Source organism: Cydia splendana, chromosome 14 (assembly GCF_910591565.1).
Source record: "Cydia splendana chromosome 14, ilCydSple1.2, whole genome shotgun sequence".
Classification (NCBI taxonomy): Eukaryota; Metazoa; Arthropoda; class Insecta; order Lepidoptera; family Tortricidae; genus Cydia; species Cydia splendana.
In genome coordinates, this window is record NC_085973.1 from 10,786,734 (window position 1) to 10,846,235 (window position 59,502).

General features: G+C 38.9%; 1 protein-coding gene across 1 annotated transcript; it reads left to right on the forward strand.

The window, feature by feature from the left end:
• The first annotated feature begins 17,428 nt into the window (after positions 1 to 17,428).
• LOC134796894 (H2.0-like homeobox protein) lies at positions 17,429 to 58,902 on the forward strand. Its single transcript, XM_063769097.1, has 3 exons — positions 17,429 to 17,908; positions 57,528 to 57,739; positions 58,402 to 58,902. The coding sequence occupies exons 1-3, from the start codon at positions 17,677 to 17,679 to the stop codon at positions 58,531 to 58,533; spliced, it is 576 nt and encodes a 191-aa protein (XP_063625167.1). The 5' UTR covers positions 17,429 to 17,676; the 3' UTR covers positions 58,534 to 58,902.
• The last annotated feature ends 600 nt before the right edge of the window (positions 58,903 to 59,502 follow it).

The following is a 59,502-nucleotide window of genomic DNA, read 5'->3' on the forward strand; positions in this document are numbered from 1 at the left end:
AAGGGGGCGACGTCACGTGACTGCTTCTCCATACAAGCGTAGTCCCCGTTTTCCTCTTTGGAAAAATTTAGAAAATATTTTTACACAATAGGGAATATTACGCAAAACTCTGCGTAGAGGGCGTCATTAGCACAATCACAGAACCTAACGCGAAACACGAAAATCGAAAGTTCGGTTTCTTCCTCTCTATCACTCTTGCCTATTCGATCGATAGAGAGACAGATAACGTTTACCTACTGTGTGTGGTAAAGCTATTTAAATTAGCACCAATACTTCAGGTACTTAATCCACCCGTTTTATGCCACCATATTATTATGGTACGTCTGTTTCACGTACTAATATGCCTGCCATCGGCGTAAATCGTGTTTAGGTCAGAGGTTTACCTTCGTGACTAAATTGAATTCCACTGGAATACCTCGTAAAACGCACTTCGTTCAAATCGAATGTCATATAAGGGGTATAAGGAGTATAAGGACCCATTTCAGTTAAGTATCCATGTCGTATATTTAATAGACGACTAAATATAGACATTAGTGTTTGTACTAAATCGAATCCGGTAGTGTAAGGCGATTCGATTTTATTTATAGGTACCTTACATATGTACATTGTGATCCTAGTTTTGGTATTACCTATTTTGTACATATTTAGCATAAGTGTAGGGGAGTGTGGCTGCTGAGTTGTATGTAGTAAGAGAATAGACACTGGCACAGAATAAAGAAAAACCGGCCAAGTGCGAGTCGGACTCGCGCACGAAGGGTTCCGTACCATTACGCAAAAAACGGCAAAAAATCACGTTTGTGTATGGGAGCCCAGCCCACTTAAATATTTATTATATTCTGTTTTTAGTATTTGTTGTTATAGCGACAACAGAAATACATCCTCTGAAAAATTCAGCTGTCTAGCTATCAGGTTCATGAGATATAGCCTGGTGACAGACAGACAGACGGATGGACAGACAGACGAACAGCGGAGTCTTAGTAACGGGATCCCGTTTTTACCCTTCTTCTAAATTCTACCGGCTAACATGAGGAAACAACTCAGAATTAAGCTTAGAATAAATTACACTTCTTACACTTGTTACACTTCTTAAACGGCTACCGGAGTTCCAAATTACATTGGAAATTCACCAGTTACGATGTGCTACGCATACTAATTTTAATTTTTAGGTAGGTACCTATGGAGAAAGAATACCGCCGAGATACCATTCGTCACGGAATATATATAAATGCATGGTACCTATTGCGTGCTAAGTCCGGTTCAAGGAGCTATCGTAACTCGCTACTAACGAGATCCATTGCCTTTGCATAACTGCAGTGCATTTACATCCTAGTAACACAGTGTCGTCAAATAAGCGGACCGGGGGCCTAGCCAAGATGACAATCGTACTTCGACAAGGGTCAAACGAAAAAAAATATGTATGGGGATATTGGGGATGACAGATGCTATGAAAAGTCGTCGTGACCGATTTCCAAACATTATTTATAAGTTTCGATTTGCGTTTTCTATCGATGATGTCACCTTAGCTAAGCCCCCAGTCCAGGGGATTGAAAAAATGTATCGGGGCGGATGCTAACGAGAAGTCACGTGACTATTTACATTCTTTAAGTTTCGATTCGCGTTTTCTATCAAAGAGGTAGGTAAGTATTGCAACCATATTGGAGATTACTTAAACCATTGCTGGGTTGACTTAAATTGAGAGCCGATATCCTCATGACTGTGAAAAGATCTTGTCAGAATCCACTAAGAACCTAGTACAGTTGAGATTCAAAAACCGGCCAAGTGCGAGTCGAACTCGGGCACGAAGGGTTCCGTACCATTACGCAAAAGGCAAAAATCATGTTTGTTGTATGGGAGCCCCACTTAAATATTTATTTTATTATCTGTTTTTAGTATTTGTTGTTACAGCGGCAATAGGAATACATCATCTGTGAAAATTTCAACTACCTAGCTATCACGGTTCATGAGATACAGCCTGGTGACAGACAGACAGACGGATAGACAGACGGACTGCGAAGTCTTAGTAATAGGGTCCCGTTTTTTTCCCTTTGGGTACGAAACCCTAAGAACCATTCAACCAAACACATAAATAATAATGCTACCGTATTATTGTAACCCCTCTGTCACTTATTAGTGAAACAAAGCTCATAGATATTTATGTATAATAAAATAGTTTTATTTTTATAAATATGTAAAATATATGTTTATGTTAAGTAATTAATAAAGTTAGGTAGCTTAGCTAATCTCACAATGGTAGGTAATTCAAGCTGATACGAAATTTTACAGTCAGTTTAGGAGACCATTTTAATATTAAAATCACTGTATTTTAGTTTAAGTAACTAAGAATAAAGATCTAGAAACGTAAGTAGGTATTTCATATAGGTTCTTACTTATCTAACAGTTTCTCAACGGTACAATAAGCAATTGTCATGAATCAAAATGTGTATGTAAACGATTCTAAATTTTACACACCCGACCTTTATTCGAAAACGCAATCGGTTTGTCAAGAGCTAGTTAGACCTAGTCAAATCCATGTAACAAGACCACGACTACAATAACTTACTGTTATGAACATAGCTCTAAGGAATTATAATACCAAATGACTATGCATACAACTACAGATATAAATATACATAGATTACATAGGTGTGCAATTGCATACGCGATACAAAACTAGCACGGACACATGTCCACTTAGGCATTACATTAAGCAACCAACAATAAATATATCAGGCAACAAAATACATCGCGCGCACTGTTGACAAATCCCGCAATAAAATATAAGCATTTACAATAAAATTAATTATTATTTACACGGTGCGGTGGGCTCGCGCGCGTGGGTTAGAATTGTGTGGATATGACTAAGTATTTTTTTTTAATTAGCCCGTTATAGTATCCCACTGCTGGACAAAGACCTCTCCCCTTGATTTCCACAACTCAATAATTTACGTATAAAAAATTGTACACCTGTTGTAATATAAATATTATAATGGCGGATAGCGGCATAAACAAGTCGGTTCTTAAAATTATAGATTTGAATTTTTCAGGCTCAAATAGGCATGTCCCATTGTGTTGCTTACATACATGTTTTTTTTTGTAATGTGAACTTTCCTTTTTTTTATACAACAAAATTAAATAAATAATAGGTTCTGAACGTGTCACACATGTACAAATTTTAACGCTTAATTATAAGTGATTAAGTCCCGTTTAAGTAAATAATAATGTGTAAAAAGCGTGAAAGATTAAATCAGTGTTCATCAATATAAAGTCGGATCAACCAATTTTAAAGGCATGTCCTCGTTATGCGTGTCTTGTGTCAGCCATGCTGGAGGTCCGGGGACCCCGCGGCGCCTGCTTTATCGCACGCTGCGCGGCCGGACACCTCCCCCCGCGTAGGGACACCATCATTATACCACCAGCATTTATACTAATTACAACTGCTCAAATCAGGTAGTTAAACGTTTTAAGGCTTTTTACAAGGTAGTCTATTTTTATATTATCTGATGTATTGCACGCGGTGCGGATTGTCACCTCCCCTCGCGTAGGGACACCATCATTATACCACCAGCATTTATACTAATTACAACTGCTCAAATCAAGTAGTTAAACGTTTTAAGGCTTTTTACAAGGTAGTCTATTTTTTATAATATCTGTTGTATTGCACGCGGTTCGGATTGTCACCTCGCGTAGGGATACCATCATTACAATATTTACAATCACCAACATTTATTCTAATTACAACTACTCAAATCGTAGTTAAACGTTTGAAGTTTTTGGTTAGACTAGTTGATTTTTATTTTATCGAATATAATGTAGGTCTGTACCTACTTACATCACGCGCCTCGCACAGCACATTGCCTCTCCCGCGAAGCGCGGTGGCGACACAATGATTGTTCCACTAATATTTTATAGTATGTAATTACAACAGCTAAAACGAGGTAGTTGAAAGTTTTAAGGCTTTTTGAATGCAAAACTAGTCTATTTTATGCAAATGCACGCCGTGCGCCTCGAATGCCTCGCTCCTTCCGTTAATTAATATTCCACTAATATTTACATTATAATTGCAAATTGCAAGTGCTGAAATGTGATAGTTAAATGTTTAGTAGTTGAGTTCGATTGCTGTTTTATTATAAAATTACGATTCCGTAACTCGTCGGACGCTAACTAATAAACGGGACAAAATAGGTAGAAGGGTTTGCTCGGGTATTACGAACGCTAAATTTAAATTACACACTTGGTTCTGAAGAAAAACTAGACATCATAATTCCTCCTCTTCTAGTTTTTCGAACTACAAATGTACCCGCATTGGTATTTTTTATTTACTTTAGTTTTTTATAAGGGTTTAAAAAAGTATTGTTTTAATTAAGTAAATTATTTTAATACATATTAAACAGGCTCTCAAACTTCAAGATCGAATCCTGGCTGCACTTGCATCGTGGTGGACACACAAGTTTACGGCGCAATAACTCGCGGCGGCACCAGGCGTCTCTCCGGACTTTTATTGTGATTTACGCGAACATAACCTTTGTGCCTTTTTAATTTTGCACGATCGGTTAGCGGTGATCGATGTCCGATTGATGCTGGGATTCTGTTGCTTCTGTTTGAGTCAGTTTTGGTAGTTGAGAACAAGTTGTTGAGAATGCGAGTCATCTGAGTCATGTTAGTTGCGGAAGTTTTGCGAAAAGTGAAGATAAGGTGCCACTAAGTACGTATTAAAATATTAATGTAAAGTAGATACCTACCGCATTTTTGGCTTCTATTCACGATGTTACATTGATCTTTCAAAAAATAATCAAAGGGACCGCTTTGCATTATGAACGATTACTAAGATAACGACCAGTAACATTTTAAAAGACGTAAAACGATCTAAAAACATCTCAAGCATTTATTGGAATTATTTTTATAACCGCGCTTGCATTTTTTCTATAAAATTTATTTAATTATCTCCGCCTCAGATCGAGCTAATTCTCATTATTAATGGTCGATTAAGATTGAATTTCATATAGACTAATGTTTTAAAATACGATTATGCAAATATTATTAGTTCTTAATAAACAGTTTAAATATTTGATGGGCTCCACACGCCGAGCGGCCGCCGGAGTGCTCAACTAATTACAATAAATACAACAACACATTTGAATCGATCACATCGAAAAGTTATTCGTATTATTTATCGAAACTAATAACCGTGATGTACGGTTATCGGTGTGTATTTTTTTATTTAAATGTATAATATAAACAGATATACGCGTTTGTTGGATATCCGTGGCGAGTCTCACACGATCGAGTATTATTTATGACGTTTATTGGAGCGCCTGCGCCGTATAAAGCATTTCCCGAGGCGACACAGCGCCGGGCCGGGGCCTATTCTACAATCTGATCGTTCTCATTCATTTCTACTTAAATTACAGATGTCGTGGATCTTAAATAGTCGTCCGAGTTAAACAAAACCTAGAATTGACATCGATACGTACCTAATACTGTTGATACCATATTAATGCTATTTATTTATGAGTGTAACCTAAGGTGTTGACAGATCGGTATTTTTTTTAATAACAACAGCATATATTTCATAGTCGTTTATACGGCAGGCAGTCGTTTAAAATAAAGGTATATATATTGAACTTGTTCTTAAATTCCCGAGAAACATTATGAATAAGTATTTCGATGAAAAGCCAATATAAGTACCTATGTAACCACAAGCCACAAAGTGATCAATATGGTTTCCAGAATAGAATCCCATGCTAAAGTAGTTATATTCCACTTACATAAAACTATATGCAAAATGATGATTCCGTGATCTGATTGAATATTCAAGAGACTTAGCTATATATTATGTAGGAACACAACTTTAAGATCAAAATGTGCAACACTGTTGCTGTAAGCACAGAAAAAGGGCGTAGGTATATTCGCTGCACCGATTTCTTATGAATAAAGGAAAGGGCTTTTCATTAAGGAAGGTAGTTATTTCAGAAAACTTGTAAAAGGCTCGACTGATCGCGTTCAAAATAATTTTCTTGGTAGATATTTTAATGAGGCTCATTTTCTTGAATTCCTTTTTTAATATTTGTTGGACGCACTAGAAAAAAGGTTTTAGGTAGGTAGTGGTACCTAATTAAAAAATATACCTAAAGGTAGGTACGTGGTTTCCGAGAAAAAATACTATAAGTCTACTGACGCTATTTTATAGATATATATCTCAAAATGTCTATACGGGTACAGACTGGCGGACATACCGTTTTCGCCTAATGGTTGTCGGATATTTTTTATGATCTTAGAAATAACAGGTCTTAAAGAAGACATTGGTTCTTAATTCTTACTGACAGAATAGTCTAGGAAACAAACACTTTATTAAAATGTAAGTCAAGTGCATCTTTTAAAATAATCCAACTAAAAGGTACCTACATAAGTGGAATACACCGGCTTGTTCGGCAGACTTATGTGGATAATTCACGTCAACAGTACACTTTATTAAGAGTTAGTTATGCGCTTCGTGATGATATCGACTACAATTAAATATTAATACGTGTTCTAAAGGTCGTAGGCGCACGATTTATCTCATTTTAATGGGTGTTTAGTAACAATTGTGTAAGCTAAAGGTGAGATGTGATTAATTTCCATTTGTGCTTTGGGGCATCGAAAGTTCAACGACTAAAATTCTTAACTGTTCGCTACACGGTTTTTAATCTGACTCTATTGCTAATAATTGTTCGTTTTTTTAGCATTTGAAAAAAGGTAAACAATCTTGATGTGTCTTTTAATTGAAAAATACGTTTTAACAATAAGTCACGGCAAATATAATATATATATATATATATATAATTATGAATCTAATAAGGTAAACGTACTAGTGCTCGACATGCTAATTCCCAATAGATGACACCATGCTGTCACCTCTATTTACAAGCTAAGCTTCAAGATGACATGTACTGTGACCGCGTCGAGCACCAGTACGTTTACCTTACGATTATTTATATTCTTCTGCTTTCATAAGTAGTTACCTAATAGTTACTGATTTTTAAAAAGCGTTTTTCAATTAAAAGACGTGACAAGATCGCTTACCTTCTGTATAATGCAAAAAAAACGAACTATAGTATGAAAAAAAAAATGTCTATTAAGTCTCTATTTGTAATTTTATTTTCTCCCGAAACCTACCTAGAGATTACATGAAAATGAATGCAGCAGGTAAATGCTTGAATAAATGGGAAATGTACCTAACTAGAACCTTCTACCTAAGTAGAAATAACAAAAATGGATAACAAGAACATAGTATCCTCCCATAATTCTACTACTAAAGTCAACGCGGTGGGTGTACCACAGGGCAGTATATTGGGACCCCTACTTTTCATATTATACATTAACGACCTCCCAGAAGTTACAAAATACAGCTGTACACTCTTTGCAGATGACCTATCCATTGTTATACCTTGTCATAATGCTGTTACATAAATGCTACAATTCTTGATGTTATAACATGGCTGCCCAAGAATAACTTAAGTATTAATATTAATAAAACTACTTACTTTTGTGCAGTTTATAAACAAAAACGGCCGTAAGCCAACATTAAGTGTAACGTACCAAGATCAAAATATAAAATAATCACTACATACTCCGTTCTTGGGAATCATTGTGGATCACAAATGCTCCTGGAATGAGCATATAGATAAATTGTGTAACAAAATAAATTCGTTTTCGTACGCTTTATGGCGACTAACAAAAATTTGTACCAAATTTGTTGCAGTTCAGGCGTATCATGGATATGTGAGCTCTCTACTTAGGTATGGTATTTTGCTCTGGCGAAACTCATATCATGTAACTCGAGTACTATTAGCACAAAAACAATGTGTCAGATGGATATGTAACGTGGGTATCTTAACGTCATGCAGACCGCTATACAAAAATTAAAACTATTGACTGTACCATGCCTATACATTTATGAAATTTGCTGATTTGTTAAATCTCAGCCCCAGCTTTTTAAAACGTGTAAAGACACGTATAGCTATCGTACAAGGTATCCTGATCGATTAGTAATGCCAGCAAGGAAAACAACACTGTATACTAGAAGCACCTATTGTATGTGTGTTTCTACACTCGCGTGCAAAAGTATTGCATCACTTTGCATTTTTTCGTCCGCACCCAATATATTTGTAAACTGGTTCATTTTGCTGAATTATTTTAATGTAATCATGTTCCTTGAAGTTTTAGCTTTACGAAAAGTAAAAAAACATGGAAATCGGCCCACTATTTTTCAAATTATCGGCATTTTCCTGATTTGTGAGCGGTTTCACGTTATCACGCGCACGAGTTGCGCTACCCTTGACCCCTATAAAACGGGGGTTAGAGAAGGGGTTGTTATCAGTCACTTATCAGAAGTCGATCTTTACATATCTCCGCGTATTTTCCCGTGAAGAAGACCTGGAAAAATGGAAACCACTGAAGCTGAAGTCCGCCAAATCGTCCAGCCCCTGCAAGCGGGGCGTAGCCAATGTTCAGTAGCTGCCAAGCTGAATTTAAGCCAATCCACAGTTTGCAGAGTTTACCAGAGGTTCCAGGGGACTGGATCCTTTACTTCAAGACCAAGAAGCGGCCGCAGAAAGGGTACATCAGAGAGGGACGACCGCTTCTTTGTCACAACATCTCTCCGAGATCGACACCAGACAAGCATTGCCATCCAGCAACGTCTGCGTGAGGTACGAGAAGTGGCTGCCAGTGAATAGACAATAAGAAGAAGACTTAAGAAAGCGAACTTGACACCCAGGAGGCCCGCAGCGGCGCCCAGATTGCTGGTGCGACACCGTACAGCCTAAAAAGAGTTTGCTGAAAATCACAAGAACTGGACCATTGAGCAATGTTCTCTTCTTGAAAGAGTGCAAATGTGGTTGAATGGGTGTGACCAAAGAGGAAAAGTCTACAGAAGGCCAGAAAAACAGTTTGTTCAATGTTACTTCTCTGAAAGGGTCGCCTGATGGCAATGGATCCGTAATGTGCTGGGGCGGCATTTCCTACGAGTCCTACGACGGGCGGACAGAGCTGGTTTTCGTGCCTGGCGGGGGCCGTGACAGTGGATTGATCGCTACCAAGTACATCACTGATATCCTGGAGGAACATGTTGTTCCTTATGCCGGTAATTTTGACGAGGGGTTCATCCTAATGCAGGATAATGCCCCGTGTCACACCGCTAGGGCCACCGCAGCCTACCTTCTCGAAGTGGGCATCGACACCATGGACTAGCCAGCGATGAGCCCGGACCTTAACCCCATTGAACACGTGTGGGACTACCTAAAAAGGAGGGTTCGGAAGCGGAATCCTGCCCTGGTCAATGTTGAGGAGCTGAAGGGAGCCTTGCTGGAGGAGTGGGACGCTATTCCTCATTATCACATTACAAAATTAATTAGGTCTATGAAAAACCACTTGGTTTGTAAAAGGAGGGCTGTGGGTGGCAATACCAAGTATTAATTTAATAATAATAATTGATATTGTATTAAAAAAATGACTTTTATTCTTAACTTTCCTGATTTAATTTTGGATCATTATGCGACTACTTTCAGTTTTCTGATTTTTTTTAGTCTTCAGATTCGAAATTTAATTGAATTTACCATTTTTCTAACGCGTTACATTATAAGCTTTCAGTTGATACCAAAATTTTCAGAATCGGGTATAGAATTGCAAAGATATTGGGTGCGGACGAAAAAATGCAAAGTGATGCAATACTTTTGCACGCGAGTGTATATACAATGCCTTACATGACGACATTAAGAATGTGCCAATAAGTGTTTTCAAGCGGAAACTCAGAAACTGGCTAGTGGAAAATAGTTTTTACTCCGTAAATGAATATTTTGATTATTTTAATAGGTGACGTTCTTAATTATTATTATTTTTATTTTTTTAACTTATCATTCTTATTAACTACTTTTATATTAACAGACATTCCAATTTGCAAAAATGCGACTTTGTAGTGTGTGTATATTTGACTTTGTAGCTATAAGAAATGTATTGACATATGTAGGTATTATGATTTGCATGGTAGTTTATAAATTTCGGAATATTTGTTTCCACCATATTTTGCATGCCAGATGTTGGTAAATTGTGTGAACTTGTAAATATCTTATAATTACTTCTATTATGTAACACTTTTTATGCAAAATAAAGACATTGATTGATTGATTGATTGATTAAAAAACTATTAAGTAAGTACCTACGTTAAATGGAAGATAATTGCGTTTAAAATTTATTATGATATATTAGCACGTACTTACATGCCTATAAGCAGTGTTGGCCGAAAGTTAATGCGAATTGAAAATGTTGGCCATTAACCATTATAAATTGAACCTTAAACCGTAACGGACGATTACAGATTACGGTTCAATTTATAATGGTTAATGGCCAGCATTTTCAATTTGGATTAACTTTCGGCCAACACTGCCTATAAGTTACCACAAAGTAAAATATATTACCTATTCAGAATTCGCTATCTTCCAACCCAGCCCTCCATCATGCCTCTTTAAAATCCACTTAAATCACTAAACGGCCTGTATCATATCGGAATCACAAGCATTACGCATTCAGAGAAAGCGCGTATCAAAAAAGTAGGTGTGTGAGTTTGAACGAAAAAAGTCAATTGATTGCCTCCTCGCGTACGTAAATATGTCCGCGCGATCTCATAAACTGTAAGCGGATATTTTAACAGCGTCGATATTTAATATTTATTATTTTATTCAATATTTATTGTGACACCGACACCCAATATTATGATCTTGTGATTTGTATTTTAGTCATGCTTTAGTGTTTAATATCACTTCTCGTGTAAGCTCATTGCTCACGATCTAAGGTGTTTATGCACTTTAATTATTACTAATTGAATTAATGGCGCGTGCTGCTATGTTTTGTTTTAATCGAATGGTGTATCTCCTGGCAACATGAGAATGTGTTGAATTTATGTTTTCAATTACAACTTCGGGCAAACTTTTCAATCGCCAAATTCATATCATTAGAGGAACTTTAATTACTTATTATTCTACCTTTAACATTTTTCTCATAACGTAACTTCCTGGTTTTTTTTCTGGCAGATACCTACCTAGTTTAAAAGACATTCTTAGAAACCCGATTCAACTAGATAGCTAGCCGATTCAGCTTGTTTTAGTCTCGCGATAGATTTAGTTTTGTTGTTCTTCTTGAGATAATGTACCTACTCAGACTCATGGTTTTTTTATTTTTTACACCAATTGAAAGTAAGATGGCGCTGTTCCTAACTTCCTAATAGAAAAAAAACCTGAATCGCACTATTAAGATTTTTCTCGGGATAATTACCATAGGCTCGTACAGCTTTATTGTTTGGGAATGAAACGCGTTAATGAAATTACCTTCAATATTTTACAGATGATCCGCCGGATAGGAACAGGAAACTAAACATTAAAGGGATATTATTCATATTATACATAGGTGCCTACTTTTAAAATATGTAGCACGTTTTGATATAGATACCTACTTATGAGTCAAATGCAATTTAGAATTACTTAATACTTTTGTTTTAGTTTTCGTTTCGTCTGCGCTTCTCTACTTGGGGACTTGACCTACTTATTTGTATGGGACATTAAAAAAAAGAATGCCCCTGCTCCTTCCTAACCTGACTTAAAAATTTATGAACGTCCTCCTATAAACAAATTTGGGACGTTTGTAGTACAAACTTTGTACATGTAGCGTTATTAAACGTTCCAGTCTGTCCAGTCACCAGCAAAATAAAAATACCTACATTTTATTTTATTTCAAGTTTTAGATAAAAATAGCTTAGTTAGGTACCTACCTACCAGGTACCAAGTGAGTGAACCGTTTTTAATATATTTATTACAAATAGGTATTTAACTAAATAGCTATTTAAACACTGTGTTTAGATTCCTAATGTTATGTTATGAGGTAAAATGTAAATGATAGAGTCGAATCATGCTAAGTTTTCATGTTTTTTTGTGCATTAGAAAAAGACGCGATCTTGACGTGTCTTTTAATTGAAAGACGCTTTTTAAAAATGAGTAACTATTACTTATGAAATGGGTTGGAAGGTCAGATGGCAGTCGCTTTCGTAAAAACTAGTGCCTACGCCAATTCTTGGGATTAGTTGTCAAGCGGACCCCAGGCTCCCATGAACTGTGGTAAAATGCCGGGACAACGCGAGGAAGATGATGAACTATTACTTTTGATAGCAAAATAATGTAAATAATCGTATATGATTCATAATTGTTACATATTTGCCGTGACTTATTTTTCAAAAGTGTTTTTCAATAAAAAGACACGACAAGATTGTATACCTTTTATCTAATGCTAAAAAAACGGACTTTAGTGCTACGTCAAGCACAGAGCTTTTAGGGATATTTATTTATTTATTTTTATTTATTTAGAAATTTAATTCAGGCAACAAGGCCCATATTACAAATACCTTACAGACTAACATACATATGTATTTTATAAACTTAAAACTAAACACTATTTAGTCGACAAAACGGCGTGGCTCCGTTGCATCGGCTGCTCTTGTGTCGGATTCGGAAGTTTGCCCCGGAACCTCCGAAACACCAATATGTAACTACCTATGCGTTTTTACTGCCAAGTTTTAGTGTCGCCGAAAACTATGGTGTCGCCTTAACAGACTCAGAACGGGGCATGGGCGCTGTAATTATTTCCTGAACAAGTGGGGATGGAAAGATTCAGGCTTGTGTGAATGCGGCGAGGACATCCAAACAATAGAACACATCATCGAACGCTGCCCTCTGCACTCATACACTGGAGCTAGAGAAGACCTGCTGCAACTCACACCCGATGCAACAGCGTGGCTCAACTGTTTAAATGTTGAGTTATAAACTTTTAGAATTGTATTCCTCGGACCCGTTTTATTATTTCGCGATAAAACTGTAAAATTGTATCTATGCCTATTTTGTAAAAACATGCCATACGATTAAATAAATACTGCCAAGTTTGTGCAAAGTTAGCGTTCAGAGTCTAGTGAGCTTCGGGCATTGTCCGACCGGATTCTCTGTTTGTTGACGCACTTATTTCAATCCCACGATAGCCTAATTGTGGCGCGTAACTCGGTGGACGACCCGAGACATTTACGACAGCACAAACAATGACAGACTTAATAAATCTTCCAATACTTGATTCCTTTTAACAACTGACTAAATTAGACTCTAAAACTTTAAGCATAAGAGCGTTAAAAGCGAAATAATCAAACCCAACTATACTAACATTTGATTTCCGGAAAGCTATCGAATCAAAGCTATTCTTACGCGAATGAGGAAGCCAAGGATTTCAGGATTGTGATAAACTGTTGTAATTTATAGATCTTTAAGTTTTAAATGTCCATCACAGTTAAGTGGAGATTTGTTGGTAGCTCTTGTCACGTGTGTATTTGGTGATTAGATTGATTGTTGTTTATTGGTATCTAGAGTCTGTTCGGAAAGAGAAGAGTCGTAGAATGTATTGGTTCCTATATATTCCACGACTCTTCTCTTTCTGCACAGAAAGTACCTGAGGTTGACTGAGGTATATAGCATGATGTTGATAATACGAACGTTTCCGAGAAAGTACTATGGAAAACAATTATGCACTAAATTCTGTAACAAAAACAGCAAAAAGTAAACAATATTTTTAACAAATTAAACACAAATATCTGGACAAGTACGGCTATGTATGATATTATCGTGAGGATACACATAATAGGTACCTACCATAGGTAGGTACCAACATACATATATTGAATTCTCTGAAGTAAACCTTACTCTTTAAATGAGCATACCGAGACAGCTGCTTTCAACGCTTAAACAGTCAGAACAGCGGGTAGCTGCAATATAAGACCTGCTACGACCAATCATTTATTCTAATTTAATAGCCATTGCTGCAAGGCTACTAATTGCATAGTGATTCTAATTCTCTATTAGGTGTGTCTGGCATTTATAGCGCTAAGAGTCGTAAGGTTTAATAGAATTTGCGACGTTAATAAACTCTACGCTGGCAATGAAAAGCGTTGATGAGAAAAGCTTTTACCTATACTATATAAAGGATGATTCATGTTACGTGCATGTTAGGACGGTAGGAATTCGTCTCGGCGCCTGCGTGTGTCAAGTCTGGATGTTACTGTACAGTAGGTTCAGCCAGCAGAGTTTCTGCTGCTTTCTGCTTTCAAAAGCTAATATTCTGAAAATTTCCTCTAATGCACAATTTTATTTTTGATCTAACCAATTACTTTTTTATCGAACGAGCGAGCGAAGCGAAGTGAAGTTCTTACATTCAACTTAGAACACACGGCTGGCTAGAGGCACGTCCCGGCATTTCGATGTTTTTAAGCTGAACTATCAGATGATAGTTTGATACACAATAACTAAAATAAATTCGTTCTAATTTAAATGAAATTGGGTGAACGTATAGTTGAGGGCATTATATTTTAGTCATTAAATTTTGAGCAGGCACGAACAAGAGATTATTGAGATAGAAGTTAAATCTTTAAAAAAAAAAAAGCAAAAACTTGATACCTACCTATACGTGATCCCGGGCTCGCAAACTCGCACAGCCATCTCGCTCAATGAGAGAAGTCTAACTCTAACGTCCGGACATACGAAAGCAGGATAAGTAGTAAGTTGCCTAGCAATATTAAACTTGCTAACCCACATCCGCAACAACATGACATAAGACTTATAACCTGATTAAGAAAATGTCAGTTAGAGACTAAACTAAAAAGAAAACAGAAAACAACCGAGCATTAACGAAGGTCTCCGTTTCAGCTTGGGAAAAATGCTTTCATATGTCCGGACGTTCTCCTCTAGGTCGCTATTCTCAACCGATTCTCGTGAAATTTTGTGAGCAGGTTCGATGAAAAACTTTTTTTATTATTTTTATTGGATTTTTTCAAAATGGCGGAGCCCTAAATTTATTCAGTTAAAAGTTATGCTAGAGCTACTAGTGTACAGATTGAAGCAGGTTTCAGTGGCGAATGTGGCGATAGAAGTCAATTCTCACTGGACTTGCCTTATTGATCGGAGTTAAGCAATTTGACCTACCTACAGTTATTGGGGAAATCGCAGGGTAAATTAGCTGCGACTTGCCGGGATATATTTAAAGTGTCATTCTATGGAACTTGCTAACTATATTGTAAACAAGTCACTAATTCAATTCATCATTCTTTGACAATTTCAATATGGCGGCTTGTTTACATATGTAGTTAGCAAGTTCCATAGAATGACACTTTACTAGGGTGTGCTCCCCGACTTTTTATATAAAAACAATACCAGAACCGGGAATTCTCAGTTCTCGCTACGTAAAATCAGGACCGGCGGGAGCATTTCTTACCTTATGGTTTCTTATGTAAGTACATAACTATAAATAAGTATACTTATATGATTGCCATACATACATATTACCTATATCATCTAAATACCTATTAGCTACGAGTAGGTAGCTATGTATAATATATTTAAGTCCTCCTGATAAGGATCAAAGGCTGTAGTACCTAGCTATAATCCCATTATAATCAATTGCATGAAACGTAACCATAATACTGCTGCACTTTGAATCCTACCCAATTGTAATAGAGTATAAAATGGATATAATTTGATTATGAGTTCAGTTCTTTTAGTTTTTGACTATAATGTGCGCACACGTGCATTCGTGCAATGGATGAAGGCACAGAGCTGCCTCTAAATCATTATTAGTCTAACGAATAAGAATGCTGCGATAATTCATGTAAGTAGCCATAATGCTTACTTTACGTAAAACCTATTTGATAATTTGCGTATGATATTAAATTTGTACTTATAAATTCGAGTTAATGCAGCAAAATATCGTGAGAAAAATTGTAGCGTGATGGTACCGTCTATGCGTCTATCTATTGTAATCAACGTAACATCGTATAATATCTAATAACAATGAATTTTCGGATTTTTATAGACTCGGAACTACGGTTGAAGCGAAAAAAATTAAACCCCTTATTAAACTTTTATTACCTATCGTAATAAAATGTTCTATATTTTATTATTATTTTGCATCAAATATTTAACAAACACGCAAGGAAACCTACAATTACATACTTAGGTACTTAGGTATTTAGAGGTAAAAAAAATATCCTGTCTTGGATGCTGACTCTGCCAGTAACAAAACGTTTTCTGGCCAGCTTTTGTGTCAGGCTCATCAACTTTTCGCGTCTACCTACGTAATATATTTTATGGAATTCACCCGTTTATGAAATGACTTGTACAGATATAAGTAATACAAGTTGCGTATAAAGAAAGTTTTCAAAAAATTCACGGAAAATTTACAAGAAATACCTCAAGAAAGTTTCGATTCATCAAATGGGAAATTTTGTTCCCTGGAGGAAATTGTGAGCAGCAGTTACTGTTACGGTTTTTCATATTAGAACTCTGATTATACGCTGGCTGTAACTTGTTTTTGGGGTGTTGTTATGTAGAGGCCACGGACCATTAGAATAGAACCGAGGACAGCAAAAATTAGACTCCCAGCTCTCCATACGTAGTGTATGTTGGTAAGTATCTTATACCTACAAGTAGGTGGTCGGTATTAAGTAAACAATATCGTAATGATTCGATCTATATCGGGTGAGGCCGATACACCGCAGGTGCTTACTGACAGTCAAAATAAACTCATCCGTAATCGATTTTAGAGCTTAAAAGCGATGTTATTTCGGTCAGTTTAGTTTGTCTATGAGATGGGCTTGTGAAGATAGATTACATTAAAATGTAGGTACCTACCTATATGTATGATATGATTGATAGGTGTAGTAATAAATCATTCCTACAATTTCTACATAAGAGTAGGTTACACAGAGCGTACATAATTGAGGTTAGGTACACGGAGTCCCCATACACCGACATGGCTACACACTGCAAAGCAAATGTAACTTTGTCATCATGTATCTATGCGGGTGATTTTTTTTCAACCCTTAGCCAAATTATAATCCGCGTAGGTAATTAGTATTTAACTGCTAGCTAGGGTATCTTTACGAGTACCTACTTACCGACCTACTTATTGCCAGAATTAAAATGAGATACTTTAATAAAGAGCTGAATATTACCTACCTACTTACTTTAAAAAAATAACAACTTTATTAGGTACTTTAATCACCCTATTTAAATATTAGGTAATTTTATTTACATTGCATATGGTCCTTCTTTCCCGCACTAGTGCGGGAAACAGTACATTCCGTGCGTATGTGAAAAGCATAAAGGGCCATATAAGTATACGTATAAAACGTTGTACGATACACGTGCGAATAGGAAAATCGCAACTCGTGTCGATTTAAAACACTCCCTTCAGTCCTGTTTTAATTTATCGCAACTAGTTTCGAATTTCTTCTTTTCGCACTTGTATCGTAAATAACTATTTCCATTTAGTACCCACTTATATACTTAGAAACAGATGCCTGACGCAAGCATGTGGGTAATAAAATTTAATTAATCTTGAAAACTAATATAAAAATCATTAAACGCAACTTTATAGTAAACAACTGCAGTGTGTTTAAAACATCACTCAAAGCTCACTCGATAACGGTGCGTTCACGCAACGCCCAGTTCATATTAGCCAATCAGAGCGCATGAAAAATAAGCCACGCCCACAGCCTGCGCTTGAGTCGATTCTCGGTTCGTTCGTCAGTTTTTCAGATGCTTTAGTGGCGGTTAGGAGTGCGCGATGACGTCGCTCGGTGATGTTCCGAGTTCGAATAAGTTGAAGTTTAGTGTAGAGAGCATTTTGAGTAAAGATAAGGAAGTGAGCAAGCCGGAGGCTCGCGCGCCGACGGAGCCCCCGTGTGCAGGGTGCGTGGCAGCGCTATATCGGTGTTGTCGGGATGAACCTCCAATCCTGCAGCTGCCGCTGTCGTTGGCGTACACGCATTTGCATCCCGCTTTGAGGCCTACCACAGGTACGACATCCATAATAAATTAATAAGATATGGGAAATAACAAGAAATTATGGTCTAAGGGAGAGGGGCAGAAGGGAGGCGGATAATTTTTTCAAACAAAATTGCAATGAATTACGTAGGTATACAAAATTATTTTCATAAATATTTCAAACAATATCATCAAATGGCGCGTATGTGTTGAAATAAAACGGAGTTTTGTTTCGACCTGCACGGATAGCCTTTGATTTTTTTGTGCTTCACTCTTACATGAATACATACCTACCCACTAGATGGTATCTACTTACTGAAGGTTCCTTTTAGCGTTCTAGTCCTCATCATGTAAGAGTGAAGCAAAAAAAATATATTATGACAATCACAGGGTATCCTTGCAGATAGACTTGTGCCCAAGTACCTATTTTTTGAACCGTTAATGTTAGTTATGATTATGAATATCTAATAGGCGGGAAGTGTATAGTAGATTGTTAACGAGGGATGAAAGGCCCTCGGATCATTTCTGCCGAGGTAGTTGCCAATAGTCCGAAGCTGAAATGATGCCTTTCACCCGAGTTAAACACTACTTTTCCTTTCAAATACGAGGAAAGTAAAATGCATGTGTTTTTTTTAAAACATGACTAAGTATACATTTTTATAGTATTTTTTGTGGGATCTTTCAATTAACAATTTAGGCAAAAGTAGGTATCGTTATTTATGGAATGGGAAGTCAAATATCAGAATGGAAATTGTATCACAAATCCATTTACCTACTTATACCCAAATTTCAATTGCTTATCGTAATAAAATTAATAAAATCGTACTTGGACCCTAAAATGCCCTAGTGCAGAAATGTATCATTTTCTGCACACCTTTTAGAACACCAATGACCCTCTTTCAGAGCATGAGAAATGAAATAGGTATTTGTTTAACAAGGGGGCAAAGTTATTGTTTAACCGCTCGTGCTAATATTGATACCCGAGCAAGCAAAGGATTCCAAAATTGAACCACGAGCGTAGCGAGTAGTTCGAAAAATGGAATCTTGAGTGTTGCGAGGGTTTCAAAGCACGAGGGTTAAACAAAATTTGCCCCCGAGTGAAACACAAAATTTTACACCACACCAACCCGAAGCAAATATCAATGTAAAATATCAAACAAAATCAAATTCAAATGAATGTTATTAAATATTTATCATCCAAAATCATCATTTAAAAGTCAATCTACCAGCAAACATAAGAAAACAACTCAACATTTGCATTTGATTACTTGCCTCACATGTGAATTAATGATAGCTAAGTACAACTTTGCTATCAGTTTTTGAAGTGCAAAGTAGCTGGTGTGGTGAAAAGGTATTTTGCGTAGGTACCTAATAGAGCAATCAGTATTTGCGATACGTTATAAAACAAGCGACAACAAATCGAATAAAATAAAATAAAAAACTCAAGTGCGATTTTAGGTAACTCGGCAGTAAGGTAAAATTTTTTTTTTATTTCTCATGCTCTGAAAGAGGGTCATTGTTGTTCTAAAAAGTGTGCTGAAAGTGATAGGTAGGTACGTTTCTGCACTAGGTAGAGCACTTTACTTTCCAAGTACCTACGATTTTTTTAATTTTTTTACGATAATAAGAAATTGAAGTTTGGTTTTAAATGGATTTGTAATATTTTTCCATTCTGATATTTAACTCCACATTCCATAAATAACAATATATACCTATAAGTACACGGAGAAAATTTTAAGTAGCCCGCATACGGAAAATACATGGAAAAATGATACAGCATGACGTTTATAGCCGGCACAATGTTGCGTACGTAGTTAAGCGTAAGTAGCCGCGCTACTGATAAAAGTAATTGGTACGGCTACGTAATTTACCACTGGCACGTTTTCCTACGTACAATAAGTAGGTAGGGTGTTTGCTACTTACAATAAGTAGCTGTCGATACGCCCAAAATTATCCATGAAAGCACGGTGTATATTACGTATGTGTAGGTTTGGTTAGGGTCAGGTCCAGTAAATAATTGTATTGCCTACGTATTTACGTATGCCGGACAGGTACTGTAGTTGCTTAGGTAAAGTATATAATGGTGCGGCCTACGTATGTACGTATGGCGACAGGTAACCTACTTAATCAGGTAAAGTTTATAATGGTGTGGTCTACGTATGTACGTACGCCGGACAGGTACTGTAGTTGCTTAGGTAAAGTATATAATGGTGCGGCCTACGTATGTACGTATGCCGGACAGGTAAAGTACTTGATCAGGTAAAGTTTATAATGGTGTGGTCTACGTATGTACGTATGCCGGACAGGTACTGTAGTTGCTCAGGTAAAGTACATAATGGTGCGGCCTACGTATATACGTATGCCGGACAGGTACTGTACTTGCTCAGGTAAAGTACATAATGGTGCGGCCTACGTATGTACGTATGCCGGACAGGTAATGTACTTGCTCAGGTAAAGTATATAATGGTGCAGCCTACGTATGTACGTACGCCGGACAGGTACTGTACTTGCTCAGGTATAGTATATAACGGTGCGGCCTATGTATGTACGTATGCCGAACAGGTAACGTACTTGTTCAGGTAAAGTATATAATGGTGCAGCCTACGTATTTACGTATGCCGGACAGGTACCGTACTTGAACAGGTAAAGTATATAATGGTGCGGCCTACGTATATACGTATGCCGGACAGGTACTGTAGTTGCTCAGGTAAAGTACATAATGGTGCGGCCTACGTATGTGCCTATGCCGGACAGGTAACGTACTTGTTCAGGTAAAGTATATAATGGTGCAGCCTACGTATTTACGTATGCCGGACAGGTACCGTACTTGATCAGGTAAAGTATATAATGGTGCGGCCTACGTATTTACGTATGGCGGGCAGGTACTGTAGTTGCTCAGGTAAAGTACATAATGGTGCGGCCTACGTATGTACGTATGCCGGACAGGTAATGTACTTGCTCAGGTGAAGTATATAATGGTGCGGCCTACGTATGTACGTATGCCGGACAGGTACTGTAATTGCTCAGGTAAAGTACAGAATGGTGCGGCCCACGTATGTACGTATGCCGGACAGGTACTATACTTGCGCAGGTAAAGTATATAACGGTGCGGCCTATGTATGTACGTATGCCGGACAGGTAACGTACTTGTTCAGGTAACGTATATAATGGTGCAGCCTACGTATTTACGTATGCCAGTCAGGTACCGTACTTGATCAGGTAAAGTATATAATGGTGCGGCCTATGTATGTACGTATGCCGGACAGGTAACGTACTTGCTCAGGTAAAGTATATAATGGTGCAGCCTACGTATTTACGTATGCCGGACAGGTACTGTACTTGCTCAGGTAAAGTATATAACGGTGCGGCCTACGTATGTACGTGTGCCGGACAGGTACCGTACTTGTTCAGGTAAAGTATATAATTGTGCGGCCTACATATGTACGTATGCCGGACAGGTACTGTACTTGCTCAAGTAAAGTATATAACGGTGCGGCCTACGTATGTACGTGTGCCGGACAGGTACCGTACTTGTTCAGGTAAAGTATATAATTGTGCGGCCTACATATGTACGTATGCCGGACAGGTATCGTACTTGATCAGGTAAAGTGTATAATGGTGCGGTCTACATATGTACGTATGCCGGACAGGTATCGTACTTGATCAAGTAAAGTATATAATGGTGCGGTCTACGTATGTACGTATGCCGGACAGGTACCGTACTTGTTCAGGTAAAGTATATAATGGTGCGGCCTACATATGTACGTATGCCGGACAGGTACCGTACTTGATCAGGTAAAGTATATAATGGTGCGGTCTACGTATGTACGTATGCCGGACAGGTACCGTACTTGTTCAGGTAAAGTATATAATGGTGCGGCCTACATATGTACGTATGCCGGACAGGTACCGTACTTGATCAGGTAAAGTATATAATGGTGCGGCCTACGTATGTACGTATGCCGGACAGGTAACTTACTGGCTCAGATCCAGTGTGTAATAGAACATCCTACGTACGTTGATATGCCGGTGAGGTACCGTACTGATTCTGGTCCAGTATATAATGGAATATCCCACGTACGTAGTACAGTCGCCATCAGATATATCGGGGCGGACGAGGTGGTCAAAAATGTCTGAACACGCACTGTAACACCTTGACAATAAAGGCATGTTCAGATATTTGTGAGCTCGCTGGCCGCTCAGATATATCTGATGACAACTGTACTACATACGTGGGATATTCCATTATATACTGGACAAGAATCAGTACGGTACCTCACCGGCATATCTACGCTACGTACGTAGGATGTTCTATTATACACTGGATCTGAGCTAGTAAGTTACCTGTCAGGCATACGTTTAAGTATACGTAGGCCGCACCATTATATACTTTGCCTGAGCAATTACAGTACCTGTCGATACATACATACATAGGCCGCACCGTTATATTCTTTGCCTGAGCAAGTACAGTACCTGTCACAGTGTATGTACATACGTAAAACACAATTATTAAGAGTTTGTGCGAAAAAACATGAGTCGTGGTAGGTAAAGGAACTAACTTGAAGGTTGATACTATCGTCATGTCAAAACTCATTTTTTTTCGCTCATCAGACTCTAGCCTCCTGAGTCCCTGAGGCCTTTATAAAGGCTTTAATCCAAATCGAATTTTAGATTAAAATAAAATAGGTACCTACAAGGTTCCAAATTCAAAACTGCAAAAATTACAAGCGGGACTCGGGAGGCTAGAACCCAAATCAGTACGACAACTGACCAGCATAAATATTATCTAGTGTAAGTATTAAGTATAATAGGCAATATTACGCAAAACTGCGTGGGGGGCGCCACTAGAACAAACAGTAAACTAACCTCCTCGATGCATCAATGTCATATTTGTTCGTAACAAATAATCTGTGAAAACTGGTCTAAAAACTGTTTACGGCATAGTATATTATAAGCTACTCTTATATGGTTTACAGTTTGTGCTAGTGCTGCACTCTGGCAGCAGAACATTGCAGTAATACTCCCTATACCATTATAATTATACAAAGCTACTATGTAGACCTATTAGGATACACGATAATAGTACAATAAATATTATACGGTACGGTACCTGGCCGACTTATCAACATACCTAGGATGACATTTTATTTACTGATCATGAGCCATTATCGCACCTGTCCAGCCATGACATTCTCCTATCAACATCATTGACAACAAATTTTAGGTTTAATATCAATGCAAGTATGGATTTCACGAACGACATTGCTTAGAGAATTACATGGCAGATTACGTAAACGTAGTTTTGCATGATTCTTCAATTTAATAAAGTAAAAAACCGCATTAACTTATAATTACTTGGAGCTTTACAAATATTAAGTACCTATTTAAGCAAACCTATTCAAGTACGATACAATTTTTTTAGGTAAAGGACTGCTAATTGAAGTGAGCTATTAGAAAAAAATATGCATTTGAGTGTTTCCAATGTTTATGTCAATAGAAATATTACAAACAAACTAACATAAACTAATCAGTTTGAAACTGTATTATTTTACAACATTTTATGACAGATATTGTTGACCATTATTTTAATACCTACAAACAAAAGTACTATATTAATACTATGCTTAAGATCAAGGGTTATTCCCACTAGTTACCACCACGTTGTTACCAGTGGTAACTGCTGGGATTTTTTTCCCCACCTTTTACCACCAAACTAAGATAGTGGTAACTACTGGGTATTTTTTTAATCTCGAATGTAAACGCTGCATACGTTGTCGTCAACGAAACTGTTTACCGTTTCGAAAAACTTGTAACTGCCATAGACTGTGTCTTTAAAATATACCCATCAACCGGAGCTTGCTATCCCGAAGAATGTAATGATCTGTGGGTTTTTATCCAATTGGGATTATACAACATAAGAACACCATTTGATAGACGCTCACAGGTAGTGATCACTCTGTTGACTGATCTGGGACTCTAGTGACTAAAACAATAATGACATTCACTTGTTACTTCTGTAATTGTAAATTGTGTTACTATTATTTCTGATTTAAGACATGTTTTAAGGGTGTACATATGTTCCAAAAGAATAATAGACAAATACAAAAAAATACTGAGTGTACGAATAGTAACAAAAAATAGTAAAATAACAAACGGCTGCATAGTCCACTTCTATTTCATGTATTGTTCTCTCTTCTCGATTATGTAGCTAATGACATGTGTTTCTGATGACACTTGCTTGAAAAATCCGTCGCATATTTCCGCGCGAGAAAACTTCAGAGCCCGCCTTTCCGTTTTCGAGCCGGCGATACGTTTATGACATATGCCAGAAGCATAAGACAAACGTTCCTTACAGTCTCTGTGTCGTCATCTGAAACAATTGGCAATGGTTATTTTAAAAAGTAACAAAAGATCATAAAACGTATAAAGGCCATAGTCGGCTTTCCATAGTAAATCGGCCCTTGCGTTAAACAGACTGTTTTTTTGAAGTGAAAACTTCTGTAGCGGCGCTGGGCACTTTTTGAGGTGGGGAAAAAATGATAAACTCAAGACAGCGTAAGGCGATCACGTGACCGTAAGGCGATCATGTGACCGTAAGGTTTAGATGGCCACTCATTTAGATGGCATTTAAATCAATAAAGAAAAACTCAATGACATAATTCAATGAAGCGACATCTTGATGATATCGCTAATAAAAGTGAACTCTAGTACTGGTGAATAAAACTCAAAATATCATGACCAAATATATTAAGATGCGAGGTCTGCAAGGTAACTTTACAATTTCTATTCGAATTTTAAACAACTAACGCTATAAATTTGAATTTCAAATTTTAAACAAGCTCACCAACAACCTGCGACCAGCAATTTCGTAACTAAAGTTTTTCAATAGAAAGGAGGATGGATCAATTATACATAGTGCTGCAGACATTTTGGACTAGTCATTGAGTTTTCACTTCTTTCGGCACTCCCGGAGTGCAACCTGTTGTTTTTTTTTATGGCTACCTCTTCTAGTGAAGAATATTTATGCTAAGTATCAACATCCTATTTGTGACATTGTGACAGTTTTTCACTTTAAATGTTTTTTTATTGTCATAAAAAATAGAAAACTAGGACAAAATTAAAAGTTCAATATTTTTTTTGCGATTGTTAAGTAGTGACACCCCTAGATTTTTTTCGGATCGTAGGTTATGACCGACTGGTCTACTATTTGCCAGAACATCAAAATTTTCCGGGTGGTACTTCCTGTCAAAAATCAGCAATATGTGTCGTCAGCAGCAAACCGACTTACTAAAATTAAACATCAAAATTCCATTTCATAACAAATAAAATGATAAAAATTCATGTCGCGGGGCAAGGTAATGAGAGTCGGGGCGGGGCGGTGCGTGGCCGTTCTGTATGATAATACTATTACTTATTCTGTGATACCGGATAGTAACTTTGCTTGATTTTGGGGTAAACAAATTGAATCTAAAAACAGTCACAGTCATAAATAATAAATACTTAGCTCATTCTCTTTCAGTACTGCCAGGTATACATAGAAACAAGAGAAGCCACGCACAGAACAAGTTGTGTATAGGAATAAACCTGTCTCTAGTCCCCACCATTTATCTTTCTAGTATGTTTAAAATATTCATAGTACGGATTATTGTAATAAGGATAATTGTACGTTGACAGACAGACGGACGGACCGACAATATAGTTATCCTATAAGGGTTTAGTTGTTTCCTTTTGTTTTGGGGTAAGTACCCTAAAAACAAGTTGAACATAAAAAGAAATGTTATATTACACTTTTTATTTTAATAAATATAACAAATTGAACAACTTACGTGGCAGATCTGGTACGGGCCTGACTTTGGGCTTGGAGATGTTGCTCAGCGGTTGGTGTTAGAGCCAGTCCTATTTGAGAACAGCTGTGCTTTGCTGACCTGTTCACAAACAGTATAAACAATATATTAGGGAATATAGTAGTAGAGTAGGGGAGGAAAAATGCATCGGCACATATAATACGAGTATAACTGTGCATTATATATAAGTACCATTCATTCTAGTACATTCTTAGTTAAGTAAAGAGTAATAAAATCGAGTCATTTTATTTTATATAGTTATTTCTACATAAACACAGTAGTCCATTTAGGTAAATTCAGTGTGTTTAGCTAAGTAATTTTTTTTGTTCATAGAAATATCTAATTCAAATTAAAGTTGTAAAGGCCAGCCACACTTACCCCACACCCACACATAAATATATCCTTATGTATAAGTAGAATATGATAGGTACCTTTTTCTTGCCCCATATTGAATGTCTTCTGGTAGGCGCCAAACATGTCATAAACGTGCACATCTCCGCTCTCCTGCACCCACAGCAGCTGCTCCCCGTCCGACCAGCCCATGTGGACCAGGACTCCGCTGTTCCACTGCAAATTTCACAGATGATGGTATGTTTCAAACTACAAAGCCTGGGTGCTAATTGATTCAGATGTTTAAGCGTGAAGACAGACAGACTGAGAGTAGGTACCTCTTTAGCATTTCTAATATTATTTAGGGATTAAGAATCAGGGATATAAGAATACAGAGGTTAACAGGACACTTGAAAATGTGTGGTTAACAACATTTTTAACTTACTGTTAACAAGATTTTTAAAAGGGAATTAAGATAAGTATTAAAGAAATTACTTACCAAAATCTTTGATATAACATTCCCTACACAGTTGTAAATTGTTATGACAGGTTTGGCAGTGGTTGCAATCCTGCCAAACTGCTTCCGGTCCCACACCACAGCAATAGGCACTCTGTACAGGGCTCCACTGATGATCATGTTGTCTAGGCCCTCATCCATGGACCAGTTCATGTTGTAAATTTCTAAACGCCTGTAAAATATTACTTAAAGAATTTAAATTGTAACAAAAAATAAAAAAATGGTTTCAGTCATGTAAAATACATTTGTAGTTATTTTTGATATGTTTCACTATTCTTCTCTTTCCGAATAGACTCTAAGCTAAATTTCATTTCTAAAATGGCACCTATGGGATGGTGCTAAGGATATGGCAGTACTCCCTTTCTAATAGTATATTCCCTTTCTAATATATACTTATAGTAAGTGTATGGTGACAAGAAAGATGCCAGCTCAGTTGAGACTTTTTACAATTTAATCATTTCTAACAATGTTTATGCTAATTGTTAATAGCAAGGTATCAACCAAACAAGGTAGATAACCACCTGTCTGCTTATTATATTTTGGGCACCTGCTGCATTAGTATAATTTTATTAATTCAGTGTTTTTAAGTATGAAAAATTATGAAGATATAATCTAGAATGATTCCTATCCATCCGCTTTTACATATAACTCACGCCCCGCCCGGAAAACGCGCCTGTGTGACGAAGCCTTTAATCAGTCAGTTTTTAGGGTTCCGTACCCAAAGGGTAAAACGGGACCCTATTACTAAGACTTCGTCCGCCCGTCCGTCCGTCCGTCTGTCACCAGGCTGTATCTCACGAACCGTGATAGCTAGACAGTTGAAATTTTCACAGATGATGTATTTCTGTTGCCGCTATAACAACAAATACTAAAAACAGAATAAAATAAAGATTTAAATGGGGCTCCCATACAACAAACGTGATTTTTGACCAAAGTTAAGCAACGTCGGGAGTGGTCAGTACTTGGATGGGTGACCGTTTTTTTTTTGCTTTTTTTTCGTTTTTTTTTTTGCATTATGGTACGGAACCCTTCGTGCGCGAGTCCGACTCGCACTTGCCCGGTTTTTTTATTTAGGATTCCGTACCCAAAGGGTAAAAAACGGGACTCTGTTACTAAGACTTCGCTGTCCGTCCGTCTGTCACCAGGCTATATCTCATGAACCGCGATAGCTAGACAGTTGAAATTTTCACAAATGATGTATCTCAGTCGCCGCTATAACAACAAATACTAAAAATAAAATAAAATAAATATTTAAGGGATTTTTTTGCTCTTTTTTTTTTGATGGTGCGGAACTCTCCGTGTGCGAGTCCGACTCGCATTTGGCCGGTTTTTAATCATTTGCAAATTTGCAAACCACATTTCACGTCAAAATGGCCGCGACACATTATTCCCCAGACAAGCCTACCATTTAAACTTTTAAATGGATAATAGATTTGACGAACATCTTTAATGAAAATGAATGATTTTAGTATAGAACAAAATTAAATAATTATTCTGCTAACAACTATTATTTTAATTTAATTACCTATCACCAACCCATACCTATATATGTTCAGGCAATTACATATCATCAACTAGGTACACAAACAAATAAGACAGTAGTTACCTGTTCCTAACCGCCTCGTAATGGGATGGAAGCCGGCTCCAAAGGTGGTCAGGGGCAGAGCCCCCGCTCTTGTTGATGCTTCAATTTAATGTTCCGAGGTTCCTGGCACTTAATACACAGACACAGAACCGTCACAGATAGTCTTTTCACAATTAAACAATTTTTAATACACCGCCATAGCAAAAACGTGCCGACGCTCGTTTGTTTTCTCTCGCGACTGGTATCAGTGGTTTGACCTTTTCTTCCAGTGTTGCCAACTCGGAATTTGAAAAAATACCAGACTTATGTCTAGATTCTAGATTATGCCAGAAATATGCTAGATAATTTTGAAATGTGCTAAAAAAATGCTAAAACTTTATATAGGTAATTAAAAAATGTAGTTATCTGCCTCTTTAAGAGTGATAGAGAGGCAGACAACGAAATTTTAGTGTTTCTCGGTAGGCCCTTTGATTCGACCTGGGGGTAAGCTACCGCGAACAATTTCTATCGTTCGATCGTCTATTTGCCTCTCTATCGCTCTTGCGTATTATTCTAGCAAAAGAAAGGCAAATACACCGGGCCTGAGCGCTTTCCAATCCCCAATCCCACGACTCATGGGTGGGATACGATTTATTCTAATCCGCTAGATTTGACGTGAAATGCGTTATGTTGGCAACACTCGCCAAGGACACGCTTTCTAATAACGCATCTTTATTTAATGGTAGAAGAGCCGGCCGCAAAATTTCTAACCGACTTGATACCACGATGAAATGCACAATGGTTTCCCAGAAAAGTTATGCTAAGTCCGAATTCGATAGTCTGCCACGGCGGAACTTGCCGAAAGTACTAAAAAGAAGGCCACTTCCGGTGCGAAAAAAGGGGCTGATTTAACCCATCTGATACCGAGATAGTAGTTATGGCAGCAGTTAGAAATTTACATGTAGACACAGAAAAGCGAAGTCTGCCACTATTTTTTTTGCCGGAAGTGCTTGGCAGACGCTCTCGAAGGTGACCATCGGGACCCCTAAATTAACCCATCTGATACCACCATGAAACCAATGCCAGTCGGTAGGTATGAACTCTCATGTCAGGAATATATAAGTCTGCCAAGGCTTTTCCTGCCGAAACACCATGGCAGACGAGATTATGTAAGCAAGGTCGCCATCGGTTACCCTACACTAACCCATCTGATACCACCATGAAACCAATTCCATTCGGTAGGTATGAATCCCCATTTTAGGAATATATAAGTCTGCCAAGGTTTTTCCTGCCGAAACACCTTGGCAGACGAGATTATAAGCAAGATGACCATCGGTTACCGTACACTAACCCATCTGATACCGCCATGAAACCAATTCCAGTCGGTAGGTATGAACCCTCATTTCATGAATATATAAGTCTGCCAAGGCTTTTCCTGCCGAAACACCTTGGCAGACGAGATTATGTTAGCAAGGTGTACATCAGTTACCCTACATTAACCCATCTGATACCTCCATGAAACCAATTCCAGTCGGTAGGTATGAACCCTCATTTCGGAAATTTTTAAGTCTGCCAAGGCCTTTCCTGCCGAAACTCCTTGACAGACGAGATTATGTAAGCAACATCCGCATCCGTGGGACCGGTATACGTGATTACTGTAGGCTTATTTATTACTTTATGCTTTTACATATTTGTATATTATTATGTTATTAATGAAATATATTTATAATTTATTAAACCTATACCTAATACATTGGGAATTCATTACCTGCTTACGGCAGTAGTAGGGAGTAGTGGGTGAGTTCTGGCTCACTTAGCCAGGCCAACAGTCCCTCCCCCTTTTTTTCCCTTGTTGAGGCCCTGCAACCATACCTTGAACCCAACCTAATGTCATGGTAGCTCGAATCTAACCTAATCTATTTTTATTGCTTTTAGAAAATATTCTAATAACAATTATCTACTTTTGCAAAGTTAAATGTTGAATTTTTTATTTCGCAAAATGGAATTTTAATGTGACTATAATGTATGTGCAATCTACTTAGAAACTGGGTTTAGAAATATAAAAACACACATTTTATATAGGATAATAAGTTTATTCAAGTAATATTCTGAACATATGAGATATAGTCTATCTTGTCATTTGGTATTCATTGTAGTCCTTTGTCATTAATTGTATAATCTTTAGGTTTAGTTTGTAATTGCCTTGTTAATTTATATAAGTGCATGATACTTCTCTCAGAGCAATAATTGTGTTACCCACAAGTGGAAACTGTTCTGGCAATTGTATTAACTTAATTATTTTAACTATATGTGTAATTATATGCTGTTTGTTTCCCTATGCAAATAAATAAATAAATAAATATAGTAACATCATTACTTATTCTGTGTACAGTGGAGAAAACATGCAAGTTGACATTTTTCGTTTTAAAATAAAGATTAACTAAACAGTATTTGCCACAAACCGATGTAAAAAAAACTTTGCAGTTGTTGATTACAATACCATATCTTAAGGCCCCAGTACACAATGGGCCATCGCCGGCCATTCCAAGGGACGCATTTATGCGTTAGAGGGAGCAAATGATATTGCTATCTCATTCTACCGCATGGCTGCGTCCCTTGGAGTGGCCGGCAATGGCCCATTGTGTACTGGGGCCTTTACAATTTCTCTCCATGAACATTTTATGATACCCAACCAACCTTCCGGTTTTCGCCCGAATGAATTAAAATATTCACCAACACCATTGACATCAATATAAATGGCTATCCGATGTCAGCCAGGTTTAAAATCCGGATCTAAATTGATAATAAGCAATTTAAACAGGTGAACAGGTAGCTGAACAAACATTGGCATTTTGTTGGCTGCAAATACATTCGATTCCACGCCTATATTCATTTTACTCATATAGTGTTACACATAACTCATTTGCTGTCAAGAATTACCGACAATTGTCGTGTTTCTTGTGACAATTGTCATTAGCTTCGCAAAATAAGTACTTAGTATTTGGCGATATAATGGAGTTTTTATGTTATTAACATGTTGGTGGCAAACAAGCACACCGCCCGTCTGATGGTAAGCGGTTACCGTAGCCTATGGAGGCCTGTAACGTCAGTACCAACTGTGATGTCGACAAGTGTCGCACCTGCCACCGTAGTGAAATAGAGGCCAGGCCCCAATTTCACATCGGTGACAGGTGCGACGAATTGTAAAATCACTATCGCTGACGTCACAGGCATCCATGGGCTACGATTACCACTTACCATCGGGCGGGCCGTATTCCTGTTTGCCACCATCATTGTATTATTAAAAAAAAACTTTATTATATCGGAAAAAACAGATATTTCTCCTGTGAAGTTTCTGACAATTGTCAAAGATCTAGAAGAATTGTAGGTAATTCTTGACAGGTAATGAGTTATATGTCGGAATTTCGTGACAATTGCAGTGTTTCTGTGACAATTGTCATAAACTTAGCAAGAGAAATATCTGTTTTTTTTCCGATATCATAAAGTTTTTTTTTTAATAATACAATGATGGTGGCAAACAGGAATACGGCCCGCCCGATGGTAAGCGGTAACCGTAGTTCATGGATGCCCGTGACGTCAGCAACAGTGATTTTACAATTCGTCGCACCTGTCACGTTGGTGAAACAGGGGCCAGGAGTTAAGTCAAAAGCTAGTAAACAGTAATCTCCTCCATAGTCCTCTCTAACTTTCAGGCAGTTTTATTAACTTCTTATGGTATCAATGTGGAGTATAAATAGTCTACTATACATATATCCCAAAAACTTTAACGTTTACGTTTTTAAATACAGGGTGACCTTAGCCATTGGACAAACACTGAAATCCCACATAGGGTTACTTCTCAGAAATGCTCTAACGGTAATTTCTTTTTAATTAGAACAAAAGATAAAACATTAAATTATCAAACAAAAGTTAATTCCAATAATCGACAACAAAAAGAAACATACTGTATTAATCATTGGCAGTGCTTTTGACAATTTGTTTGAAAATGTGCGGCAATGATGACATTTGTCAAAAGTCAGAATCTTATTAATGTCATAAATAAAAAAGATAATCAAAACGGTCGAAGAAAGTTTTAATTAATTTAATTTAATTTAATAATTAATAATTAATCTTATTTAAAGCTGCAACACGACTGATTAATTGACATGATTGTTCTCCCAGAAGGAGGTTCGTGGGGTGTTAGACTTTGGTACGGTCGTATAGAGGGCGGTCTCGTGACTTCAGAAAATTCCGACTTTTGGCCTACCGCTTCCGGTCAGAAAAATGTTCGACGGCCCGGCCAAACGGTGGGAGGTAGGTGGGGGGTGCTCGACCAAATGTCATAGAGGGACCGTGGCAGTTTTTGACGCCGCCATTTTTTTTCAAAATGGCTGACTTTTTTTTTAATTTTTTCAAGTTTGTCCTAGCGCGCTGAAATTTTGGTCACGGAATCTCGGGGTCCTCTAGATTCGTATGGGAAAAAAAATTTCGAAAAAATCCAAGATGGCGGAAAAAATGGCCCCTTTTATTTTGTATGGCAACTTTTAAACGGTGCGAGATAGGTGGGGGGTGCTCGACCAAATGTCATAGAGGGCCCCGAAACAAAATAAACTGCATTTAAAAATTTTCAAACGGGCCGACTTTTTTTTTTTTTTTTCAAGTTGGTCCGAGCGCGCTGAGATTTGGCATGGCGAGAGATAGAAGCCTCTAGATTCCTATGAAAAAAAAATTTTTCATAGGAATCTAGAGGCCCGACGGCGAAGCGTCGAGGCTCGCGAAGGCCGAAGGCCGAGCTCCGCGTAGGGCCGAAGGCCCGAAGCGTCACACGAGAGGGGGAAGTTGGCCTACGGCCTTCGGCCTTCGGCCCGCCGTTTCGCTTGTCTAAGACACTTTTCCTATTGGGTCGTGTTTAAGCTCCAACTTCCCGCTTAAGCCCCGAAGCAAAACCAACCCTCCCAACTGTTTTAATAAGCGAAGCGGCGGGCCGAAGGCCCGACGCTGAGCTTCGAAACCCAGCGAAGGACGAAGGCCCAGCTCCGCGTAGGGCCGAAGGCCCGGAGCGTCCCTTACGAGTTCCCAAGCACGCGAGGCCAGGCCGAGCTGCGGGAATGTAGTGCTTTCACGCGGATCTTTTCGTCCTAGCAAAAGTACAACTTTATTTCTTTTTCCCTTTGGAAAACAAACTACTACTACTACTACAACAACAAAAACAACAGCACCAACAACAAACTACAAGAAGACCGCGGGGCCCTCGGGCCCCGCGCACAGGGCAAAATCTAGTCATACTATTTATTACCTCAGGAGCTAGTAACACATACAGGTTGCTCCAAAGTAAAAAAATCGTAATTTGTTATGATACTTTGTATACTGGTTCTAAATACCATTGACGTGTAAAATTGTATTGATTTTATGAATAAATTATTGAATATTGAATATAAATACCCTAATGCATGGACACCCTGTATATCAACTTGAAAGAAAATGTTCAATATTTCTTTATAGTGCGACTCCTTAGCTCGATTTAGTATGGAGGTAGAGTCTGGCTAATAAAAGATGAACCTGCAAAAATGCGGTCCTGGTCTGACCCATCCTAAATCCTGTCCCATCCGGCAGAAAGCACGAAACTTGGCATGCAAACTTCAAACTTCAACATTTATTCAGCAAATAGGCCGCAAGGGCACTATTACACGCCGCTAAAGAAATTTTCACTTCAAAAAGTTTTGAGATGTAATGTGAAACCAAGTCGGTTATTTTAATCAGTGCCAGGGGGTGTTAAAACAGTATCAATAAGATATCTTTAATTTGTAATTTTTAGCGAGTTTTAGCGGTGGGCAAAGTAATCCGGTGATTTGGCATCCATACCAACATTGCCCACCACCAAAAACGGATTAGGGTTGTCACTTTCATCTAATTTACCCAACTTCGCATGTAAAATAAGGTTATGTTTGTACACTAAAGTAAGTTTATAAATATATACTGTATTTAATTTGTCTTATTATCCTTTGCTTAGATGTTTTATCCCGTTAACTAATGAAAAACACAGCAAAAATCATATTTTTGGCCATTAAACTATTGTAACAGATTTTCTCAAAAGTGACAACCCTAGCCTTTGTAAAATGCTTAGGCGAGCCTTATATGGAAATGAGCAAAAACGGGTAGGCAACATTGCCCAGCAAATTTATTTAAAAGTTTTTACACTTATCGCTAAGTTATTAACAGGGAATGGTAGGATTGCCCAAAACCAGTGATCCTTAGACATCATCATCATACGAGCTGTATTTGAATACCAAATTGACGTGGGCAATGTTGGCGAAAACTCCGGATATCTTTGCCCATCCTCTAAAACGCAAAAAAATGGGTAAAAACACGATAAAAATATTTTTTCTTCAAATAAACTGATGCGTTTGATCACAATGGACGTGCTGAGCAAAAAAAGTAATTACGATTTGTTTTTTTTTTTGAGAAATTCGTGTTTTTTTTTAAATGCGGGCAAAGTTGGTGATAATGACCGGTACCTACTCTTCGAAGGCCGCAAAAATATATGACATGCTCTTATGGTTCTACAAATAAGATCGTGTCAGATATTTTTGCGGCCTTCGTTGTGTGTTGTGTAACATAAATTGCAGGTGACTGTATATTAGGAATAATTATTTTATTTATTTTCAACGAAAGTTTCAAGTTTAGTACGAAAATACTTCAGATATACAATATGCACAAAATGTAGACCTAATCGAAATAAAACATTGCTTTTTATAGTAAATTTTTTTTAAAAACATTCGATACATAGGTATACATAACAATAACCAGGCCACAGCGGTATTGGCCTGTAAGCTTTATCTCGGTCTCCAAAGCCGCAAAAACTCGCTAGTACTTCGTGCTGGTCTAGCCGTTATTTTTTCTTGAAGATTTTCAGAGAACAGCACGTACACGCATTATACATATAGACGGAACGAACGGCATAATCATAATCATTTATTCGTCGCAATCCATGGTATTACAGATCTAGGTACAAGACTTTCAGGTATTACTTATACGAATTACATAACGCTTCCTGTTAATAGGCAATATTTTAAGATAAAAGTTCTATAATATATTACAAGATTACAATTGTCATCAAAATTAATTGACGTACAGAAGTCAAATACGTTTTTAAAATGACGCAAAATGAAAATTAATCCCAATCAGTAAAGGATGAGTCTTTAAACTTTTTTCATTTTAAGCGAGTTTTGATTTGAAGGAACATAATACTTAAATTCGACTGTAATCGTATTGTTTTAAGATAGTTTACTGAGGTTTTCAACCATTATGAAATAACAGCAAATCAAATTTAAAGGAGACGCGAGCTGATATTTATGTACCCTATTTTTTGAAATACAATTTATCTACTGGTATACTTTCTCGTGTGCGTATATGATTTAATGTCAAATCAAGCTGTCATTTTTATTTGAAGAATTATACGTGTGCTCCGGTGCAGCCCCAGCGGGCATCTGACTTGAAGAAGAATTTTGAGTGATGTCGTCAATGTATGGAAATTGTTCGAAGGTTTACATTTGAGATTGAATTTCTGTGTTGTCTTTGTGAGTAAAAATATAAATCTTGAATTGTCTAGCTTTCAAAATCACACAATAATTCAATTACTGTCAAAGACAAAATTGTTTTGCTTCTTTCTCAAACGGAACTCCATATTTTGATATTTTGATACTTTTAGTGTCGATTTGTAGAGAATAACAGCAAATTAAAAATATAATGGCACGAAGAGTCGGTACACGGTTTCTTCGTGAACAAATTTACGTGTTATAATAATAATTATAATAGAACACAAAAAAAAATGACGCTGTCAACGTCAGTCGTGTTTTTATAAATTTTCTCAAATTATTTTCTAGATTTTGTATTTACATGTTGCTTTCTACATTATTTTTATGAAAAATATAACCCAAGACTGCTGCGTACTATTACATATATATAAGCGTTATAATTGGCCATAGAATATGATGTCCTAACATGTACGACAAAACTCCCTGTGAAAGAAAATGCAAACGAGAAGCAAAACACGAGCTCAACTAGCGTCTCCACGAAACGCACGCCCACCACCCCCGTCCGCATCATCCGTCTCCTCGCAATCATCGTCGGGCGATGAATTCGCCACCGCGCCCGACAGCGAGTCGAGCGATGAGTGCGGGCCGCCGCCACCGCCGTCACGACCACCTGCGCGGCGCGGGCGGCCACCGCTGTCGGCACGCTTGGGGCCTGCGGGACATCCTGCCCCGCCCACGGCTCCCGCTGCCGGTGGTGTAGTGCGTCGCATGCGATGGTCTCAAACCATTAATGAGAACGTTATGCGCGCCTACTATGGGGCTACAGAGGGGGGAACCAACTTATGCGCGTACCGTGTCCGAATGCTTCCATTGTTTCAGGCCCTCGAACCGACCATCGACGTGACTGCGCAACGACTATCGGATCAGGTGCGAGTCATCCAGCGGCAAAAGCGGTTGGATGACTCGACACTTGATCGGCTTCGCCTGGAGGCTCTCTCTGCTCGGGCAGCTTCTACCTCGGCGCGGGATCCGCCCGCCACGTCGCCGGATCCGGTGCCGGCACCCGACCAGGCACCGGGGGCGCCGCGGGTAGATCTCAGTGCCGACGAGGAGGAGTTCGCGCAGAGTGTGGGTAGTACAGCCAATGAGCAACTGAGGAGGACTCTGGACGAGGCGATTACGCGGTACCGCTCCACACCCGATACTAGGCCACGATTACCACGTTTGCCTATGAATAGACACAATCTAGCGCTAATGGGAGCCCTAAACGCTTTACTAGAGCCATATTTGCGGACTAGTAAAGATTTAGATGATACGCACGCGATCATGTATTGCGGAGCCATCGCGGCGTGCCGTGTTGCACGAGTCAAGTTTCCGGACTCTGAACGTGCACCTAGGACCGCCGGAGGTGCCCCCGCATGGCAAATACGGATCGAGCGACGTATCAGCTCTTTTAGGACTCTTATCGCAAAGCCGATCTGCTTCAGGGGGGGCAACAATCGCCCCCGAGTAATGCGTTTTGTAAACCAGGCATTCGTGGGGACGGATATCAGGCCCCGCGACTACATGGCCAACGTTACGGAGCGCATCGACTTTCTAAAGCAGAAAGTCTATGCATGGGCAAACCGTATTCGCCGCTACAGAGAGCGTGTGGACCGATTCCAGCAGAATCGTCTTTTCCAGAGTGACCAAAGGAAGATGTACCGAAAGTGGGAGGAAACCAACCTTCGTGCATCCGACTCGCGGCCACCGGATGCTACTGTCATGAATGACTTCTGGCGTAGCATCTGGTCGGTGCCTGTCGGACACACCGAGGGGAGTTGGATGAGTGTTGTCGAGCGTGAGTGCGAGTCCATTGAACCTATGGGGGCAGTCACCATCAGCCCCGATGACGTAAGTTGTGCCATCCGCACGGCCCAGAACTGGAAAAGTCCTGGGCCGGATGGATTGCACAACTTCTGGCTAAAATGGTTCCGATGCTCGCACTCCTACTTAGCAGCACAATTTCAACAAGCCCTCGAACTTGGTTCTCTCCCACCTTCCTTAACAACTGGTGTCACCTTCCTGCTCTATAAGTCCGGTAGTACCACGGAAGCGAAGAACTACAGACCCATCACATGCTTGCCTACACTCTACAAGCTCCTTACATCCATTTTGAGAGCAAAAATCAACGCGCACATTGTCGCAAACAATATTTTGGCCTCTGCTCAAAATGGATGTAGGGTTGGGTCCCGTGGTACTAAAGAGCTCCTCCTCATAGACATGACCATCTGCCAACATATCCGGCGGACCAAGGGGGCCCCCTCAGCCGCTTGGATTGACTACAAGAAGGCCTATGATTCGGTGCCTCATTCATGGCTGGGGAGGGTCTTAGAGCTGTAAAAAGTTGCAGCTTTGAGAGCCTTCCTAAGCGCGTGTATGGGGCAGTGGACCACAGTCCTTCGTCAACCAGGAGGCGGGGATGACCGACCTGGCCCACAGGATTTTATAAGGATTGAGCGAGGAATATTTCAGGGCGACAGTCTGAGTCCGCTATGGTTCTGCCTAGCTCTGAATCCCCTCAGCACCTTGCTGAAGGATTTGGGACTAGGTTGCCGGCTTCGGAGAGAGGGTGAAGTTATTTCTCACCTTCTGTACATGGATGACCTCAAATTATTTGCACCAAATACCCAAGGCTTGTTGGAGCTACTGAAAACCACCGAAGTCTTCAGTAGTGCCATCAACATGGAGTTTGGTGTCGATAAATGTGCGGTTATGCATGTACAGCGGGGGAAGGTTGTAAATTCAACAAATTTACAACTTTCTGAGACAATGTCTTTCAGGTCTATCTCTGAATCAGAGACCTATAAATACCTTGGTATGTCACAGTCGTTGGGTATTGAGGACGAGGGTATTAGACGGTCGGTGAAGGAGCGCTTTTTCAGTCGGCTCACAAAAGTCCTTAACAGTCTTTTGTCAGGAGGCAACAAAGTGCGCGCCTTCAACGCCTGGGTAATGCCTCTTCTCACATACTCCTTTGGTATACTAAGGTGGACTCAGACCGAGCTGGACGCCCTGGATCGGAGGGTCCGGTCACTGCTCACCACACATCGCATGCTACACCCACGCTCGTCAGTTATGAGATTGTACATCCCACGGAAGTGTGGAGGCCGAGGCTTCCTAAACGCCAAGGATCTCCACAACCGCGAGGTGTACAATCTCAGGAATTATTTCCTTAACAACGAATGTGGGATGCATCGTGATGTGGTGGCAGTAGACAGGAACCTCACGCCGCTCTCCTTGGCAAACGAGAACTGGCGCAAACCTGTGGTACTAAGTACTGCGGATCGCAAGGCGGCATGGGAGAGTAAGGCGCTACACGGGCGGTTCTACAAGGCCCTCACGGGACCCGATGTGGACCTGCTCGCGTCGGTGAACTGGTTACGATTCGGGGACCTCTTCGGAGAAACCGAGGGTTTTGCCTGTGCAATTGCGGACGAAGTGATGATGACGAACAACTATCGGAAATATATCCTGCAGGACGGTACGGTCGACATTTGTCGGGCATGCCGCCGTCCCGGAGAGTCACTCAGGCATATCATTTCCGGTTGTTCTCATCTTGCTAACGGTGAGTACTTGCACAGACATAATCTCGTAGCCAGGATTATTCACCAGCAACTTGCTCTTCTATACGGCCTTGTGGACCGCGAAGTATCGTACTACAAGTACTTACCTGCGCCTGTTCTCGAGAATGGTCGTGCCACGCTCTATTGGGATCGATCTATCATCACTGACAGGACTATTGTCGCCAATAAGCCTGACATCGTGCTGATAGACCGATCGCAGCGCCGGGCCGTGCTCGCCGACGTCACCATCCCCCATGATGAGAATCTCGTGAAGGCCGAGAAGGACAAGTCCAGCAAGTACCTAGACTTAGCTCACGAGATTACCGCCATGTGGGATGTTGACTCGACGATCATTGTTCCGATAGTTGTGTCAGCGAACGGTCTCATAGCGAAGAGTCTCGACCAACACCTAGAGAGACTCTCGCTGGGTGGTTGGATCAAGGGTCAGATGCAGAAGGCGGTAATATTGGACACGGCGCGTATAGTACGTCGGTTCCTCACTCTGCGGCCCTGACCACCGGCAGCTTGGGCCAAGCCCCGCTGCCGGCGGCACCCTAGGTTAGGTTTTTTATAATGTGTTTATATGTATTTTTTATTGTTTTGTAAGTGTTTTTATATTTTACTTTTATATTCATATTATAACAAACCTAACTTAAGACGAAAAATAAATAAAGAGAATAATTATAATATAATATATATTATAGTGGTTTTCCGGGTCAAGGTCCGGGTCCGAGTCCGGGTCCGAGTCTGAGTCCGAGTCCGGGTCCGAATCCGTGTCCGAGTCCGTGTCCGGGTCCGAGTCCGAGTCCGGTTCCGAGTCCGGTTCCGAGTCCGGGTCCGAGTCCGAGTCCGGGTCCTAGTCCGAGTCCGTGTCCGAGTCCGAGTCCGGGTCCGAGTTCGATTCCAAGTCCGGGTCCGAGTCCGGGTCCGAACCGGATCCGGGTATGAGTCCGGTTCTGGGTCCGAGTCCGGGTCGCAGTCCAAGTCAAAATCGAAATTAGAAATCACCAAACGTGTACTATGCGTCGTTGAAGAGTTTTGTTCTGGTCATCATCAGCAGTTCCACTTCATCAAATGCGACAGTTTTTAATGTAAATGCTTGATTTTATGATGAAAATACAAAAAAAATCTATACTTATGCCTTTAATATTTGAGGAGTTCCCTCGATTCCTTATGGATCCCATCATTAGAACTCGAGCTTGACAAAAATGTGGCTTTAAAACTTGACTTGCTTAACAAACATAACGAAGAGGAAAAATCGCCAAACGTGAACTATGCGTGGTTGAAGAGTTCTGTTCTGGTCATCATCAGCAGTTCCACTTCATCAAATGCGCCAGTTTTTAATGAAAATCCTTGATATTCTGATGAAAATACAAAAATGTCTATACGCATGCCTTTAAGATTTGAGGAGTTCCCTCGATTCCTCATGGATCCCATCATCAGAACTCGAGCTTGACAAAAATGTGGCTTAAAAACTTGACTTGCTTAACAAACATAACGAAGACGACAAATCGCCAAACGTGAACTATGCGTCGTTGAAGAGTTCCGTTCTGATCATCATCAGCAGTTGCACTTCATCAAATGTCACTTTTTTGAATGTGTATGCTTAATTTGATGATAAAAACCCAAAAATCACTATATGTATGCGTTTAAAATTTGAGGAGTTCCCTCGATTCCTCATGGATCCCATCATCAGAACTGGGTTTTGACAAAAACGGAACCAATCTGTATGCATATACATACAATCAAAAAACTAATTTTCAAAATCGGTCCAGGAATGACGGAGATATAGAGTAACAAACATAAAAAAAATAAAAAAAACATACAACCGAATTGATAACCTTCTTCTTTGAGATTTGGAAGTCGGTTAACAAACTAATATTAGCCCAAAATCTAAAATAAATGAAGTACCGATCACATAAAAAATAAAAAATTAAATAAAGTAAATAAAAACAGGAAGGTATCATAAAATGTTAATGAAGAGAAATTGTAAGAGATGGTATTATGCCAACCAACAACTGCAAAGTTTTTTAACATCGGTTTGTGGCAAATACTGTTTAGTTTATCTTTATTTTAAAACGAAAAATGTCAACTTGCATGTTTTCTCCACTGTACACAGAATAAGTAATGATGTTACTATATCTCATATGTTCAGAATATTACTTGAATAAACTTATTATCCTATATAAAATGTGTGTTTTTATATTTTTAAACCCAGTTTCTAAGTAGATTGCACATACATTATAGTCACATTAAAATTCCATTTTGCGAAATAAAGAATTCAACATTTAACTTTGCAAAAGTAGATAATTGTTATTAGAATATTTTCTAAAAGCAATAAAAATAGATTAGGTTAGATTCGAGCTACAATGACATTAGGTTGGGTTCAAGGTAAGGTTGCAGGGCCTCAACAAGGGAAAAAAAGGGGGAGGGACTGTTGGCCTGGCTAAGTGAGCCAGAACTCACCCACTACTCCCTACTACTGCCGTAAGCAGGTAATGAATTCCCAATGTATTAGGTATAGGTTTAATAAATTATAACCATATTTCATTAATAACATAATAATATACAAATATGTAAAAGCATAAAGTAATAAATAAGCCTACAGTAATCACGTATACCGGTCCCACGGATGCGGATGTTGCTTACATAATCTCGTCTGTCAAGGAGTTTCGGCAGGAAAAGCCTTGGCAGACTTATATATTCATGAAATGAGGGCTCATACCTACCGATTGGAATTGGTTTCATGGCGGTATCAGATGGGTTAGTGTACGGTAACCGATGGTCATCTTGCTTATAATCTCGTCTGCCAAGGTGTTTCGGCAGGAAAAACCTTGGCAGACTTATATATTCCTAAAATGGGGGTTCATACCTAACGAATGGAATTGGTTTCATGGTGGTATCAGATGGGTTAGTGTAGGGTAACCGATGGCGACCTTGCTTACATAATCTCGTCTGCCATGGTGTTTCGGCAGGAAAAGCCTTGGCAGACTTATATATTCCTGACATGAGAGTTCATACCTACCGACTGGCATTGGTTTCATGGTAGTATCAGATGGGTTAATTTAGGGGTCCCGATGGTCACCTTTGAGAGCGTCTGCCAAGCACTTCCGGCAAAAAAAATAGTGGCAGACTTCGCTTTTCTGTGTCTACATGTAAATTTCTAACTGCTGCCATAACTACTATCTCGGTATCAGATGGGTTAAATCAGCCCCTTTTTTCGCACCGGAAGTGGCCTTCTTTTTCGTACTTTCGGCAAGTTCCGCCGTGGCAGACTATCGAATTCGGACTTAGCATAACTTTTCTGGGAAACCATTGTGCATTTCATCGTGGTATCAAGTCGGTTAAAAAATTTGCGGCCGGCTCTTCTACTATAAGTACGCCAGCTACGTAAAAATACGTACCTTGACGTACCTACACCAAGACCAACCGCAAAACGCGTTCGACGTATTGCCTGTCTGTCGCACTTGTAAATTCGTACGTAAGTGTGACAGGGAGGCAACACATCGAACGTGGTTCACGGTGCGAAAATAGAAAGATATAGTTCGTACATTTTATATTTCGCGTAACAGATTTTTAATTATCTTTAGATGGTTAAGGTTTGGACAGGACAATTTAGATTCATTGTTTAGTTATTTTAATCATAGAATGACTGAATTGTATAGTCCTGGGAGAATATTAATTTATCGATTGACGAATCCATGATTTTATCGAGAGGCCGCAGTGGGATTAGGCAATATAATTATATGTCACCGTAAAATTGTAAACACTCGTTAGTCGTCAGTTTATAATATCGCTAGTTAAATTATAAACGGACGGTAGGGAGATTACAATCTAACCTAACCTAACCTACGTTAGATTACAAACTAACGGGTTCACAATCCTACGGTGTCATATCCAAGGAAAACGCCACAAATGGGGTTGGCCGGTCAAAGTATTTAGCAGATGGCGCCAGCATAGCTTGCCCTGTAGGGAATGCAATAACCGGCCGAACTTCATAACCGGTTTCGGTTACGGTTATGCCCGAAAAATAACCGAATATCGGTTAGAATCGGTTACGGTTATTTTCAACAAAAAATGATAAATTTACAATGAAGTCATTAAAAAATTACGAAAATATAGGTACAGTATTAGGGAATGTGAGTATAAGTCTTCGTTTTTAATAAAACACACAAAATACTGTAAAAGTAAAATATGACCTTGGACGTGATACAATATTCAATAAAAATATTTCGTAAATAAGGTAAAGGGCCCCAAGTTCGTGTTAGTACGTTATTTCGTTAGTTTTGTTTCTGGCGCAAATAATAAGGAATTCAAATATTTTTTATTCAAATTATACATATGAAAAAAATCTGTATTATTTAATCTCTTCAATAAAATAATAACCAATATTTTAGTGATTAAACTGAGAGTAATACGACGGTCGAAACTGTCAGACGGCCGCGAACAGCTGTGTTGTATGCGTGCACTTTTTTTAGGCGTAAGGTGCGTGCTCTCACTTGTTAAGCTTATAGGAAGGAAAAGCTAAACCCATTCGAATAAAAGTTTTTGGGAGTGTTTCTGTGGGTTCCTTAGTAATTGATTTGATAAGAAAAAAGACTGAATATATGCATAGAAATACCTTAAAATTGCAATAAATCGACTCACGAAATAGCGGTCATTTTATTTTTCGTGTGTCTCCTATTTCGTGCCACTAACGAATCAAGGATTTTCTAGATACATTATGAGTGCTTGTTTTTAAATATAACATCGAGAAAATTAAAAAAATAAATTAGAAAACAATTAATGTATTTCATCAAGTTTCGTTTGAGCGAAATTCGGTATACGTTTTTTTCACTAGAATTCTCATAAAACGAGTTTGAATGTGACCCGAGTTAAAAATTTTAAGGTATATTCCACGTATATTCTCATATTAACTACTAGCACAATTTTATTTATAATTCAATTTATTTGATTTATTTTTGTCTATGTTTATATTTAACGTATAAGATAGTAAATTTTTTTTGTAAATAATTATTATTTGTATCTCCGTTTTAAAACTCTCGGGTCTTTCGAGCCCGGTCATTTACAAAGGCGTGCGTGGGGATATGGATCCAACACGTAGAGGCCGTTTGGAGAAATTTGATGTCATGTAGAACGCCTGCTGGAACCCATTCACGGGTACATCAATAGATACCCGTGAACCGGTTTCAGTTTTATTATTATTATTATATATTTTTAATTTTTTTAATTTATATAGTTCGGCTTTTAATCAAGTATTAAAGTACCCATATGGTTTACAGTCTTAATTCAACCATTAAAGTCGACGAGTACAAAAAACTTTAAGCTAGCTCTCAATTTAACATTATTTTTAAATATTACTTTTAATTTGACCTTACAATTACTCGTAAGTAGGTAAGACCGTTAAATATTTAAAATGATTATCAGCAAATTATCACCAATTACTCTAAGAAAACTTTATTCCGAAACAGGGGACACGAATTCACGAACTTAGGAGCTGACCTAAATTTGTATCACGAAATGGGAGCCAAATAAGAGGTTCACGAAAAAATTCGAAACAAAGAACTAATATAACTTACTCAAAAGCTTTCAAGGTATTGATATGCTTAGTAATATTTAAAAAAAATATACAAACTCTCAAGAGCCTTAACCTGCCGAAACAGGGGCCCTTTACCTTAAAGGAAGTAAATTTGGTATATTTTCATTATTAAAGTACACGAATGACAAAAAATATAGTCACAGGCGTCACAACCAAAAAAGGCAGGATTTTGTAGTCATTAGATGATAAAAACATAGAATTTAAGTCATAAATAGTCTTTCCACTTGCAAACACAAATCCCATTCTTATCGAACCTAATATATATGCTGCCTCCTTTGCCCAATTTTTTCATCGAGATCGCAACGTTCCGGTAACATTAGTTTTTTTTGCCATTAAAAATTTTGCGAGCCCGACACTTATAAAAATTGTCCATGAAAATATGGCGGCCCTTTTCTAAATATGGCTGGAGAAGTTTAGCCACTACCTTGTCTGTATGGCCTTGCCCTCCAATTTCAATATCATTTTTCCCTCTGTACATATGAGATTGGAGGACAAGGCCACCAGGAGTGGCTAACACATACATTTTGATGCCATATTTGTGGCGTTTACCTTTAATATATTGGCGAATGCCACTCCGGCCTCTAGACAAAATTAAAGATTCGTCTATGCAGAGATTCTCCCCTGGGGTATATATTTGGGGGTATAGCTTGCGTGCTAGCATCAGGTGACTGGGTCCTTACGTACTGGCATGGGCTACGTAACATACGTAGCTGCTACTTGTATAACAGTAGACCGCACACGTATAATGAATCGGCATATTTACTCATTATGGCACTGTCTACGTATTATACGTAGCTTGCGTGTTAGCGTCAGGTGACTGGTCCTTACGTACTGGCATGGGCTACGTAAGATACGTAGCTGCTACATGTATAACAGCAGACCGCACACGTATAATGAATATGCATATTTACTCATCATGGCACTGCCTACGTATTTTACGTAGCTTGCGTGCTAGCATCAGGTGACTGGGCCCTTACGTACTGGCATGGGCTACGTAAGATACGTAGCTGCTACATGTATAACAGTAGACCGCACACGTATAATGAATCGGCATATTTACTCATCATGGCACTGTCTACGTATTATACGTAGCTTGCGTGTTAGCGTCAGGTGACTGGTCCTTACGTACTGGCATGGGCTACGTAAGATACGTAGCTGTTACATGTATAACAGTAGACCGCACACGTATAATGAATATGCATATTTACTCATCATGGCACTATCTACGTATTTTACGTAGCTTGCGTGCTAGCATCAAAAGCATGGATTAATCGGTTTTTAGAAGAGTATTCTAGACTGTGGTCTCAAAGTAACACCCGAAACGAAAAAGAGACAAAAATATGTGTAACTTTCCCCGTAATTAACTATAGCCAAACATGTTTTGCCAAAGAAAGGCTATGATGTGAATCTATTCAAATGTGTAGTAATTATTGTTTTAGTGTCTGCTTTAATCGTATGTTTTAAAGTTTGAAGTTGTGTAGCACCCGAAACGTCCGCCTGTCTGTCCCCGGCTTTTCTCCGTGGTGGTTAGTGCTAGAAAGCTGAAATTGGGCATGGATACATAAATCAATCATGGCGACAAAGTAGTAACACAAAAATGACAAAAAAAATTTTTTTTGGGGTAGCTCCTGTACAACATATTTTTTATTTATTTTCGCCTTTAATCCTGTGATGTGGGGTGTCGTTGGATAGATTTCTCAAAATGAATAGGTGTCACCATCAACCATTTTTTGATTAAGGGAATATTTTCGAAAATATTCGCATTGAAAGAAAAATAATTATGATATCTACGAGAAACACTTTTTATTGTTAAGACTAATGTATTTTATAATAATTCAGCATTTAATACTTATGTTTTTAATCGAATTTATTAAAAAGACAATATTTTCAATAAAATGAGCCGTGATTTCGTATAAATCTGTCTTAATTTCGTACTCGTAACACCCGAAACGAACCATGAGTAACACCCGAAACAGGTAATTTATTATATTAAAATTAAATAAAAAGTGATACTAAGTGTTACTTTAGTGTTTCAGTAGACTAGCAGGACTATTATTACTTGACATAAATAAAACTGGAGGTTACTTGAGAAAATTCGCTAATTTATGCATTTTGGTACTGATGGTCAGAAGTTATAGGCCAATTCACGTAACACCCGAAGCAGCTACTTTTTAGTGAGTCTCTCGTTATTGCTCTTATACTTTAAATTATGTGTGTTCAGGAAAAGAAAATATTATCAAAGTAGTAGATGAATCAATAGTTTAACCTCCTAGTTCCTGTTACAATATCGAATAAAACCTTATTTTATGAGTTCAAGTGTAACACCCGAAACGGTGGAATGACCCATTTACTGGTATACTCTTGGGTCGTCCCATTAGTTTTTTGTCAAGTTCTTAAATTAGTCCCATTCTGCTTTCGTCACCCATTCTACATTCGTCAAGTTCATCGGTGGTCTTTTTCATATTTGGTTATACTTGGTTGTTTGCCTTTTTCTTATTTCGGCTTATTCCGGTATTCGTCATCATCTTCTTTGGGCATGTTCGATGTTAGTCAATTTCTTTTTTAAGTCTCATTCGTTATTCGTAATATCGTCTTTGGTCTTATTCTAATTTCGTATTTTTATTATTTAGGATCTTTTGAAATTTGGACACATTCTCTATTTGTCACGATAAATATTCGTCCCGTTCGATATTCGTCCCGTTCGATATTCGTCCCGTTCGATATTCGTCTCATTCGATATTCGTCCCATTTACTATTTGTCTTGTTTTTTGTTTTGATTCCATAAACAATAATCCTTATACTTAAATATTAATTAAATGTATCCTAAACAATACACATGTAGGGCAGATTAATCCAAAACGGGGACACGGGGCTTACTACGTCGTGCCGTGCCTGGTCTTAGACCAGGGCACAGTAGTATGGCTACTTAGATAGTTTCAGACTGATTAAAGCTTTGGTAACTGCTGTCAACCTTCTTCAGGGCGACTTCTATGACGCTCACGGGAGGGAAGGGATGATGAAATTGATAACCACACTGGGAAAAAGACAATCAACAAATATGGCCAAAGATGACAAAGACTACCAGCGAAAGTGACGAATGAAGAATATGACAGAATACAGAATAAGACAAATTAAGAACTTGTCAATAACCGAATGGGACCAATATCGAACGTGTCGAAGAAAAATTACGAATAATGAATGAGACTGAATACGAGATAGACTAACATCGAACATGCCCAAACAAGATAATGAAGAATACCGGAATGGGTCGGAATAAGAAAAAGGCAAACAACAAATATGACCAAAGATGAGAAAGCCCACCGACAAAAGTGACGAATGTAGAATGGGTGACGAAAGCAGAATAGGACTAATTTAAGAACTTGGCAAAAACCTAATGGGACGACCCAAGACGATACCCATTTACTCATCATGGCACTGTCTAAGTATTTTACGTAGCTTGCGTACTAGCATCAGGTGACTGGCTCCTTACGTGCTAGTATGGGCTACGTAAGAGACGTAGCTGCTACATGTATAACAGTAGACTGCACACGTATAATGAATATGCATATTTACTAATCATGGCACTGTCTACGTATTATACGTAGCTTGCGTGCTAGCGTCAGGTGACTGGGTCCTTACGTACTGGCATGGGCTACATAAGATACGCAGCTGCTACATGTATAACAGTAGACCGCAGACGTATAATGAATATGCATATTTACTAATCATGGCACTGTCTACGTATTATACGTAGCTTGCGTGCTAGCATCAGGTGACTGGGTCCTTACGTACTGGCATGAGCTACGTAAGATAAGAAGCTGCTACATGTATAACAGTAGACTGCACACGTATAATGAATATGCATATTTACTCATCATGGCACTGTCTACGTATTTTACGTAGCTTGCGTGCTAGCATCAGGTGACTGGGTCCTTACGTACTGGCATGGGCTACGTAACATACGTAGCTGCTACATGTATAACAGTAGACCGCACACTTATAATGAATCGGTATATTTACTCATCATGGCACTGTCTACGTATTTTACGTAACTTGCGTGCTGGCGTCAGGTGTCTAGGTCCTTACGTACTGGCATGGGCTACGTAAGATAGGTAGCTGCTACATGTATAACAGTAGACCGCACACGTATAATGAATCGGCATATTCACTCATCATGGCACTGTCTACGTATTATACGTAGCTTGCGTGCTAGCATCAGGTGACTGGGTCCTTACATACTGGCATGAGCTACGTAAGATACGTAGCTGCTACATGTATGACAGTAGACCTCACACGTATAATGAATCGGTATATTTACTCATCATGGCACTGTCTACGTATTTTACGTAATTTGCGTGCTGGCGTCAGGTGTCTAGGTCCTTACGTACTGGCATGGGCTACGTAAGATAGGTAGCTGCTACATGTATAACAGTAGACCGCACACGTATAGTGAATCGGCATATTCACTCATCATGGCACTGTCTACGTATTTTACGTAGCTTGCGTGCTAGCATCAGGTGACTGGATCCTTACGTACTGGCATGGGCTACGTAACATACGTAGCTGCTACATGTATAACAGTAGACCGCACACGTATAATGACTCGGCATATTCACTCATCATGGCACTGTCTACGTATTTTACGTAGCTTTCGTGCTAGCATCAGGTGACTGGGTCCTTACGTACTGGCATGGGCTACGTAACATACGTAGCTGCTACATGTACAACAGTAGACCGCACACGTATAATGAATATGCATATTTACTCATCATGGCACTGTTTACGTATTTTACGTAGCTTGCGTGCTAGCATCAGGTGACTGGGTCCTTACGTACTGGCATGGGCTACGTAAGACGCGTAGGTGCTACATGTTTAACAGTAGACCGCACACGTATAATTAATCGGCATATTTACTCATCATGGCACTGTCTACGTATTTTACGTAGCTTGCGTGCTTGCATCAGGTGACTGGGTCCTTACGTACTGGCATGAGCTACGTAAGATAAGTAGCTGCTACATGTATAACAGTAGACTGCACACGTATAATGAATATGCATATTTACTAATCATGGCACTGTCTACGTATTTTACGTAGCTTGCGTGCTAGCATCAGGTGACTGGGTCCTTACGTACTGGCATGGGCTACATAAGATACGTAGCTGCTACATGTATAACAGTAGACCGCACACGTATAATGAATCGGCATATTCACTCATCATGGCACTGTCTACGTATTTTACGTAGCTTGCGTGCTAGCATCAGGTGACTGGGTCCTTACGTACTGGCATGAGCTACGTAAGATACGTAGCTGCTACATGTATAACAGTAGACTGCACACGTATAATGAATATGCATATTTACTCATCATGGCACTGTCTACGTATTTTACGTAGCTTGCGTGCTAGCATCAGGTGACTGGGTCCTTACGTACTGGCATGGGCTACGTAAGATACGTAGCTGCTACATGTATAACAGTAGACCGCACACGTATAATGAATCGGCATATTCACTCATCATGGCACTGTCTACGTATTTTACGTAGCTTGCGTGCTAGCATCAGGTGCCTGGGTCCTTACGTACTGGCATGAGCTACGTAAGATACGTAGCTGCTACATGTATAACAGTAGACTGCACACGTATAATGAATATGCATATTTACTCATCATGGCACTGTCTACGTATTTTACGTAGCTTGCGTGCTAGCATCAGGTGACTGGGTCCTTACGTACTAGCATGGGCTACGTAAGATACGTAGCTGCTACATGTATAACAGTAGACCGCCCGCGTATAATGACGGCATATTCACTCATCGTGGCACTGTCTACGTATTTTATGTAGCTTGCGTGCTAGCATCAGGTGACTGGGTCCTTACGTACTGGCATGAGCTACGTAAGATACGTAGCTGCTACATGTATAACAGTAGACTGCACACGTATAATGAATATGCATATTTACTCATCATGGCACTGTCTACGTATTTTACTTAGCTTGCGTGCTAGCATCAGGTGACTGGGTCCTTACGTACTGGCATGGGCTACGTAACAAACGTAGCTGCTACATGTATAACAGTAGACCGCACACGTATAATGAATCGGCATATTTACTCATCATGGCTCTGTCTACGTATATTACGTAGCTTGCGTGCTAGCATCCGGTGACTGGGTCCTTATGTAATGGCATGGGCTACGTAACATACGTAGCTGCTACATGATTAACAGTAGACCGCACACGTATAATGAATCGGCATATTTACTCATCATGGCACTGTCTACGTATTTTACGTAGCTTGCGTGCTTGCATCAGGTGACTGGGTCCTTACGTACTGGCATGAGCTACGTAAGATAAGTAGCTGCTACATGTATAACAGTAGACTGCACACGTATAATGAATATGCATATTTACTAATCATGGCACTGTCTACGTATTTTACGTAGCTTGCGTGCTAGCATCAGGTGACTGGGTCCTTACGTACTGGCATGGGCTACGTAAGATACGTAGCTGCTACATGTATAACAGTAGACCGCACACGTATAATGAATCGGCATATTCACTCATCATGGCACTGTCTACGTATTTTACGTAGCTTGCGTGCTAGCATCAGGTGACTGGGTCCTTACGTACTGGCATGAACTACGTAAGATACGTAGCTGCTACATGTATAACAGTAGACTGCACACGTATAATGAATCGGCATATTCACTCATCATGGCACTGTCTACGTATTTTACGTAGCTTGCGTGCTAGCATCAGGTGACTGGGTCCTTACGTACTGGCATGAGCTACGTAAGATACGTAGCTGCTACATGTATAACAGTAGACTGCACGCGTATAATGAATATGCATATTTACTCATCATGGCACTGTCTACGTATTTTACGTAGCTTGCGTGCTAGCATCAGGTGACTGGGTCCTTACGTGGTGGCATGGGCTACGTAAGATACGTAGCTGCTACATGTATAACAGTAGACCGCACACGTATAATGAATCGGCATATTCACTCATCATGGCACTGTCTACGTATTTTACGTAGCTTGCGTGCTTGCATCAGGTGACTGGGTCCTTACGTACTGGCATGAGCTACGTAAGATAAGTAGCTGCTACATGTATAACAGTAGACTGCACACGTATAATGAATATGCATATTTACTAATCATGGCACTGTCTACGTATTTTACGTAGCTTGCGTGCTAGCATCAGGTGACTGGGTCCTTACGTACTGGCATGGGCTACATAAGATACGTAGCTGCTACATGTATAACAGTAGACCGCACACGTATAATGAATCGGCATATTCACTCATCATGGCACTGTCTACGTATTTTACGTAGCTTGCGTGCTAGCATCAGGTGACTGGGTCCTTACGTACTGGCATGAGCTACGTAAGATACGTAGCTGCTACATGTATAACAGTAGACTGCACACGTATAATGAATATGCATATTTACTCATCATGGCACTGTCTACGTATTTTACGTAGTTTGCGTGCTAGCATCAGGTGACTGGGTCCTTACGTACTGGCATGGGCTACGTAAGATACGTAGCTGCTACATGTATAACAGTAGACCGCACGCGTATAATGACTCGGCATATTCACTCATCATGGCACTGTCTATGTATTTTACGTAGCTTTCGTGCTAGCATCAGGTGACTGGGTCCTTACGTACTGGCATGGGCTACGTAACATACGTAGCTGCTACATGTATAACAGTAGACCGCACACGTGTAATGAATATGCATATTTAGTCATCATGGCACTGTCTACGTATTTTACGTAGCTTGCGTGCTAGAATCAGGTGACTGGGTCCTTACGTACTGGCATGGGCTACGTAAGATACGTAGCTGCTACATGTATAACAGTAGACTGCACACGTATAATGAATCGGTATATTTACTCATCATGGCACTGTCTACGTATTTTACGTAGATTGCGTGCTAGCGTCAGGTAACTGGGTCCTTACGTACTGGCATGGGCTACGTAAGACATGTAGCTGCTACATATATAACAGTAGACCGCACACGTATAATGAATATGCATATTTACTGATCATGGCACTGTCTACGTATTTTACGTAGCTTGCGTGCTAGCATCAGGTGACTGGGTCCTTACGTACTGGCATGGGCTACGTAAGATACGTAGCTGCTACATGTATAACAGTAGACCGCACACGTATAATGAATCGGTATATTTACTCATCATGGCACTGTCCACGTATTTTACGTAGCTTGCGTGCTAGCGTCAGGTGACTGGGTCCTTACGTACTGGCATGGGCTACGTAAGATACGTAGCTGCTACATGTATAACAGTAGACCGCACACGTATAATGAATCGGCATATTTACTCATCATGGGACTGTATAGTAGGTCGTATTTGTATTACAACTCTCGTAACTCGCCTACGTATTCGTAAAGATACGGATATCGTGTAAGTAAAGCCTTTAAATAAGTAGGAGGTGTACGTTTAAACAACTGGATATGATAACCAACACATGTATGAATAAAGATGTTTTCTACTTATGTTCATGTTCTGTTGAAAACTACTTATTATATAGGTATAAGCTACTTATAAGTAGGAGGTTGAACTGGATAATGTACCCGAATATGTATGGGTAATGGTGGCAGCTACTTACATTCAAGTTCCTTAAACAACTACGTATTGTACGGGTATAACATACTTATTACGTAGGCGCTGACATTATACGTACAATATTGCAATGCCCGTACGCAACATTGTGTATCTCCTAAACGCGTAAGTAGCTTGCACCATTAAGCAGTATGCGGCAGCTGTATTAAGTATGCTGCACCCGTAGTAAGTAGCAAATTGCAAGCTACTTACAATTTTTAGCTTCATAAGTAGCAAATTTTTCTCAGTGTACTTTTACCTAAATGGTTCATTGAAAGTACCCTAAACAAATGTAATAAAATAGTAGATTGTACAACAAGGGCATAAAGTGACCCATTTTTACCCGAGGCAATTTTTTGGTCTGAGCGAAGCGAAGACCAAAATAGTAGACGAGGGTAAAAATGGACATTTATGCCCTTGTTGTACACTCTGCTTTTCACTTCGATTGCGAGGAAAATAATTATATTTTTCACGGCAATTTACACCACGAAATTGTCGTAAAGCGAAAGAACATAATACATAACCAATTCCCGCCAACTAACTTTTTAATTTTTTTTTTTAATTTTCAACATGTGATCAGAGTTTCAGACGCTTGGTTTTCTGCCAAGTCAAACATTTCGGAGCATTTTTGAACGATAATCGACTCCTATTTTATGTGATTTACTAAATTTGATGACAGAAAATACGGATTTCTAATAAATTGTAGCAAAAATAAAATAATATAACAAGTTTTGTCATCTACACAATTTTATTGCTCAGTAAAATTGTGCAACCTTAGTCTTAGAAGAAAATTTTACTTTTATGCTCTAGAGCATAAAATGCGATTTTATGTCGTCTACGCACAACATAAAGGTACACTTTTTGAGCATGAGAAGTGAAAAATATATTTACTTGCTTAGTAAGTTTCTCGTATTCGCCAGCTTAAACACTTATAATAAAGTTAATTTTTATAAAATATGGTCTAAAACAGTTTATAATTTAACCTAAACTTTTCCACTAACACCCTCATAAAGTCTCCTCAGAAACCTACAGTTGTGTACCTACTTCAAATGTTAAGAATTATCCACAACAATGACTTCATCGTCCTCACCGTAGTCGTTAATTGTAAGATAATAGTGCAATATAAAGCGTAGGTTACATGCTCAGTTTACCTCCTCATAAACTGCACTTGTAGGGTCTTGATTAAATGAATGAGTGTGTAATAAGATATACCTAGCTGTTATATCAAAAGCTGTTTCCAAAGTACAACATTTTAAAATATTTCCTATAATTACCACCAGTACACCGCCTAAGATACTAGAGTTTGTGCGGAAAGAGAAGAGTCGTGGAATGAATGGGGCTCAACCCAATATGGGGCTCGACAAAAAATTCAAGTGAGTGAAACCGTTGTCTAAACAGTTCAGAATTAACTTGTTATTACTTATTAGTTGGTCTAATTAGGCAAATCAAATTAGAGTCATAATTAAAGCGTTTTGAGGAATTAATTCCCAGCAAGCTGGAAATCGTGGTCCTAGATGCGTGTTATCCGAGTTTGCGGAGTCCCAGGAAGGTGTGCGGTGTGCATAATAAATTTCAGCTCTTTTTGAGTTCTTTGCTTGTAGGTCAAAAACGGTAGGTAGATACAGGTACGTCCGACGAAAAATTTGTTTGAAAACGGACTGTCAATTTTGAGAGATATATGTACATATATTCAAATTCAAAGGTGTATGTGAAGTCCCCAATCCGCATTGGGCTAGCGTGGGGACTATAGCTCAAGCCCTCTCGCGCATGAGAGGAGACCTGTCCCCAGCAGTGAGACGTATATAGGCTGAATTATCATTATTATTATATTCAAACATTCATTTTGAATCGATTTGCTTTGAATTTGTTTGATATTTTACAGTCAGTATTTTCCTTGTGTTGGTGTGGTGAAAAATTTTGTGTTTCACTCGGTGGCAAAATTTGGTTAACCCTCGTACCTTGAAACTCTCGCAACGCTCAAGATTCCATTCTTCGAACCACTCGCTACGCTCGTGGATCAATTTTGGAATCTTTCGCTTGCACGCACAGGCAATATTAGCACGAGAGGTTAAACAACAACTTTGCCCCTTGTAAAATAAATAACTAATAGATTTAAAACACTATCTATGCAGTGTAATAACTAATAACCCAAATGTTTAGATTGGCGCTATAACGAAATAATCTCAGTATTAGATGTTACTGCTTTTTATAATTTCTTTATTAATACATAGTTAACAAATCCTGAGAATTCAGTTTGTAAACAATTAGTAACAATACCATAAGGTTGTTATAATACTCTTATATTTTTATTCTCATAATTTTTTTTCTTTTCTTTTTTTTGTGTTTTGTTTTTGCACGCACAAATAGCTCTGTTTTACTATGTAGAAACTACTTAATAAGCATGATGTTAAAATATTTTCATTAAGGAAACTGTAAGTCTAGTTTTAAGAAAAGTTCCAGTGTTATATATAACTATAAAAGACTGTTTGTTTCTTAAATAAATAAATAAATAAATAAATAAAATAAATAAATAACTAATAGAGTTATATTTATATTTTCAAACAAGGTATGTTGGGATAATACCGGACGGATTTGGGACTAATTGGGAGACCTCGCGATTTTTTTTTTCTCGAGCTCAGTACGTCAGCTTCTAGAAATATGGTGCAAATCGTTAAATAATAACCGAAGTTTAAGCCTGAATATTGGCAACCTTCAATGTTCAACGGTTTCAGTTTTATACGAGTGTAAAGATGAGACATATTTTAATTCGAGGGTAACGATGAATTTGTCATCCCGGGGGAACATCGGATGGCGAAAAAAAACCGGTCTAATGATCAGATAATAAGGTATCTAAAAGAGTATATCCGATGTTTAACCTCCTCCAACGTATATGAATTTCAGCCACGAATAGCTGGAAACTTAAAAGTTCTCATAAATAGTTTAAAACTTTGCATTTTTGCATCCGAGCATATATCCGATCTCAAAGTGTGATATGTCAATAGAAACAATTTCCTAAGTAATACATTCATACATATATACATATATAGCTACGTACACTGCTAATATATCTCTTCCTTTTGAATTACCGTCCTCGAATAAAGAACAACCGAATAAGATAAAGGAACGAAATAATTACGATAAAAACAGAGTTATTGCAGTCATAAAAAAAAACAAAGTTTGACAATCACTGCTGGATTTTAAATGGGTAAAGGTCGGATTGTTGCTATCCGATCTTTACCTGCAAGGGTAAAGATCGGACATCGGTCTACAGCAGTCCTAGGTCTGTTTTGATTGGATTAATTTAAAGATAAACCTTCAAAACGAAATTTGACATCAACTGAATCACAAAAACAACCACAGTTTTATCACAATACTCGACATAAATTACAGGGCGAAGATCGGATGGCCAGAAAAATGACCAAAATTACCTTGCTCCCTTTAAAGGCGCGTAGAACACATCCGATATCACTGAGCGGCGGAGGGACACTGGTGTCCGAAGCGGAATGAAATAGCGTCTTGCACATTGTTGTCAAAATTAAGAAATAAAGCCTATTTTGGCGGAAATGAATTTCCTACGTTCTTACCCCGCATCCGATATTACTCCAACATACCTTACTTAAATGTTTTATTTCACTGCGTCATCTCCAAGTGGCTCATTACATTAATACGAACGTTCAGTATGGTCATACGTATAATCTAATCTAATTTAGTAGGTAGATATAGTCTACACTGCACCACGGCAAATGCGGAGATCATCCCTTTTGTCACACTGCCTGTTATTTTCTTGTTTACTCGTAGTTTTAGGAAACCCTGTTTAATTATTTGAGTCACTTAACTTCAAACTATAAGTGTAAATCCATCTGTCAGATTACGCGATTTTGATATTAAGGTAATAGGGTATTACATATTTGCTAAGAGGGTCGAATGGATTTACCCGAGTTTAAAGTTAAGCGACACGTTTTTTGTTTATTATAATCTTCTTGTATTGTGGCAATAAATCATTATTCTATTCAAATATATACCATTATGTTGAACAGTATACCGGCTCCCACTGACGTCATCACCACCGCAGCAGTCAACTCCGCGCTGTGACGTCACATCGACAGGCAAGAGGAAGCGCTCGTGGTCGCGCGCGGTCTTCAGTAACCTGCAAAGGAAGGGGCTCGAGAGGCGGTTCCAGATACAGAAATACATTACCAAGCCGGATCGGCGGCAGCTGGCAGCAACGCTGGGGCTTACTGACGCGCAGGTACCTGATACATTTTAGTGCTTTCCCGATTTGGTCCTGAAAAAGCACAGAGGGCCTACCGCGAACCACGTTCGACGTGTTGCCTCTTTGTAACACTTGTAAATTTATGCGTAAGTTCGCGGTAAGCCTTCAGACTCCGCTTTTGGCAACCTAATCCCGAGAATGGATCAGGCATTGATGTTGCCGAAAACCACTGCTGCCATCTGACCTTCCAACCTTGAGGAACTACGGATTAGGTATAATAATATAATAGGTACTCTGGTTTCCTTTCCTTACAATATTTTTCTTTTTTTGGGAGATATTCTGCCAAAAAGTTACTACCTACGTTTAAGACCTAAAACAAATCTGTCTACACACATTTTTAGTATCTAATAGAATACTTTTGAATTCTTGCCTAAATCCATTTTTTGCACCTGAGGGAATATTTCAATTTATCATTCGTTCCATTTGCTAAACTATAGTTGGTCAAGTAGATCTTGTCAGTAGATAAAGGCGGCAAATTTGAAAAATGTAGACGCGAAGGGATATCGTCTCATACAAAATTTGAATTTCGCGCCTTTTTCTACTGACAAGATTTGCCTGACCATCTATATTTCCTACTTTACATATTATTCCCATCATGAGTGCATTTTATCATTAATAAAACTTTTCTTTACCAACAGGTGAAAGTATGGTTTCAAAACCGGCGCATGAAGTGGCGGCACACCAAGGAGGGCCGCGCGGGCGCTCCGGGCCGGGACCCAGAAGCACCCGACGACAACGAGGAAGTGGATGTCGACACGCTTAGCGATTAGGAAACTTAGCTTAGCTATTTGAAAACTCACTGGGGCGCACATAGGGTTTGCACGACGGATCCGAAATGTATGGGAAGATCCGCGGATCCGGATAATTTCATACATTTCGGATCCGGATTGCAAACCCTAGGCGCACACTATGCGAATCATGGGTATTTATAGTGTGGCTGGGTCAGTGAATAAAAAAAACCGGGCAAGTGCGAGTCGGACTTGCGCACGAAGGGTTCCGTACCATAATGCAAAAAACGGCAAAAAAAAAATGGTCACCCATCCAAGTACTGACCCCGCCCGACGTTGCTTAACTTCGGTCAAAAATCACGTTTGTTGTATGGGAGCCCCACTTAAATCTTTATTTTATTGTTTTTAGTATTTGTGGTTATAGCGGCAACAGAAATACATCATCTGTGAAAATTTCAACTATCTAGGTTAGGTACGGTTCGTGAGATACAGCCTGGTGACAGACGACGGACGGACGGACGGCCGGACGGACGGACAGCGGAGTCTTAGTAATAGGGTCCCGTTTTACCCTTTGGGTACGGAACCCTAAAAATATTCATTCGTTTTAGGTATGGATATTTTTTTTTATTGGATCTATGAACATCACAGAAAAGCGGTCAATTTTTTTTGAAACTGAATATTTTCAGAAATAATCGCTCGGAAAGAAGAAAAAATGTGTCCCAAGATATCATTTGATCAATAATTTGATTGGTCACTCAACTTTTATTTATTGTGAATAGAGATAGGTAGAGATTTAAAAATGTATAAAGTAAATATACACATACTATGCTACTATGTATTAGAAAAAAAACAAGTGTTTATAAATGAACAAGTATTTATTTAAGACTGACGATATACAATAAAAGCTGCTTATAATATTACTAAAATAAAAATGGTGTTTAAAATATTTACACAAATCTGAAGAAGAAAATACGAAACACGTAAGTTTTATAACAAGACAAATAGTACTTT

Excerpts from the sequence above, each read along its gene's own strand:
- LOC134796894 (XM_063769097.1), top strand. The coding sequence starts at position 17,677 with ATGACGTCGCTCGGTGATGTTCCGAGTTCGAATAAGTTGAAGTTTAGT. Across the intron at positions 17,909-57,527 it reads CGCTTTGAGGCCTACCACAG|TATACCGGCTCCCACTGACG; the intron begins GTACGACATCCA and ends TATGTTGAACAG. Across the intron at positions 57,740-58,401 it reads TGGGGCTTACTGACGCGCAG|GTGAAAGTATGGTTTCAAAA; the intron begins GTACCTGATACA and ends CTTTACCAACAG.